The 72,089-nt window shown below is 41.3% G+C and overlaps 1 pseudogene across 1 annotated transcript; it reads right to left on the bottom strand.

The window, feature by feature from the left end:
• Positions 1–51,723: 51,723 nt before the first annotated feature.
• On the bottom strand, positions 51,724–66,992 carry LOC309642018 (cullin-4A pseudogene; annotated as a pseudogene). Its single transcript has one exon. The product of its transcript is annotated as a cullin-4A pseudogene (transcript).
• Positions 66,993–72,089: the final 5,097 nt, after the last annotated feature.

Below are 72,089 nucleotides of genomic sequence, written 5' to 3'. Positions count from 1 at the left end.
GTCCCCTGCATTGGCAGGCAGATTCTCAACCACTGCGCCACCAGGGAAGCCCAGGAAGCTTGTTTTAAAACAACTTCTCATCTGCTAACCAATCAGGTGACCTGTGGTAAGTCATGCAGCAGCTCTGGGCTGATCCCGCACCTAGATAGTGGAGGTGGGCCTGGGTGATCACCAAGGAAGCTAAGTTGCTGGGCAGGCATAGCGTTTGAACATTGATTGTCTTAGGATCAGAAATTCATAAACTTTGATGAGCTTCAAAATGATTGGAGTACTTTATTAAAGAATAGGTTTCTGGGCTTGCTCCAACAGGTCTTGTCCGGTAGCCTTTGGGGCAGAAGCAATCCAGCAGGCTGTACGCTTAATCAGTGCATTGAGTGAGTCTGATTCTCAGAGGCCTCAAACCATGCTTTGAGAAACACCACTTCAGGAGGTATCATTTCAGAGTCACAGAGATCTCCTTCCCATTTCCTCATTAACAGTTGAATGGTCCTCACTGGGGTACCAAGGGAAGACTTCTCATTGGGCTTGAAGCCCAAATGTCCTTGATAAAAATATAATCATACCGAAGTATAAGTGACAAGTGTGAGTCCTTTCTAGAAGGAGGGTTTGATGGGAGAGAGGGGGAAGCTTGAGGGTGTTGAATGACTTAGGGAGACACGAAGGTTGGGGAAAGGGTGGGAGTGACAGGATGTCTCAAAGATGAACTGCACCGACTTTAACATTGTGCTGGTAGCTGTCTTCAGAGATACAGACATAGAGTTGATGAGAGATGGGAGATGAGGAAAGGAGTTGAGTAGAGTGGTTGGACTCATGCATCCAGAAAATAAGAGCTTGGGGATATTTTCTGAAAGACACACAGGTGAAAAGTATGTGACTAAGAGATGACTTGTTCCAGCAAGTAATCTATGATGACTGGCTGTGCCCTGAAGATACAGGTGGAGTCATTTGATAATATGACATCTGTGGGGTGATGATGACCATTAGACAGAGCGTGTGTGCTGGGGCAGGTGTGTGTGTGTGTGTGTGTGTGTTTATGTGTGGTGGTGTAGGAGAGGTGAGGAGAGAGAGAGAAGTCCTGTGTAATAAGTCCTGCAGGACAGAGAATAGAGCTAAGCGACTCAATAACTCTGTTCTAGTTTCAGCTCTGTTGGTGCAAGGGCAAGGCACCAAAATTAGCCTTCAATCCAGTTTATTTGTTGCTATCTAAATTCCAATTTATTTTTTTGTCAAGTTGGTCCATTTGCATGCACGGCACCTAGCTCTAATCTACTCTGATAATGATTTGGGTAAACAGGTTGAAAATTTCTTACTTCTCCCTGAAGGCTCACAATGTGAAAAGGAAGGATAGTAAAGCAACCTTTTCATGATTAAACAAGACATAAAATTACATCTTGTTTTTATTCTTCTCATTTTTTTCCCCATCTCTAACAACTTTAGATGCTGAACTAGGCTTGGCAGGGACAAGGAGAAGGGTGACTTGTTTCTTGTAATTCAAACTTCTCTTTATCATGAAACCTTAGTAATACTGCCCAGCCAATTTCTACCGTAAACAAACACAAACCGAATGAGAGAGACATAATTTAATCTCTACATGGCCAACGTCCATTAATAACCTAGATTTGCCTAAACCTAAATCTTATAGACAGCTTATTCATCTTTTTTCTTTAAATGTTTGATTCTTCTCTAAGATTTATTCTCAGAGATAGTTAATTCTTACATGGCTGACATTGTACGTTCTCTGTGTAAAAATTCAACAACTCCCCTTTCAATTACAATCCATTTCATTTGGTTCTGTTCCATACTGTTCCATTCTCCTTCTTGTTTCATTCTAGAAATCACTGGAGTCATATCTCAAACTTAATTCCCTTTTTGAATGCCTGGATTAGTTACCAAGACTTCATTTCAATGGTGTGGGATAAATCCCTGCAAGAATTGAATTCCTTTAACCATCCTACTATTAATCCCCTCTCCCAACCCTGCCAGACACTGAACCTAGAGTCAATGGGACTATGTTCGCTTAAGAGGCCAGGATCTGGGTGAATTACCAGACAGTGTTGGGGCATCGCTGAAAATCAGTTAATAAAAGAGAGAGTCAGTCCAAAGGAAAATTTGAAAAAGGTGAAATTTATTTAATGTCCCTTTCTCTCAACATTTTCTTCCCTCATGTGGCCCCTTGTTAACTTTCCCTTTTTCTTTTCTAGCCCCAGAGCATGCATGTTATTTTCCTGTTAACCTGGACACCCCTCTATAGCACCATAATGAATGGATGACTCCTCCTTCCCATCCAAACAAAGTCATAGATCTCAGCTCTCTACTTTTCTAGGTGACCCCTGGTTAACTTATAAGCAAAGCTATACCGAAGAATAGAGGGTTATTATGTTATATTCTTTTGCGAATTTTTGAATTTTAAAAGGAGACTTCAGAAATGATTTACCCCAAATGGTGAGGATGTGGGGAAAAGGGAACACTTGGGCACTGTTAGTGAGCATGTAAATTGGTGCAGCCACTATAGAAAACAGTATGGAGATTCCTCAAACAACTAAAAATAGAACTATCTTATGATCCAGCAATCCCACTTCTGGGTATATTCAAAGAAATGAAAATGGGATCTTGAAGAATTATCTGCACCCTCATGTTCATTTCAGCATTATCCACAATAGCCAAGGTATAGAAAGGACTAGGTGTGCATCAACGGATGAATGGATAAAAATGTGGTGTGTGTGTATATATATATATATATATATATATAAATTCAGCAATAAAAAAGAAGGGAATCCTGCTTTTTGCAACATCATGGATGAAATTTGAAGGCATTATGCTAAGTGAAATAAGTCAGAGAAAGAAAAATAAAGTATGATCTTACTTTTATGTGGAATCTAAAAAAGATGAACTCATAGAAACAGAAAGTAGAATGGTGTTTTCCAGGGCTGGAGGGTGCCCTAAACGGGGAGATGTTGTTGAAGGGTGCAAACTTTCAGTTATGACAAATAGGTTCTGGGAACCTAATGCACAGCATGGTGACTGTAGTTAATAATACTGCCTTACGTACTTGAAAGTTCCTAAGAGAGAAAATCTTATATGTTTTCACCATAAAAAGACATGGTAATTATATGATGTGATGGAGGTGTTAGCTAATGCTATGGTGGTAATTATTTTGCAATATGTAAGTGTATCAAATCAACACATTGTACACCTTAGAGTTATACAATGTTATATGTCAATTATATCTCAATAAAGTTGGGAAAAAAATGTTACTTGTTTGCTTTAAAAAAAGACAGAAATGATTTCCCAAAGGAATGAATATTTTTGATGGAATTCTAGGCACCTTGGTAGAAAATTTTTGAGCTAATGTCTGTCCCTACTGTTCAAACACTACCAAGTATACCATTTTCTATTTTATGCCTAAATGAAATCATTTCTGCCAGCTGGGACTGAGGGGGAGCTTTTAGCTAGAAATGATACCTGAGTAATTGCTCACTTCATTCATTTTTGTGTCCACATAATTTATTCATTCATTTAACAGATATTTACTGAGCACCTATTGTATTTCAGGCTGTGTGAGGTGCCTTGGATACAAATGATGAATAAGGCTGTTTTCCAGGGAGTGAAATCTGAATAACCAGAGTTCACTTCCTGACTTCTTCTAGGCTAGGATATTTGCCAAACCCATCCCATCCATCAAGAAAAAAAAAAACCAAAAAACAAAAAGAAGGATGGAGATGATGTAACACACACTTGAACTTAATCCTTGCCACTCTCTTACTGTGGAAGAAAGGGTTTGGAAAAGCAAGATAAATACTTCAGTCGGAGCAAGCTGGCTGCCAAGCACATTTAAAAATCAAATTACCATTTTAGTGGTATGCATCATTTTCATACCAAATGATGACATTATTGGCAAAGACTAGAAAGTGACACAATTTTGAGTGCTTAACTGTACCAACAACGGATGAAGCTATCTTCGATGGACTACAAAGCCATTCTGCCATCTGGCACCCTCGCTCCCCATCCTGGTGGGAATGGGAAACAGAGGGCTTCCAAGTGGTGAAAGGAGATTGGCCGCTGCCTTGAGAGGGTGCATTGAGGAGGGCCTGTTCCCCCATCTGATGTCCTTCCCACTGTGGCTGCATAAAGGAATGAATTCCCAGGCAGCAGTCTTATAAACATGTTATTCTTTATTATTGCAAATATATGACATGTTTACTGAAGAAAACACAGCAGGACACAAAGCAAAAAATAAAAATGATTCATAAAACCTGGCGATAGCTAATATTGATATTTCAGTGTAGATCTTTTCAATCTTTTAAAAATTTCTGTATTCATATGAATGTGTGTGTTCAAAGCAAAATTGAGATCAAACTGTAATTACTTCCACTTAATGCAGGGCAGGCTTCGTGAGCACATGGCCTGTGCTTGTTTTAATGCTCTGCTGTTGCCATCATGAAATTCTTAATCATTTTATCTTTGAGCTTGTGTTTTGTAATTGAAGTCCTGTGGGACATGTGTGTGAGCAGAGGACCTCCAGGCAGCGTGGGTGCCTCCTGTTCTTGTGGCCCTGTTTGCATATAGTGTTCACTGTGCTCATGTAGTGTTTCTCCATGAGCACAGAATTGCAGTGTGTCCACAACATATGAGACTTTCATGAGACTGAAACATGAACCAGGTTAAGCATATTACATCTTTGAACAAGTAGGAATATTGACAGTTGTCAGACGTCATGCTTTCCATTTGAACCAGAACTTGCATCTAACAAAGACAATGGTGAACAAAGACAGTGGTGTCCTAAGAAATGAGAATGACCAAGAAACCCTATCATATCCTTTCTTACTCATGTTACTTCCCTCTACTAGCCAATCACTGATGCTGAAAATGATGACATTGAAGGAAAGGGGAAAATAGAGCAACTCATTGTTCTTTTTCCTTTCAGTCCTTCCTTACTCACCAGTGAGCTGAAAGTAGAAAATACTGGTAGATTGTGCACGCATCAAGAAGTGAAATAAAAACAGCTGAGTTCATTTTTGTGCAGCATTGCCACAGTTTTGGCAAGAAAGAAATACACGTGTGTATAAACTCTGGCAAATGAATTGTGTGATTTTGATAATTCTGCAAGTTAAATGGTTTTATTATTTACATTTTAAACTTGCATCGTGTAATAAAAAGATGAATGGTGAAATTCATGCTAATAATTTAAATTTTTAATTTTTCTTTTAGAACAACATTAAATAGCAAAAAAATGCCATGTCAAGTCAAGGAAGAGACCATGGCAGAAAGGAAAAGTACTTTTATCCTGCTTATTGGCCGCACATTTTCATTCTACTAGGCTGTGCAAATTATGTAGCCAGCCCTGACTGAACCATGTATTATGATCTTTTTTCAAGTCATTAAATATGATGTAAAAGATTATTACTAACAGCTGCATAGTAAACAGTTTCAATTGATGAATTTATTTAACTTATCTCCTATTATTTTTGGGATCTTTAGATGGTATACAATGTGTTTACAATTAGTTGGTTATGATGGTATGATGAAAATCTCTGTACATAAATATTTACATATATCCAGGGTTATTTCCTTAAGTAAATTACAAGAAATAGAGTTGCTAAGTCAAACAATATGTATGTTTTTAAGGGTTTTGAGATATAGTGACACATTGCTCTTCAGAAAGTTTGTAGCAATTTACAATTTTCACCTTAATATTGCAACCTCAGTCCGTCCTTCAATTACTGTTCATAGCTATGCGTTCTGTCTTTGGCGTTTGTTCTTCAGTTTATTCATTCATCAACAATGCCAACTACTTGCCAGGCACTGTATTAGGAAGGTACTGGGGCCAATGGTGAGCAAGATGGGACTTGTCTTCATTCTACTTAAAATCAAAGTGACGAATCAGACGTTAAAGAGTCACACACAAACATATATATATTTACAAACTATAATGAGTTATATGAAGGAAAAGAATGAAGTGTTTTTAGAGAATTTAGTTGGGGATTTGACTTAGCTGGAGAGTCAAGAAAGGTTCCCCTGAAGAAGTGATCTCTAGGTAAGATTTGAAAGAGTAGGAATAAAGTTGGTAAAGAAGGAAAGGGGAAGAGATTAGAAGTATTTGAGGCAGAGGATGGCCAACCTGAGCAGAGTCCTATAGGAGGAGGAGGCATGTTGATGTCTTAGAACCAGGTCAGCGCAGAGAGCAGAGGGGAGCGTGGAGAGAGATGAAGCTGGAGTGGTCATTTTGGACCAGACAAGGGGTCAGCAAACTATAGTCCACCAGCCAAATCCAGCCTGCTGTTTGTTTTTGTAAATAAAGTTTTATTAGAACATAGATGTGCTCATGGTTGATGTTTCTTTTTATTTAAAGAATGGATGCACTTATACATTTATTTATTTTATTTATTTATTTTTGGCTGTGTTGGGCCTTCGTTGCTGCGCGCGGGCTTTCTCTAGTTGCGGTGAGCGGGAGCTACACTTCAATGAGGTGTGCAGACTTCTCATTGCAGTGGCTTCTCTTGTTGCAGAGCACGGGCTCTAGGCACGCAGGCTTCAGTAGTTGCAGCATGTGGGCTCAGTAGTTGTGGCTCGTGGGCTCTAGAGCATGGGCTCAGTAGTTGTGGCACACGGGCTTAGTTGCTCCACGGCATGAGGGCACGAACCTGTGTCCCGTGCATTAGCAGGCGGATTCTTAACCACTGCGCCACCAGGGAAGTCCCTGTTTTTCCTTTTTTTTTTTTTCTGACTATGGCAGAATTGAGTAATTGTAACAGAGATCACATGGTAAAGCCTAAAATGTTTACTATGAATGCTTCGTAAACAACAACAAAAACAGTTTGCTGACTGTTGGATGAGACCACGAAAGACCTTGAAGTCTGTGGAGAGGTTTCAGTCTTTACCCCAGAACAAGGGGAAGTGATTGAAATGTGACATGAGGAGACTTGGGCTCTGGAATGCATTGGGTGGGCAGCGGGAGGGTGGTGAGGACAGGTGGAGATGCAGGAAAACCAGTGCAGCCTATTGCAATATTCCAGGTAAGAGCCTGGCCCCCTGTAACAGGGCAATGTTAGAGATGGAGACTGGGAAGTAAAGCCAAGGGGTGAAACATGATGCGTGAAGGGTCAAAAATTACCCTTAGGTTTCTGTCTAGTAGAATTACGTGTGCCACGAAACCCTTCATAGAAACAGGAAAGATTGGAAAAGAACCATTTTGGAGTGCTGTGGGAGATATTAATGAGTTCATTGTGAGGACCGACCTTTGAGATATCTAAAAGGATTTTGAGCAGGCAGTTGGATAAAGATTTCTGTAGTTAGGAAAAGTGGTAAATACTTCCCATTATAATCTGACCAAATACACACATACTTAGTGTCCCATTATATATTTCCCACTGGGTTTACATGTGCCACTTGACTTTTCAATGCCAGTAACGTTTATTTAGTAGCTATGAGGTGCTAAGTACTTGTGAGTTGCTGCAAGGATACAAATATGGATAAAATAGACTTTCTGCTCTCAAGACACCCACATACTACACCCATGTATCAGGAGGTCACTGATCAGAGTTGGACCAAAATATTCTGTGTGAGCAAACAGCAAATGCAAAAACAAGATAATATGGGAAGAGTAATTAATTGTTAGGAGTGAGGAATCCACTAAGGAGGTGTGATTGGAGTTTTGAAGGATCAATGGGGTTTCAGACAGTAAAGGGGATGAGACACATGGACATGATGGCAAGGAAAATAGCATGAGATGAGAAACGATTCAGCTATTTGTAGGCAGTTGTTTCTCTTTCTATTTTCTAGAGTCACCTCCACACCCCACCCCACCCCTGAGCTTAGAACAATGTTTGGCACCCTGATTCTGCTTTGGTTGACTCTAATCTCTGTTTCTTATGAGCATATAATGTTTCATCACCCATACTGTAGATAAGAGATCTTATCTGACTGATCCCTTCCTCCCATTGTAGAAGTAATTAATTGCTTTCTCCTCTTCACTCTTATATTGCTTTATCTTTTATGCTATAATTGCCCTTGTCAAGCGCCATTGGGGTTAAATGCATATAAGTCCCTTTGTCTACTTTTTCGCTTATGGCTTCTACTTCTTTGGACCTCCACTGCCCAGAACAGTGCATTACAAAAACGACAGTACATGGCAGCTGAATCAAACCGAACAGAAGCCAATAACTTCTGGCTTCGGTGTTGGCAGTTTGAGTGATCTGATGAAAAGTCCCAGACTACGTGCTGGCGAGGATTGGTAGCAGAAGAAGAAATTGAATTTGAATAATTGAATTTTAAGAATGAGGCATATGCTTCTGCTGTAACCTCCCCACACCAGACAGCGTAGCCCAGATGTGAGTCAAAATGAATTATGTATTTAATGTGTCTCATGGGGTTGGCATCCGAGATAATAGGAAGAGAAGGCAGGGATTATAATCAAAGTGGCAACATCTGAAGACGTTTAGCTGGTGGGAAAAGGTCAGGGCATATCTTCAGATATTTAGTCAACCCTGTGCCAGAGAAGAGTGGACCTGATTGAGGGCTCGTGTGTGTGTGTGTGTGTGTGTGTGTGTGTGTGTGTGTGTGTGTGTGTGTGTGCGCAGTTTAGAGAGAGAAGACACTAAGTAGCAGGATCAAGATCTCTAGGGCAGATGTTTCTTGGGGTTGCAGGAGCTGAATGCCAATTCTGAATGTTGATGTTGATGCGTGGGACTTGAACCTGGGAAAAATAAAAGGACTTTGCATGGGAGACTCTGCAATGTTTCAGTATCTCCTGAACTTAGGACAAGAGGAAATGGGGTTTTGTGGAACCAAGAGGGAATTAAGTCATCAGAAAGAGGGACTCTATCTTACAACTGCCATGTGCAAAAACAAACACGACCCTTTTTAATACATGTCCAACTTTTTATATGAGTTTATCAGTATCTACAATTTCAATAAGAGAAAAGGGAGGGTCAGGGAGGTTGAATAACTTTGTTCATATCACACAGCTCAGAAAAAACATTTTGGAAACCTTCTTTTGACCAATATTAAAACCTAGGATTTCATCAATATTCTCTCGGCTCTCTAGATTTTGAGACCGGAAAAAGATTGTGAGGGACTTCCCTGGTGGCGCAGTGGTTAAGAATCTGCCTGCCAATGCAGGGGACGTGGGTTCGATCCCTGGTCTGGGAAGATCCCACATACCACAGAGCAACTAAGACCGTGTGCCACAGCTACTGAGCCTGTGCTATAGAGCCCGTGAGCCACAACTACTGAGCCCACGTACCACAACTATTGAAGCCCACGCGCCTAGAGTCCGTGTTCCACAGCAAGAGAAGCCATCGCAGTGAGAAGCCCGTGCACCACAAAGAAGAGTAGCCCCTGCTCGCCGCAACTAGAGAAAGCCCGCTCGCAGCAACGAAGACCCAATGCAGCCAAAAATAAATAAATTAATTAATTAAAAAAGAAAAAGATTGTGAACCTTTGGTGAGATATCCTTCATCGTAGGTATCTGACTGATGGAAGGGAAGGAAATGTGGGTGTTGCCATGATCTGGACTCCTTATCAGAGAGGGAAAGGCAAATGGCCTAGATGAGCTCTGGACGATTCATCTGGATCCATGGCATTGTTACAAGTAAGCCTTACTACACTCCCTTGTAATGCCCACGGTTCTAGAAGAGCTGTGATTTGGATCTAGAGGACTTAGCCCTGCCCTCCAGGCTCCACATAGAGGGAGACGAGAAGACAGGGACTAAGGGGAGGTGGGAAATCCTGCGACACGAAAGGCTGATGAAATGTAGTTACGGTACATCAAAAACTGAAGAGGATCTTCACCACCATTTAAGGCAATGCTTTTATTTTACAGCTAAAGAAACTAAAGCCCAGGGACTGGCTCTAGGATATTTATTTTAAAAAGAGAAATTTATCCTTGTGTTTCTTCTAGAACTTTTTTCAGCACCTTCTGGACGTTTCTATTCTCTCAGGAGCATAAGACCCTTATCATTTTTATAGGGCTTTTCTCTCAAAAAGTTTTCAAATCCAAGACACTTGATAAGCTCTTCAGGTATTACCCCTGTTAGATATGCTGTATTTTTAAAAATCTAAGTATTTCACATTGGAAATGAATATATTCTCGTGATGAATATTTTATGACAAAAAAACATTTTTTTCTTTCATCCAGAGACAACCATTCATAATATTTTAGTGATAGTTTCCTTCCAGTCCTTTTTTTAATGTATCTTTTTTTTTTTTTCATGTTCTTTTATGAAGATATTTGAATAGGAGAGTTTGGAGCTGAATTTCAGGCATGTTGAATGAGTATTTGGCCCTGTGAATTTATATATTGTGTATGTGTGTTTGGGGTGTGTGTGTGTGTGTGTGTGTGTGTGTGTGTAGGTCTGGGAGAGGCAGAGGGAAGGTGAGGTTTGGGAGAAGGGGGTCTGCCCAGCCCAGCACCCTGGAAGCCCCGTGCAGGGATGGCTGCCGCAGCTCCCTAAGAGCCCAGAAGCTGAATGCTGTCCTTGCGGCAGGAAGGGGAGCGGTGGATTGCCCATGGTATCACGCACGTAGCTTAGCTCGTGTGCTCTGGCAGCCACTCAGATGTGAATGGCCCGATCGAATGATGGCTGGATAACCATGATGTCTACTTCTGTTGTCTCTGCTCATGAAAAACTACTCAAAAAGAGGAAGCATGAAACAGGGGGAAAAAAATCACCCTAAAGAAACTGGGGTTCTTTGGGAACTCATCAATGCCATCTTGTCACTGGTCAAAGATGGAGGGATTGAGAGATCAGGAGATGGGCGGTTGCATCGTCTGCTTTCTTGGTCCAGGAAGAAGCAAAGCGGCTCAGGCATCACACTGGAATCTCTTAGGTGGCTGGGCCGGCAAAAGGAGTGTGCTTGCCGGCATCACACAGACCCTCGCTGCTCCCGCTGTGTTTCTCCACTGACGATTCTGAAGACTTGCCACAGCAACCAGCTGTCGCTGTCAACCCCAGTGTTTTTCTCTCTCACGCTTTCACTCGCTTTCCATCACACAAAAGAGTTCTGTTAACTAGAAGCCTTTGCAGTAAGGCAGTGAGGTCCTGGGGGTTAGAGCCCCTGTCGGCCAAAGCTGCCAGTGGCTGTCTGGGCTCCAGACATTTTTAAGATCAAAATCAGGGGGAAAAATATCAAACCACTTTTTGAAGCTGCTGCTGCAGTTTTCTTTGGAGTACCGGGTCTCCTCTCCACCCACTGCCCCAGGCACTGTCTGACCCAGCCTTTTATGCACTTACACTCCAGAACATTTCCAAAAATATACATGCACGTGAACAAAAAGTCATCTTAGCCGGAGCTCTTTTGGTGGGAAGAGTCTGTCCAGGGGCTCCGAGCCCTCCTGCTCCGAGGAGAGGGCTGTGGAAGGGGACAGAGAAGCGGTAGGTTGCAAGGGCTCGCAGCAGCCTCTGCCTTTTAGTCCCTTCCCCCTCCCCCCTCTGAAAGGGCTTCTCCTGCCTGAAGAAGCTTCTGCCCAGAGAGTGCAGGGAGGAGGCCAGGATTTGCAGGCAACAGATGGATAACAGTCCTGGTGCCCCTTCACTGCTAACGTGACCTTGGAAAAATTACTTAACTTTTCTGAGCCTCAGTTTCCTCATCTATAAACTGAGACTAATGATACCTGTCTACTGGATGTTCAGGAATTAAGTTAGCAGCATATGCTTGAGGTCTGATACACGAGCACGTGGGGCCTCTGCAGACGCAATAGCTATTATTACCATCCTTTGTCTGTGTTACAGCTATGCTCTTCCATAGCAAGCTCTCCCCGCTACACTCTACATGTCTTGCCCAGCTTTGCGGGTGGTAGCCCATGGACTTACATATATGAGGAATAAGAACATCGAATGAGGTGTAGACCTGAGCTCTAGGAGTTGTCCTGTTCCAAGAGTCAGGGCACAGCCCTGCTACCGGGCAGGCAGGAAGGTAACCTGAGGGTTAGGACCCTTAGAAGGACTCACTGCCTCCAAAGATTCCTCCTCAGTCTGCCTGGCTGATGCCTGAAATCCCACCATTACAGATTCCTGTCCTCGATGTAGGAAACACGATCTCTGTTAATGAAAAACATCCCCCAGGGGGGCGACGTGAGATGAGGCATTTGCCCCTGCGTGTGACTGGGAAGGATGCCAAGAAAATAAAAACCGTGGTTGTTCAAAGGTCAAGGAGTAATACATTCATAGTCAGACCTGGGAGGGACTTTCTTGAAGCTCATCCTATGTTTTCTTTTGACAAGGAGGAGTCTGAAGCCCAGAGGCTGGAAAGGTTCCTGCAAAGGTGCTGTCAAGTGGGGAGAGAGATGAGTGAAGCAGAGAGCAGGGGGTCCTGAAGACCAACCTCTCCGAATATTATAAATGTGCTTCTGGGCTATCCTCCACACTCACATTCTCTCCCCTAGCTTCAGGATACAATTTTTATATTAACTTTAACTCTCTGGAATTGTGAAAAAAATCCAAATACCAACAGTAAAAATGGAGTTTAAGCTTTATGTCAGGAATGTTCTTAGGTCATTTTCCCCCGGAGAAATTTTGATGCCCCAGTGTGATAATGGGGGCCCAGGCAGAGTCCGTTTCTCTCCTATCCAGCCCCTCCTCCACGCCACAGGCTGGCCCAGTGTTTATCAGAGTGACAGCCGTTTCTGTTAAAGAGTCACTGCCTCCCATGCATGTTGGTATTACAATGGCAGAAAATGAGCATTGCAAGAAGCAAAGGACACTGCTCTTGGACTTTAGCCAGAAGATCAGAGTTCCCCAGAATGCTCTCCTTTCCTTTCCTCGTCCTTCCTCATGTCTTCCTGCTGGAAATTGAAAGGTAATTTGATTAGAGTAGATGGAGAAGATTCTTTCTAAAAATGTCATTGAACTTAGCCCTCTGCCTGTCTACATTCCCTAAATACCCTGAGTGTGGCACATGGAGGAGTTAGCAAGAACTTGGAAAATTCACTGGGAACTGGCCACAGGAGATAGCAAGAGAGAAGTCACCCGTGCATTGGTAATTATTTAGCGCTTGCTGTATGTCTGGAGCTTTTGTTGGGGATGGGTGCAAGCGTGGCTGTCTTATAATGTATGATGAGGGTGCAACAGGGACTGGGGTTTTAAAAGAGGATTTATAAAAAGACTAAACTAGTCCTTGGCTTCAGGGATCCTTCACAGTCATAGGGATAACATGATTGGGAGGCACGTGAAATGGCAAGAGCATACAAGCAAAACTGTGGAGTAGAGAGCATTGCAGGCAAATAGGAACCAGCCCGAGATGGGCACAGTCAGAGGACTTCTGCACTGAGTGCCTCTTCTGTTAAACAAAAGGGTGGGTAGAATTAAGATGAAGAAAGGGAATCTGGGGGCAAACGTGGAGGAGGCCAGGATGAGGGAGTCCCCTGCCTAAGTTCAGAATAATCCCAGCATCTGATGGACAGCAATGAGGTGTCCCCTAGCTATGACCCATATACTCAGCAAATGTGGTTTATGTCTTATTTACTCTTCCTTGCAAGCCCCTGTCCTCTGAGTGGTGACGAAGAAATTCCTGTTTAACCTACCATGGTTAAACTTGCTTCCTTTTGTTAATTGAAATATTTCCCGGAGGTAATGCTCAGAACCTGGGGGGAGTGGCTCAGTTTCCCTTATTCTCTGCTGCTTTTTTCTGAGATGATACCTGGGTGTGTGGAGGGTGAGAATGAGAGGCTCACTTGGCATTTGGGGGGCACAGTGCAGAAGCATTTACATTGTCCTGTGGTCCTCTGGTTGCTGGGTGCTCTGCTGGGCTCTGCTGATGAAGCCACTGCCTGGGTTCGATCAAAGCTAGTAGCCTTTCCTAGCTGACTCCTACACCCCTGCCCTCCTGCTCTGGTAGCATGGTAGAGCTTTGTCTCCCTGTCACCTCCTACATCTTCCCATCAGCTAGTCTCTGCTCTGGGCTCCCCTGCCCCCTTGTCCAGTGAGCCTCATGGCAGCCCATTGGATGTCAGCTCAGCTGCCTTCTCTGCCTCATCGGTGAGACTGAGGATGGGGTGTTATGGGAGCTTCTGGCTCCCACCTATGTCACTGGAACTCAAGGAGGCTCAGAAAAGCTAAACTCCAAGGAGTGTTTGTGACCCTCCCCCGCACTGTATTACTAACTCTGCATTGATATGGCTGTAACCCAGGGACAGCCTGTGACACATCTCCCAGGGCCAGAATCCTCCACAGGTAAGGGAACAAAACAGTGATGGCAAATGCACGTACCCCAAGCCAGCTTCCCTCTTGCATCTCTGTCCTTCTTTCTCTGTCTTCTTTTTCTTTTCACTTCCTGGATCCTCTATGAAATAAACTCCTTCTTCCGTAGAGCAGTGAGTCTCATGTCTTAGCTGTCTTGGATCAAGGGTTGCTTTCTCCAGAATTCTCTCTCTCTAGGGGAGAATTCCATGAGCTGGGACGTCTGGGCTGAATTCTTGCTAGACTAAAAAGTGACATCAAGAAATCTTTGAAAATCACTTATCAGGACAATTATTTTACTGGTCTGGATGCAAATTCTTGCTTCTGATGACAAGAGATGATTCTTCACTCTTTCTTTCCTTGCATTCTTTCTATAAAAAAATTCCTGGTCTTTGCCCCAGGCAGATTCCTTGGACTTTTGGAAAAGTAAGAAACATTGAGACATATCACAGGTGTTTCAGAAATTTCTGTCTTCAAAGGAGCCCTGCACCATTCTGCCAGAGATGGAACCCAAGTGTGGGAAAGTTAGGAGACTTGCTCCCAGAGCTGAGTTCACGGGAACAGAACTGGAATCCAGGGCCACGGCTTCACTTTATGTCTCCCGGGCTCACCACCCCCTCCCAGCACACCTGAAGTGGAGACCGTGATTGGGAACCCCGGGAAATAAGACTGGAGAGGAGGAGCAGAGCTGGAAACCAGGCAGAGAAATTGAGAAAGGATGAGGGATAAGAAAGAGTTGGTGGAAGGTCCCGGGGTGGGGGGAAAGGAGAAGCTGCAGAGAAGCAGTGTGTAAGGTGGTCCACCCGAGAGTGGGCTTCCCAGGTTTCTTTACATCACCACCCAGGGAGGACTCTTTCTTCCCAGTAGGAGAGTTTTGAGGGCAGTCTCCTCCAGGGCTCCAGCGGTGTGAGTCCCTTGCTAAGAGCAAAGCTGCAGGGGAGTTTGAGGTCTCGTGAAGTGGGGTGGGGCTGAGAGACCCTCCTGGCATCCTCAGGACCCCTCCTGCTCTGGCGTCGTCAGCATCCTCGCTGCTCCTCCGCTGCCCAGCGATAACCCACTTTACCGTGTTCCAGATGCTGCCCAGGAGACACGCGCTATCTAAATGCTAAACAGACGGCTGCCTGTCCCCAGGATAAATACACCGTCAGCTCCCGCTGTCAGTCCTGCTCCCTTCATGAACACAGACACATTTCCCCAAGAAGGGGAATATGTTGGCATCGCTTCTCCACTTAACGTCTGCGATTTACTCTCAATCTTGATACCAGACTGCTGTGCTCTGTTTTCTGTGGGTTTTTTTTTTTTTTTTCAATTTTATCTCTTTTCAGTATTATTGATTTTTTTTCCCCAGAAGGGTTTTATGGTTGGTTATTTTAATTTCCTGAATTCATATTCAGAAAATGGGATGCTTTTCTTCTGATTGCTCTTCCAAAAAACAATAATAATAACTTTCATTTGTATGGTGCTTTCACGTACATTATCTCATAAAAATTCATTAGACCTGGAATCAGAGGAAATGGATTCCTGTCTTGATTCCACCTCCTACTTCTTGTGTGACCTTGGGCACGTGGCTTGAACTCTCTGAGTCCTGATCGTTTCATTTGCACAACGGGCATGGTATCAGACCTGTTCTTTCTAGAGCAAAGGATTGTGTGAGAAGTAAATAGGATAATTTATATGAAAACTTGAGGTAGGTATTGATTTTTAAAAGAGAAATTTGAGGCACAGAGAACCTAGGTGGTTTGCTCCAAGTGCTGTAGCTTCTAAGCAGCAAAGGCCATATGTAAACACAGGTCTTCTGACAACAAGTGATCTGTCTGTGAACCATAGTTCTGAGTGATGTGTGAGGCTTAGACAGATGAACTTGAAAGCCAATATTAAAAAATATATTAATAGTTAGCATTTATGAACACTTACTATGGGCCAGATACTCTTCTAAGAATTTTACTGTATTAACTCATTCCAACCTTATAGTAACCCCTGTAAGACTATTATTATGTTCATTTTATAATGAATAAGTCATTTCTCTCAGGTCACGAAGCTGAATCTGAACACAGACCCTCTCCTGCCCCTCTAAGACCGCACATGCTGTAGGGCTACTGCAGGTCAGAGCAGACCTTTTCCCAAATCAGCTCCAGGGGAGAAGGGGACCCAACTGGCCTCTAGGAGACTTTAAAAGAGGGGCGAGGAGGAGGGAGGACTGGGGTGAGGGGCACCGGCCATGTGACTCTGTGGACACACTGAAAAAGTTATCTCAGGGTTAGATGTCCAGAGCTGTGGTTCTCAACCTTGAACACCTTCAGGACCACTTGGAGGGCTTGTGGTCACACAGAGGGCTGCCCCTCCCCCCCACAATTTCCTTTCTATAGGTCAGCGGTGGGACCTGAGAATTTGCATCTCTAACAAGTTTCCAGGTGACATTGATGCTGCTGATTCGGGAACCATATTTTGAGAAACATGGCCCTAGAAGGTAGGAAATAAACCACAAGACATCCGGGTCCCAGAGGCAGCCATCTAAGAACTCACCCTCATCTGAACAAGGAACCTCGAAAACCTGAGATGGTCTGGACCCATTCAATATGCCTCTATGACAATGTCTCTTGCGGAAGAGGGCTGGCGCTGCCCTCCCTGGGCCAGAACTCCTCCACCAGGGCTCGCTGGGGCTGCTGTGGGCTGTGGGCTGAGAGCAGCGTGTTCTGCATTATGAGTGAGTGAGCCCTAAAGACCCCACTGAAGATTAAGCAAACAGCAGCTGCAGCTGCAGGAACCCCTGCGACCAAGCCCCCTAGCCCTCCCAGACAGAACCTTTCCTTCAGCTGTTGTTGTTTTGTTCTGCGGCTGCCTTCTCATCGCCTTGTACTGACAAGAGTCGTAAATAACCGCAGTGCTGTAGAGAAATCATTTTAACAGCAGAGAGTCAAATAAATACATTAGACCTGACAGTTTAACAACGCGGAGTCCATTTGTACGTGGTGGCCAGCTGCTTCCCGAGACGTGCGGTGAGCGCAGCGGCCACGAGAGGGCGCGCCGAGCTCACGTTGAGCAAAGTCAAGGCGCTTCCCCCAAACCCAGCCCGGCCCCTGGTGCTGGGGCTTTGGCCTCCGCTAAAACCAAGCTTTCAGACTCCAAAGGGCATGGAAAAATAGTGCCCACTCCTGCCTCCAGTCCTCACCCCTCCAGAGATTAAAGATTTCGTTTTCAACTCATCTGAGAGTTTAGGGTTAGGGGTGGTAGTCACTAGGTCACAGTAGGGGTATCAAATCCTCATACGTGTGCGACCCACACGCACCCTGGTCCCATCCAGACGCTCAGGACTTTTCTTTCCTGGTCTTGGTTTTCAACAGTTGTGGCTGCTGCATAGCTCAGCTGGTTTGGCCTCTGATGGTGGTTCTAAGCCTGGTCCTTTAATAACCAGGAGTATTTACCTGCCTCTTTCTCTGGTTTTCAGGCTGCCCACCCTTTCAGGAAGTGCTGAGGGTCAGTTGAGGGCAATGCAGACTCAGGGTACCATCCTCCCCTGGGCGAAGGGACTTCCATGGAGTTTGATGGACCCTGCTTCATCTGCAGCTCTCTGCTCCCCCTTCCAAGACCCAGCAAGCTTGGACCCAAAGAGCACTTTCCTGGGGATACAACTGAGCCTCAGCAAGCAGAGAGGCTCCCTATTCAGGCTGACCATGTTTGGCTCAAACCCTCAACCAGCATATGAGCTGCTGGAGGTTGGGATTGGGGGTGTGTGTGTTCTTCCCACAGAGCCGGGTCTCCAGACGGGGACAGATAAACAAACCCAGATGCTCTCATGCTAATTGGTGGGGGGTTGATTTTTCCTCACTGTCTTCCTGGAGACCAGACTTCAGACTCCTCGTCAACATAGGCTGGATCTCATTCTCTGCTAAAACCCTATCGCCTAGCAGGATGCTTGCTATCGGCAGTCACTTGATTACAGGGGACAAGTTATTGGCTCACTTAGTAGCTGTCTTTGAGTCTGTGGTCATGAGGTGAATATTTCATGTTCTCTAAAGGGAGTTCAGACTGCAGCAGGTTAGATATAAAGAAGTACTTCCTAGTAATAAAGTTATTAGGTGCTATGATAAATTCCAAAGAGAGTCGTTGTCTATCTCGTGGGAGCAGATGGGGTCAGACCATGCCATGCCTCCCTGAAGCTGGCCATGTTTCCCTGTTGTTTGAGAGTGGAGTCCATGGTGGAGTGGGTGCCTATGGAACTGACTGCTTGGGACCACTTTTCCCCCAGGATGTACCCCTCTCTCCATCCATAGGCTCCGGGAGAGGCAACCGCATTAACACGCCACTCCCTTCGTGCTCCAGTTACATTACATTGGCTGACACACTGGTGTCCCACCCCATCCTCAGCAGATTGTTCCACAGTGGACACCTGGTGTAACCTGGGCCAATCCCAATTCTTCCCTGGGAATTCTGACACTGAAATTGAGAAAAAGAAGTCAATCTCTCGTTGGGTTCCCGGATAGTAAGAAGGAAAGCCAGGGTGTCCTTGACACCATATTTCTTATGAACAAGAAAAGCAGAGGAGAAGGCCTTTAAACAACATATATACGCACCACATATAGAATGAGAGAGGGAGAGGCAGATACACAGAGAGGAAGCATACACAGAGAGAGGAGCAGAAATGTGAGATGGGGAGATAATCCGATTACTGACCATATGCAAGCCTCTGCTTCCAGTTGCTTCTGAGACCTCGCCAAACCTTGTTCTTGAGTTCCCTGAGATACCTTAGTACTTCTATAATAATTTCCCTTAAAAACAAAGGAGACCCCTCCTCCACACCCACGCCCCAGCTCCAGTCAGATATTGTCACTTGCAATCAAAAGAACTTGGCTAATTGTGCTGTATTTAAAGTAAGACTCCAACCAACGTCACCCCTTCAACTTCCGGTTCTCTTCAGCAGAACTGATCATCGCTGGAAACAGACTGTACAGTTTTCCGCTATTTTATTGCAGGCATATCTCTCTGCCCAGAACCCTGCAGAATTCCAGTGTCTTCTTCAGCCTCTTACAAGATGTCCCATCTCCTCTGAAGCTGTGCCAGACAGCCAGGGGGGATGTGTTTGTTCCCAAAGCACTTTGCTCAGCCTTCCTAGCATGTCCTGGATTATAGAATTGTCTCCTGCATGGGACTATGTCCTCCTTAAGGACAAGGGCAGGGACATGCCCGTCAGCCCCGTTTCCATAATGTCTGACACGTAAACACAGAGGAGTGTTCACACACTGACTATGGGGCTTGCAGTCCTGTGCACAAACAGCGAGGTGGGTCCTGAAAAGGTCCTCGTAGCTGGTAATTCCCAAAGCATGGGATGGTGGAGAGGATGGACATATAACACCGATTGGGTGAACACAGAAGCACAGTGACTATCTCTGTCCCTTTTCCTTCTTTCTTGACCCCATTTAACTCTCACTCATTTCATCAATGCACACCCCCCCCCACACACACACCCCTTGTGACTTTCCCTTGCTGACCTGACCCCCACCCAGTATTTAGAATTGGCTCACATCTCAGTATCTTCCAAGCTATTCCATTCAGAGCCTTCTCCACGCTTGAACTGCCAAAGGGAACCCTCCAACTCAAAGGTGAAAGAGAAAAGGAAAAGAAAAAAGGAGAGAAGAAGGAGAGAGGAGGTGAGAGAGAAAGTAATATCCGATTTCAACATTTTGTTCTTTGCCATTGAAACTTCCGGAGGCAGCAACTGTACAATTTGTATGTTTTGTATCATGTCTGCTTCCTTGTGGGAGTTTCATAAATTGATGATGATAACACAGCACATTTCTTTTAAGTCCTTAGACATTCAGTCTTTATTGCTTTATGAAGTCTGCTCGGGGCAGAGATGAAATGAAACTGGTGAGATTTTGCTCTGTCCATTCTGCCAATTCCATCACAGAATTTGCACCTGCTATGCAACTTGCATTCAGAAGTAGCAAATCATGTTGCAAAAGGTGCTGGAGGCAAAAGCTGGGAGGCTCAGGACAGTGGGTGACCTGGGGAGATTGAGCAGGGTCATCTCAGTGGCTGCTTGGAGAGGAAGGAACTTGATTAAAGATCAATCTAGGGCAGCAGCCCTGGCTTTCTATAACCTCCACCTGCAACTAGGATTTTTTTTGAAAAGTATGCAAATTCATTTCCTTCCAGACCTATAATAAAATATATGCAATATGTAAATAGCAGAGTTTCTAATGTGAAAGCCATAATACTCACCTGCTCTATTTAATTATTGGAATGCAATGATTTTTTTTTTTTTTCTGCAGCTGAATAGCTACACTAATAGGAATATAACACTGATGGACCAACTCACTCCCCAAGCCAATACATTTTTGGCTTTTATGCTAATTTTATGAAACAAATGTGTGTCATTTGTAGTTCACAGCAGAAAACAATGAGTCCTGCAGTCTATCATTACCTGCCTGTGCAGAGTCAGTGTGACTCTGAACTTCAGACTGGGAGAAAAACCTTCAAGTATTAATAAAAGGAATCAGACCTTTGCAGTTATAAAATTGAGACGGATGAAAATAATTCCAGACAAGTGGATTTCAGCTGTCTTACCCACCCTCAATTCCCCCAAATAAAACCCTCCAACACACACACACACACACACACACACACACACACACACACACGCTGGAATTCTTTCCTTCTTGAATGAACTAATTTATTCCTGAAGTGCAGGAGTGACTTAACTCAGGCTGGTTGCATGCAAATGACAATCTGTATCTGGTTCCTTTTTGTGTGGAGAGAACAGACCATACCCCATAGTGTGGCATTACCCGGCCAAGCTGGGCAATGCTGACCCAGGGTGCCCAGCCTGGTAAACTTGCCCTTTCAGCTTCACACCCCTCCCCCCCAGGGTGGAGCATTTCAGGTCTCAGAAAGACTGAACCAAAATGATGCCTATCATTTGCTGAGCACCTTCAAATCCTGCCATTCATTCCCAGAGCTGGTGTTGCAACTGTTTTCATATAAAACGGATGCAAATAGATCCACGGGACGCTGCGTGGGCATTGTTGATCAATATAATGAAGTTGCATTATGGCCGGGCTCCATACGTATGTACATTCACTTGTCAAATACGATCCTGGATGCAAAAGAGCCTGCCAACCCTCCAGTGCTTTGTAAACTATGAAACGCTGTAGACACACAGGCTTGCTCTTATCAGCGTAGTGATTATGAGTCCCTGAAGGGCAGAGCATTACAGCAGGCAGACCCGGGGTGCTCTCAGACATGGAGCAAGTTGAGCTTGAAATCAGAAGTGAGCTTGAGATTTACTGATTTTATTATAAGGAATAAACGCTTAGAGACAGAGGGGGATCATTTTTTTTTTGGGGGGGGATCATTTTTGACTGCCGTTAATATCTTACTTGGAAAATGCACATCGTGTTGCCTGCCATCTAGTGGCAGGAGAATAAGTTTGCAATTCCCTCAAGTCCTCGGGGAAATGACTTACAGGGTGTCTCTGAAAAGGGCTGGCAGATGAACAAGGAGCTGTCGGAGGAAGCCAACAGTTCAGTGAATGAGAGAGAGAGACTGTCATCGCAGCCTCTGCCAGCCTGGGGTCCTGACCTCAGGCACTGCCACAGCTTTAACTGGCATCTCCACTGTGTAAACCTTGAGAGCCCTGTGGGCCGTTTAGACGTTAAGTAAGAATAAGAACAGAAATGATCTGGATGATGATGATAATATTCCGAAGCATAAACAATTACAATCATACTACCAGATTGCTTCCACTGTTCCTTTCTGGACTCTGATTAGCAAACATACAAAGGGCTGAAGGGGTCGGGGGGGCAGGACGGAGGCTGCCCAGGAGGCTGCAAACAGAATATAAAACCTTCCCTCCTTAACTCCTCACTCCAAGAGTTTACTGAATTACAATTCTGCCTCTGGAGCTCCTGGAACTTTTGAAGACAGGGGAAACACCTTCAGTAACCTCTCAATTTACTCAGGCAAATGTTTGACTTCGGGATGCCCTGGGCTGCCAGCTACCACGGGTCAGGCACAGCCTTCTTTCCTTTGTGGTGGGCACAGCAAGCAGCTTATCTGAGCTCCCAAGAAGAGTCTGGGTAACCATTAGAAGTCAATGACAGTAATAAATAGATATAATACTTGCTTAAATTTTAAAAAACTAAGAACCTAAGTGATTTTTCAATTAATTTGAAGTTACTAACATGTATTGAGTACTTACTATGCACGAGGCCCTCTCTGTACCCAATGCCAGGTAAATCTTACCATGATGGTATGAGATCAGTACAATCACTACCCCCATTTCACAGATGGAGAAGTCGAGGATTAGAGAGGTGAAGTAGTTTGGTGAAGGTCAGATGGTAAGTCATGGAACAAAGATCCAAACCCTATTTGCCCACTTCTCACTCTGCACCTTAATGGGCTTTGTTTATCATGCCCTGACCACCAAAGGTCAGAACCTGACTGTAGAAAAGCACTTTAAAGTTCACTTAATTCAATTGCTCACCCCAAGTTTCTTCTATAGCAGTGGTTTCCAGACTCTGGCCATTTTTGACTTGTTGTATTAAAATCATTAAGAAAAACAAAGCAAACAAACAAAACAAAACAAAAAAACAAGTTCCTGAAAACCACCTCTGCCTCTATCTCCAGCTCTCCACACTCCACACCCCTATTACCACCACCTCCTACCTCACATTCTGATTCCGTGGCTTTGCACTGAGGTCTGGAAATTCATATTAAAGGCTTCCCAAAGGTTTCTCCAGCCCAGCCAGGCTGGAAACTTGTGCCCCCTATGGAGCAGGGTAGGAGTAAGAAAGGGCTTGGGGCAGGAGAGGAGGGAGCTGGCTTGAATTATCTAGCGGCTGTACAAGAGACTGCATTTCAGAAACAGGTCATTTTTTTTTTTTTTTAATGTAGGACATTAGCATCCATTTGTTTTTTTTTTTGAAAAGCCCAACAGAGATGCTTGAGCAGCCAGCGTCTTGCTTCTCTCTTACATGCTGCCTAAGCAAAGAGGCTTGTTGTTCAGGCCAAAGTTAAGTAAAACCTTAACGGATTTGATTTTTGTGCTTCTATTTTTAATCGATGGCGGGAAGCAGCTGGGGCCATGGACCCCTTTACTCACTGGCTGATCTTTGGGCAAAGTGAATTGCTGCTGCCTTTCAGAGGCTCAGGGAGTGTTCGAAAAATACAGGCAGCTGTGGGAAATGTCCACGTTGGGGATGGCTCTGAGAGGTGCAGACCGGAGCTCACACGCTTGCTATCCCAGAAATGGGCTACCAGGGATGGGATGCCTTATGGCTAAGGGTCACTACCTCCCACGGGATGTGAGTGGTGGCTGAAGCCCAGTGATTATCAGATCACACCTCCCTGTGGTTGGGAAATGATGCTGGCTCCCTGCCTGGCCTTTGGCTTTGTGGAGGTGAACCTGTGATTATTTGAGGACTTGGGTGTCTGTGTGCAGTTAGAGTCTTTGCTTCCCATTAAAGTGAAAACATTTATCTGGCCAAATGAAGCCACCCTAGAGTATTCTAAAAGCAAATGTCCTTTAGCTATTTTGTGTCTGATGTTTGTCTTCCTGTGTATTCTCTCTTATCTGGGGACTTTGTGGATTTCCTAAAAATCAATATAAGAGGCTGAAAGGAAGTTAGCATGAGCTACTCAGAAGAGCTACATTAAAAGAGAAAAAGAGAGAGAGAGAAGTAAAGGCAAACAGCCCCACATTCCGTGAACATCTATGTGCCTCACCATGTGTTAGTACTATGAAAAGACAGAAAATAAAGGCAGGCATGGGTCTCACAGGTATCTGAGGAGGCAAACAGCGAGGCAGCTGAAAGGATGGATTATAATCAAAAGACCTGGGTTTAAACCTTGGCTCTGCCACTTACTCACCATCTGACTAGCTACGTATCCACCCTGAGCCTCATTTTTCTCATCTGTAAACTGGGGATAAGAAAGGTATCTTCTTCTTGAGAGTAAGATGAAATTACATGAACTCTATTAGTATATTCAACAGGATAAGTTCAGATAAGCAATATAAAAAAATGATCATGAAAGTGAACTCTTTATTTGACTTCATGAAAATGAAAATTTGTGTATGTAATAAACTTATAAAAAAATAAAAAAATAAATTAGTAAATTGTTTTCAATTCATACCACAAAACGCTTGTTTCCTAAGTATATCAAGAATTTCTACAATTTAATAATAAAGTCACAGTTTATTTTTAAATAGTTCAATACAAAACCATGCAGAAAATACAGACATATGGATGAATATGGATGACTTGGGAGATTGGGATTGACATATCTACACTAATATGTATAAAATGGATAACTAATAAGCACCTGTTGTATAAAAATATAAATAAAATAAAATTCAAAAATTCAATATAAAAAGAAAATATGGACAGAAAATTCACATACACAGATACACAAACACACTTGTGCATGCGTGCACACGGGAAAAGGAAAGAAGGAAAGAAAGAGAGAAAGAGAGAGAGAGAGAGAAATAAAGAAAGAAAGGAAAAAGAAGGAAAGAAAGGCAATGGTTCCCTTGAAAAATAGGAAAAGATGCCCAATTTTATTCATAATAAGATAAATTCAAGTTGAAACTAAATTGGTATTTGTTTCAAATAAGTTAGTACAAGTTCTAAAGTTTTTGGATACATTGTGTTGATAAGGGTGGGGGAAATGGCTCCATCATACAGTGTTGATAAGGAATTTGGCAAAAATATATCAAAATTACAAACATAAACATGTATACCCTTGACTCTGCAATTCTACTCTAGGAATGTTTTCTACAGTTGTAGTCACACAATGATAAATCTGTAAGGCAAGTCTGTCCACATCAAGAGATTGGAAGCAAACTGAATATCCTTTAGTGCATGACTCATTAAGTAAATTGTGGTGTACCTGTACATTGTAATACAATGTATCCATAAATAGACTGCCAAGGATCTTAGAATTGTCTTCAAGATTTGAAAAATCAAGATAAGTGAAAAAATCAAGGTGTATGTATGCACACACACACATTTATATGCAACAAACGTATATATAGCAGATATGTATAACAAAACATACATGTTTATGTATATATATAAACATATGATTTGCTGTATATGTTACCATTTGTGGAAAAATAGAAAAAAATTATATTTGCTCATTTCTGCCCGTACTATCTGAAATATACTTAAGAAACTGGTGGCATTGGTTGACCCCAAGAAGAGATGTGGGGTGGCGAGCAGAAAGTGTTGAGGAAAGAAGCCTTGAGTGTACACTTCTTGGGTTTTACAAGAGCACAGTTTTGGAAGTCAGATGACACAATGGTCAAATGTATATTGTATTTTCCTTTCAGAAAGATTTACACAGATATTGTGGCATATGTACTCATTAGTTTATTAAATATTTATGTAGTGTTACTCTAGGTCAGAACATATTCTGATGTGGAGGGGTGGGCTGCGATATCAAGGCATATACGATACTTTCAGTGCACCAGACCCAGTTCAAAGTGTTCTACTTTAACTCATTTAAACTTTGCAACAACCCTATGAGCATGTGCTACCATTATCATTCCCATTTCACAGATGAGGAAACTGAGGGTCACAGAGGTCGAACTAACTTGTCCTAAACCGAACAGGTAGTGAGTGGCAGAACTGGGCTTTAAAATGTCTCTAGAGTCTGTGATTTAATACCAGGAGGAGTTCCACAATTTGTGAGGCCAAGTGACAAATGAAAATCTGGCCAAGTGTTCAAATATGATGAAGAATTTCAATACAGCAACAACAGAGCATGAAAGCAAGCTGAGGCCTATCCGAACACAGGACCCCGTGGCACTCTACAGGCTAGAGACCCATGGAGCCGGCCCTGGTCACCATCCCACTCCCTTTCACAAAAAGGCCCCCTGCCCTCGTGGAGCTGACATTCAACTGGAGGGGCCAAGTGGGTGACACATAATAAATAAACAGGCCATCAGTATGTGCCAGGAAGGAAAGCACAGTGCCACAGGGTTGATGAAGAGTGCCAGGAGGACAGAAAGGCTCTGCCTAAAGACACCTGCTTAACCTTGTTTAACCCTGTGTTTCCCTAATGTGTTTGACTATAGAATTATTTCATTGAATTTAATTCAATATTTTTACTCTTTCACCTTATACTGTCACCTCTGGAACTGGAGTTCTGCCAAACTCTTTTGGGGCAGCTCTGATCTTTATGAATCCTCTTATTCTGTAAATGAGAAAACGGGGGCCCAGAGAGTCAGAGGGGCTTGGTCAGGGTTCCACATGGCTGGTTGCGTGCTCTCTAATGTGCCATGAGCAACTGAGGCCCTGCTAAGTTATTCCACGTCCACTGACGTGTTTCAGCAGTCAGAGACCTCGCAAAGAACCAGGCAGCGTCCGATTGTGCTTTATGTGTGGTATGGGTTTAATTTCTTACTGTCCAATCATTACAGAACATTCCCTTCATCACCTGGTAAAACCTTTTCCTTTTAAAGCCTTCTTCGCCTCCTTTTTTCTTGTTTTCAGTTCTGGACCATGTGTGTACCGATGTTTTCTGAAATGCAAGACAATGTCATACTTGATACCATCTTAAGAACTAAAGGATTTATTTGCCTCCAAAATAATGAGTTCTGTTAAACAATGAATGCATCAGTTAAGGCAAGAGTACAATTTTTGCATCTGAAACTAGTGGCTTTGTCTTGTTTTGTGTGTGTGTGTGTGTGTGTGTGTGTGTGTGTGTGTGTATTGGGGTGCAGAGCTGAAATACAGGCAAGTGTTTACAGAATGCTAAATTCATTCACTGTTAAAAGGACACCCGAGGAAATTGTGCCAGAGGCTCTTTAGGTTGTTGAGATAGTGACATTTTAAAAACATTTGTCTTATCTTAAATTTTGCCTTAGATAAGATGCCTCCAAGTAGATTCTCTTCACAGCTGTTTGCTTCTCTTAAAGAGGGAGACTTCAAGCTCTTCGTCTTGCATTTAGATCAACTATTTGACTGAAACAGTGATTTTTCTTGACTTTATTTCATGAATTTCCTTGTTTGCATTGACCAACTCAACCAGCTGTTTTGAATTCATGTGAACTCAGGGTCAAAGTGCCGATGCCGCTGAAGAATTGTAGAAATTAATTCTGAAAATGGCAGCAAAAGGAATAAGAACCTAAGCCCGAATCCGTGCTTGGGAGGCTAAAACTGATCAATTTCCCGGTCCCTAATTAAAACAAGACACCAAACACAACAGCAGCATAAAATCCAGTGCTTTTTCCTGGTGATGAATGCAACCAGCCTGCAAATTTCTCCTTGCTGGAAACAGAAATTCCATGTGCAACAGCAGTTAAACAGAAAGCTTACTGGCAATTTACGTTTGGTAGCATGTATGTTATCTGTTCACTGTCCGGACACTGTCCTTACCCTACTCCATTCCCAGCATAGGTGCCCTTTGAAATTAAACCAATAAAACGAAAGAGGAAGTTTCTTTCTTTCACCTATGTCTTTGAAGGGGTCCATTCCTCGATATTGAAGGGGTAAACAATTATGGCAGGGTATCTAATCTTTTATATAATTTGAGTTGTGAACATTTGCATGTGAACCATCTGCTTTTAAATTGAATCCTGGCTTTACATCAATTAGCACAGTAATTTCAGATGTAAAGTAGGTTAACTTCTGATTGATCTTCAATTAACACTAGTTCTTAACCATTTACTTTATTTCAAATTCATTTCCCCTCCTAGTTATACAGGGAAGTTGCAGAATGACCGTCCTGCTTTTGAAATGTTGATAGCTCCTTAGGATGAAAGAATTGACATTCCATCCACCAATCCCTCCTTTATCCCTGAATTAGTAAGAGCTCAGGTAATGAAAAGTCAGTATAATTTTATTTTCCAAAAGAGCATCAAGGAAACAGGAAGACCTTACTACATGCAAGGATGTTTGGGGTTTTTTGTTTGTTTTGCTTTGTTTCGTTTTTGCTTTACTTATTTAGATTTTAGAATTGGGAATTTTCACAAAATAACTGACAAAATCATTCCAGGAAGCCCCAAAGTAGCATTTGTAAAACTTAAGGAATCTGATGATCATACAAAATTATTCGGTTCCTTTCCTAGGACACAAACTCTCAGGGTTGAAAGAGGCTTCAAATGTCCTCCAGCCTATATCCACCCAGGGCAGGCATGCCCACCAGAGTACCCCCCCGCCAGATGGTCAGCCAGCTTTTCCTTATTGCCACCATTGGACAAAAGGGCAGAATCTCCCTGATGAGTTTGTTAACAGTGAAATTCTGCCAGCTGAATAATATTCACCAAGTGATATAATTCAGATACTTCTTTTATTAGAATGCTGCACAATGTTATTGATAATTTCTGTATGGCTTATGTTAAAAAACAAAAATTCAACTGAGTAAAATTAAAGAACTAATTGGCTTTATTCAATGAATCACGAATCAGGGAGCATCCCATCTAACAAACCCCAGGAGCTGTACAAACAAAAGTGGAAGGTTTCTATAGGCAGAAGGAGGGAGGGACAAGGAAGTTAAAGAGTGGATTATTTCAGGCAAGGTCACCTTCCTGAAGGGGAAGGCAGAGAGTCTTATTAAGCAGATTACCTCACTAGCGTGGATCAGGAAATTCCAGACTGGTGGGTTTAAAATTCCACTCATGGGAGGAGCTGAAACTGTAACCAGTTTAGATAGTATGTCTTGGTGGGGTTTGGCATAAGTGACTCCACTTTGGGCCTATTGTTTCTTTTGAACACTTATGGTAGTATATCATTGTGATATGTTATCCGACTTTCCTTTTATAAATTTGATTCATGAAATATTTATGTCCTAAAGTATATAATTTTATCACATAGGGGACTGCCTTTTCTTCAAAAAAACTTATAACTTGTTTTATAATAGTTATCATTGTAGAAATATGATTCTCTTAACAATCATTTCTGGTATGATCAACTTACCAGAAGCTTTTTATACCATTAAGCAAAGATAGTTTTTTTTCATGGAAAAGATATAGGACTTTTTCCTTCTTATTGTCTTCTTTTTTATTATATGCATAGTTGTTTTTCTTATTAGCATGCTATGTTGAAAATAGAACAACAAGGGTCCCTGTACAATTTAGGCCAAGTAATAATTTCTGCTGTAATAAACAAATCCAAAATCTCGGTGGCTTAAAACAATGAGTTTAATTCTCACTCATGTCACGGTCCAAGGTCCATGTTCTTCCCTGGATTATGTCTCATATTATAATTCCACTGTCCTCCAGGGATTGGAAATTTTCCCCATTCAGCCAGCATATGAAGGAAAAAAAAAAAAAAAAAAAAAAGAGGGGGACCAAGAGTAGGAGTTTTTGTGGGCCTAAAAGTGGCATTTATCATTTCTTCATACATTACATGAGCTAGAACTCAATCACTGACCAAATCCAACTGCAAGGCTGGCAGGGAAATACAGTCCAGCCATAGGCTTAGGAAGAAGAAACAGTGTTGGTGAGTCAGAGCCAGTTTCTGCCACTGTTGCTATCAGCATTTAGTTTACCTCTCTACCCTGGAGACTTATATATCCAGAATAGTATCTAGAATTTCTATTGCATGTGTGCTCTGGGACTTCACTGGAAAATAAACGAAGAGGAATATGAGGCTCTTGTTAAGTGCCCTGAATTCCTGGGTGTATACATGGAAATATAGGGCACCGAGGGCTCTGCCCTGCAGTGACCCTGAGGGCGCTCTCTCGGAATCAAGGAAGAGTCCAATAAGGAAAATGCCTGCTGGTTAGCTATTTCCCTTCCCCTCAGAGCATTGCACCTGGTCACACCTGCCACTCTAGGCACTGTGGTCACCTTACGGAGACTCACCCCTACAGGTACCAGGGACATGCAGCACGTAGTGGTGTTATGAGTGGTGACAAAAGCATGGGGTCCCTGGCAGTCTTGCTATTCTGGGCCACACTGGTCTCACTGAAAAAGGAATCGATAGCCTTCTTAAAAGAAGTCTTGAAGGCCCATAAGCCTGGGCTGGAGGCCCCGCTCAACCTCAACCATAGAGTGTAGAATGTAGCCCAAGGAGCTGGGCCTTGGAGAGAAGGGCTGTCTTTACTGGGTAGATTACTAATGCTACAGGCAGAATCTATTTTATTTCCTTGGCTACCTTTCTAAACTACAGAGAAATCTTTCCTAATTGTTAGTTTTCCATTTCCAACATATGTTTGGGGCTATACATAATCTGAATAGCAGCTGATACTCTTTGAAATTAGAAATGACTGATTGCCAGTTTCCTTTTCTTCAAGCTAACTTTCTCACCAGTGGATTTTTCCTACCATTTGGTGGGTAGGCATGTTGCTATGATGTCATACTTTCTGGACTGAGGATGGGTGATCCTTATTTTTATTTTATATTTAATTTTTTATTTGTAAAATATACAAAGCCTAATATATCATTTAAACCTTTTGTAAGTGTACAATTCACTGGCATTAAATACAGTCACAATGTTGTGTGACAATCACCGTTGTCTATATAGATGGATGATTCTTGCAGTATAATTCTTAAAACATGGAGCTAGAGAGTTAGTTACGATTATGTCATTTCCACGTCCACTATGGGATTGTGTCCGAGTTGGGTTGCGAGTTATGGCAAATGTCACCACTACCTGCCCTAGAGTCCCTCTCTCTGCCACCATCTATGGAAAGCATGCTCTCCCAAGACCAGAGAATCTCAGCATACGGTCTCTGCTACTCCATTACCTGCTGACCAATTAAAAACACTATTAATTTAAGTGAGAATAATACATTAACTTTATCATTCTATAATTTGTGGTTAATCTTGTATTTTAATTTCTTGGATAACTTCTACTTATTGTCAAGGATGCTTTGCTGGGCTGTGGGAATTTTACCTGGCTTTCCCTGCTACCCATGCAGCATGCTCTCACTGAGACTGTTAATTAGTGCACTTTTTAAGCCAAAGTAAAACAGATTCAGAAGGAGAATGTTCTGCTAAAGGAAGATATAATGCTGATTGCCTCACTTATCTGGATGTGTATTGATCAGTATACCCTAGAAAATTCTCTTTTTTTGTGCAGCCTGAGCCTTGCAATGACTCTTTCTCGAATTAGACACCAGCATTTACCTTTAATAAGTTAAAGCTCAGAGATTTTAAATTGTAGTAACAGCGACAGCAAGAACACTAGACAACATTTAGTGAGTCCTTACTACATGTCAAGCCCTGTTCTAAGTGTTTAGCTGCATATCTCATTTAATCAACCTCAACTTTAGAAAGTATAAGAAGCAGGCACTATTCTTTTTCTCTTTTTCTTTTTTCTTGCTTTGACCCAATTCTTTCACAGACTTTTTTTTTTTTTTTTTTTTTTGTAAAAGCCCAAATTCTAGCAAGGCAGTAACGGGTACAAATTACCTCCTTGAGTAATATATTGTACACTGTCTTTTACATTGCTTTTGAGCATTTTAGAATAGAGTCATATTATAATTTTAAAACTTTTTAAAAAGCTGCATTTTAATTAAAAATTTTTTTCTTCCAGTTTTATTTAGATATAATTGACACAAGCACTGTATAAGTTTAAGCTGTACAGAATAATAATTTGACTTACATACATCACAAAATGATTATCACATAAGTTTTGTGAGCGTACATCATCATAGATATAAAATTTTAAAAATAGAAAAAAAATTTTTTCTTGTGATGAGAACTCTTAGGATTTACTCTCTTAACAATTTTCATGTATAACCTACAGCAGTGTTCATTATATTTATCATGATGTACATCATATTACCACTACTTATTTATCTAACTGGAAGTTTGTACATTTTGACTACTTTCATCCAATTCCCCCTCCTCCCACTCCCACTTCTGGTAACTACAAATCTGATCTTTTTTTTTTTTTTTCTATGAGTTTGTTTGTTTGCTTTTGAAGTATCACTGACCTATAACACTATGTTATTTCCTGTTATGCAACATAGTGATTTGGTATTTCTATACATTTCAAAATGATCATCACAATAAGTCTAAGTTATAATATGTAACCATACAAAGATATTCAAAGTTATTGACTATATTTCCAACACTGTACATAGTTATCTATCTACCTATCTATCTATCTGATTATTTTTAGTTGCTGAGCTCTTAGGTTCAAATGCATTATAACAGCCTTGCATTTTTACTCCCCTCTCCCCACATTTACTGATTTTGACATATTTTACATCTTTTTGTCTTGTGCATCCCTTAACTACTTATTGCAGATATAGATAATTGTACTACTTTTGTCTTTTAACCTTCCTACTAGCTTTACGTATGGCTGATTTACTACCTATGCTATATATTTTCCTTTACCGATGAGAATTTTCCTTTTGTAATTTTCTTGTTTCTAGTTGTGGCCTTTTCTTTTTGGGTTACAAAAGTCCCTTTAACATTTCTTGTAAAGCTGGTTTGGTGGTGCTGAACTCATTTAGTTTTTGCTCATCTGTAAAATGTTTAATCTCTCCATCAAATCTGAATGAAATCTTGCTGTGTAGAGTATTCTTCATTGTAATTTTTTTCCCCTTTCATCACGTTAAATATATCCTGCCACTTCCTTCTGGCCTGCAGAGTTTCTGCTGAAAAGTCAGGTGACAGACTTATGGAAGTTCCCTTATATGTAACTTGTAGATTTTTCCTTGCTCCTTTTAATATTCTCTATTTATCTTTAATTTTTGCCATTTTAATTACAACGTGTCTTGGTGTGGTCCTCTTTGGGTTGATCCTGTCAGGGACTCTCTGTGCTTCCTGGGCCTGGATGTCTATTTCCTTTCCCAGATTAGGGAAGTTTTCAACTATTATGTCTTCAAATGTGTTCTCTGCCCTTTTCTCTATCTTTTCTCCTTCTGAGACCCCTATAATGCACATATTAGAATACTTGATGTTGTCCTAGAGGTCCCTTAAACTGTTCTCATTTCTTTTTATTCTTTTTCTGTTCAGCTTCAGTGATTTCCACTACTCCGTCTTCCAACTTGCTGATCCATTCCTCTGTATCATCTATTCTACTGTTGATTCCTTCTAGTGTATTTTTCATTACAGTTATTGTCTCTTCATCTCTTTTTGGTTCTTGTTTATATTTTCTAACTCTTTGTTAAAAACTTCTAACTTTTCACTCTGTTCATCCAACCTTTTCCTAAGTTCTTTGAACATCTTTACAATCATTACCTTGAACTCTCTATTGGGCCAATTGCCTATCTCCACTTTACTTAGTTCTTCTTCTAGTAGTTTATTTTTTTCTTTCATTTTGAACATATTTCTCTGTCACCACATTTTGCCTAATTTGCTGTTTTTATTTCTATATATCTGGTAAGTTGATTATGTTTCCCAACCTTGGAGAAGTGGTCTTTTGCAGAAGACATCCTATGTGTTTCAGCAGAGCATGGCCCTCTGGTCACCAGAGCTTTATGCTCTAGGGCTTCCCACTAACTGGGCTGCATGCATCCTTCTTTTGTGGCAGGCTGATTACTGTGGACAGTCTGGTGGGCATAGCTGGCCTCTGGTCTGCTTGGTTGCTAAGCCCTGCCTTGTGCGGAGGCTGTTGGCTACTGGTGGGCAGGGCTGGGACACAAGACTGCTGGCTGCGGGGCCTCAGGGTGTCCTGAGGCTAGTGCTGGCCCACTGGCAGGCAAAGCCAAGTTGTGGAGGGGGTTGCTGTGGGACCAGTGTTCCTGGATCTAGTGTTCATCTTGCTGGTGGATTGAGGCAGTTCCTGACACTGTGAGTTACCAGTGTCCCAAAGCTGGTGTTGCCCTTCTGGTGAGTGGGGCTGGATCCTAGGGCAGTTGGCTGAGAGGTCCAAGGTGTCTTGTAGCTTATATAGCCCTGTTGATGGGTGGGACCATGGCCCAGTGGGTCCTAGGGTTGTTGCCTGCACACTGGTGGGCAGAGCTGGGTCTGAGTGTCTCTGACTGCAGTGCTCTGGATGTCTCGGGGCTAGTGCCAGTGCACTGGTGTACAGGGGCAGGTCCCGGGCAATCCTGTGGACAGGGCCAGCTCATGGGCCAGCTCTGGGCTCAGGGGGTCTTAAGGTAGCAGGCTTGCTGGTGGGGGGACTGTGTCTCCACCTGGCTAGCTGCTTGGTCTGAGGCATCCAAGTACTTGTGCCAACAGGCTGGTGGGCAGGGCTGGGTCCCAATGCTAATAGGCTAGAGGGAGAATTTCAAAATGGCGCTTCCCAGCACCAGTGTTCACATGGTAGTTCAAGCCCCCAAAATGACTGCTGCCTGTGTCTCTGTCCCCAGAATGAGCTCCGGTTGCTTCCTGCCTCCCTGGGAGGCTTTCCAAGATCAGCAGGTGGGTCTGACCTAGACTCCTTTCAAATTACTGTTTCTGCCCTGGGTTCTGGAGTTGTGAGATTTTGTATGCGCCCTTTAAGGGTGGAGTCTCTATTTCTCACAGCCCTCTGGGTCTCCTGAGAGTAAGCCCCACTGGCTTTCAAAACCAAATGTTCTGGGAGCTTGTCTTCCAGGGGTAGGACCCCTGGGCTGCAGAGCCCAACGTGGCACTTGGATCACTTGTTCTTTGGGAAAAACCTCTGCAATTAAATTATCCTCCAATTCGTGGGTTGCCCACCCAGGGATATGGGTCCTGACTACACCATGTCTCAGCCCCTCCTGCCCATCTCATTGTGATTCCTTCTTTATAACTTTAGTGGTAGGAGTCTTTTCTGCTAGTTTTCTGATTTTTCTCATCAGTAGTTGCTCTGTAAATAGTTGTAATTTTGGTGTGCCCATGGGAGGAGGTGAGCTCAGAGTCTTCCCACCCCAACATCTTGGACACTCTCCTGGCACTATTCTTATCAACATTTGAAATCAAACTGAGTTACAAGGAGGTTCAACTTTATTATACTGATATTATTTGAATATAGGTGCAAATGCCATATTTGGTTTGGAAAGATGTGGCTGACTTTGAGGGGTATAAGTTGAAAGAATTAGTGTAAGTCTTAGCATGGATCCCCAGCACATGAATATCTAACTAGTAGCCACTTCCTTCTCGGGCATCCTATCATACCTGCCCATTCTAGAACCTGCAACAGAACTGATGACCCTCCCTGACCAAAAGAGAACTCAGCACTTTTTCAGAGTTCACAGGCTACCAAGCCAAGGTTCATCCATCAGCATTGTCTTCACCCTGTTTGGGCTGGTGAGAGCTATAGACCTGGACCAGAGATGCTAACTTTTCTCCCCTCGGGCTAGGAGCACAGGGGGTGGCATTAAGGCTTGTTCGTATTTTACTTATGTCTAGTGAATGTATGGGAACTTCAATGTGAATCTATGTGAACCTCCTGTGAAATGACCCATTTGGTTAAAGGAAAACCCTGCTCTTATTTATTCCCTTAGCATTGGACATTAATCTTTAATAGGACTAAAGCAGAGTGTCACTCAATGACCCCAGTTCTACTGAAATGTAGTGAAGAATAAGGAAACAAATAAAGAATACCCTCAGTTTGAAAGAGATGCCACTATCTGAATTCAATAGTTAGAAAGGAGTGTCAATGAAAAATTAATCAGTCAATCTAAGAAAGAAATAGAAAATTTTATTTGAGCCAAATTTGAAGATTATAACTTGAGAAGAGCATCTCAGAAAGCGCTGAGAGCTGTTGTGGCCATTAGAAGTCAAGGCACAGTTATATAAGTTTTTTGAGATGGGGGCTGAACATTAAATGAAATATTATTGACAGTTTATACAATCCAGATCTAAGTGCCATGTGACCCCTTATCAAGAAGGAATGCTATCTTTAAGGAGTTGTCTTGCTGGTACTAGGAGAATGTTGCCCTTTATGGCTGAGCAGGCATTTCTGTCTACGGGGAAGGATTGCTCAGTGCATAATGCAGATACACAATGCTCAGTTGGGGGAGAGGGGAGGCAGAGAAAACTTTTTTATGTTTAAATTTTTCTTGTCTTGCCATAAAATACAAATTTTATTTCACAGGAGAGATTATGCAGGCAAAGCACTAATTCCTACAGAGGAGGCCTTGGAGTCTCAAGAAGGTGTACAGCCCTTTCCTTTTCTTGGGCAGTTGAGAGTTGGCTCTACCCACTTCTTGAGGGTGACAAGGATGAAAGGTGGCAGGGAGAGGGCTGTGGCTCTGCTATCAAAACCATGTTGGTTTCCCATGTTCATTTACCAAAAGTAATGCATTTGACCCTCTGTTTAAAATTGTCTGCTTTAGAGGTCAATAGTAACCATGCTAAAAACTCGGCCCTTGTGCACTGGTGCTGAATCAAATCTTGGAGACAGAGTTTTGGGTGAAGTAGAAAAGGATACCTTTATTGCTTTGCCAGGCAAAGGGGGACACAGCGGGCTCGTGACCCGAAAAACTGTGTGTCCCAACCCCGGAAGATTTGGTGAGGGGTTCTGGTTCAGTGGAGCAATGGTTCAAGGGCAGGGCTGCTGTAAGGATCAGGATGTGTGAAGGGCCTGCATTCCTTTAATCTGGCTTCAGGTGGTCTCCTGATCTTCTCTGAAAAATACTTCATCAAGTAGTCAGCATCTTCTATTTGTTGGGGGCTTCAGTTCTGCAGAAGAGCTCAAAGATACTGTTACGTGATGCGTATGCCTTGAGGTGGAGCCAGGACCCTCCCCGAAGGCTACACTGTTGTTTCTTGGCTGCCTCTCCCTTGTCTCTGCATCCCCTCCCTTCCCTGATTAGCAACTGTTTGAAAAGCTTCTGTGCCCAGGAGCCCCACAGGGTCCTGCTCAGTTTCTAGCAAAATGTACAGGATTTTCTTTTTTTCTAACAAATGATTCAGTCATAACACGAAATCTCTCTTCTCCTCTCTCTTTTTTCTCTCTTGCCTACTGATGGAGACCTCTACCTTTCCTTTTTCTGGCCAATACATTTTTTTCTCCTTTTATTGGGGAGCATGTTCACTTCTCATTTTGACTTAAAATAGTTTATTTTCCCTTTTCCAAAAGGCAGCCGAAGACTGAGTGAGAAACTCATTCATAGGTGTTCAGTCTTGAAATCTGGGGGTGGGGTGGAGGGGTGGGTTTGGAAATCTAGATTTAAATATTCTTTGATGACTAGCTGTGATTAAAGAATTACTCTGATGAGTGTCTGTTACCTGGGGGGGGGGGGGAAACAAGCAAATCAGGTGTGTTAAAAGGCTCTTAGGCCATATGAAAAATTTGGCCTTTTACAATGAAAGTGCCTGTCCTTTCTCTCTGGTGTGTAGGAAGGTGAAATGGAGAAGGTTCAGAGGTAATTTGTCCCCCACTGTGCCTATCACAGTGCCTTACCCACGAGGGACACTGACTTCATGATTTTTGAGTGTTCTGATGGAGAGGCTAGCCTGCAGGTGTGAGAACAAAAGACACGGGAAATTACACGGGAGGGACAGAGGGCAGAAAGAACGGTTTTTCGATTTTAAGACACTGTGAAATGCTTGAGGGGGCAGAGGTCAGTGCATTTTGATCTCTGGGGAGATGAAACACCCTGAGTCAGACAAGAGAAGAGGAACCCCAGAAATACACAGTTAACCTCAAATTCTATAAAGGATGTGGTGGTGAGGGTAAGAAGCGCAAATCCCATTAGTGGAGAAAGAGAGTATTTTCACAGCCACATTTTAAAAAACTGAATGGTAAGAAACAGAATTTTTCTTTCCCTCTGCCCTCCCTTCCTGTTGCGACAGAATGAGGGGACCGGAGCCGGCACACTAGCAATAATGGCACTAGAGCAATAATGAGACCTTTCTCCAAGGACTGATTTGTCTGCAGAAAGGAGAAGTCATCAGGTATCCATTGTGAGGAGACTCGTCTTCTCTTAACAATGGCCCTGATGAAGCTGCTAGAAGGTTCTTATCAGGGAGAAAATACTCCTAGCAGCAGGAGAAGGGGAGAGGGAAAAAAAATGAAAGGCTATCAACCCCTAAATCATCCTCCAGGTTCAGTGCAGTGGGGAGAATGAGGGAGGCACGTTTCCTGAATGCAAGTGATGTTGGCTGGTCAGTCAAACCAATCCTTTAAAGAGAGATTAAAAAAGATGAGAGAGGCCAGCTTTCCCACAGGCAGGCTTTTAGCAGGGAGGGCAAGGGTGGCTGGGCTTAAGCTATGGAATTCTAAGTTCCTCAGGCTGAAGTAAATAGCAAGAGGTCATACAAGCTTCTCCCCTGGCCTACAGGGTGGCCCCTTCTTTAGCTGGATTCTGGGAAGGAAGAAGACATTCACAGACAGCAGAGCCTTGACAAGACTCTAGGCCCATTTCTGCAGCTCACAGACACTCAGATTCAGAAACAATGGATTTTCTGCATGCTGCAGATGGGAGAAGAGAATTAGAATTAATCTTATACTGATTAACTTTTGTTAGATGCTTTACTGTTTTGGGTCTCACTTACTCCTCCTCACCTCCCAAGAGGTAATGCTGAAAACTTGGCCTCTGTGCACCAGTGTCAAATTGAATCTCGAAGACAGAGTTCTGGGTGAAGTAGAAAAGAAGAGTTTTATTGCTTTGCCAGGCAAAGGGGGCTACAGAGGGCTCATGCCTCAAAAACTGTATGTTCCCAACTGGGAGGATTTGGTGAGGAGTTTTATAGCGATGGTTCAAGGGTGGGGTTGCCGATAGGGATCACGGTGTGCACAGGGCCTGCACGCCTTTAATCTGGTCTCAGGTGGTCTCCTGATGAGCTTCTTTGATTCCTTTAATCTGGCCACAGGTGGTCTCCTGATGAGCTTCTTGAGGTTATCAAGCTGTGATCTTTTCTGGAATGAATGCTATCATCTTCCATTTGTTGGGAGTTTTAGTTCTGTAAAGAGCTCAAATATATTGTATGTGTATTCCTTGAGGTGGAACCAGGACCCTGCCCCAAGGCTGCACTGTTGTTTCTTGGCTGCTCCTGCCTTGTCTCCCTTGCCTCCCTTGTCTCTGCATCCCCTCCCTTCCCCGATTAGCAACTGTTTGAAAGGCTTCCATGTCCAGGAGCCCCACAGTGTCCTGCTTGGTTTCAGAGGTGACTATTATTATTTACCATGTGATCAATGGATGCTGATCAAAACTTGCCCCCTGTCCCAAATCCTTCATTGGCTCTTTATATTTAAATTGAGTTAAACTTTGCCCTTCCTCTATCCTCAGACTTTAGTTTCCAGGATGTGGCTATCACCTACCTGTCCTACTCTTTCTCTACTTATATATGTATCTCTGATTTCAAGGCGAAGTTGACTCCTTGATTTTATCCAATTGAGATCTCACTGCTCCACTTTCTTGCCTTGGTTGATGCTATTCCCTCCACCTGGAATGTTCTTTTGATATTTCTGCCTACTTCATTCACTTGTTGAAATCCTACCCAAAAAATTTCTTTTTCTTTTTTCTTTTTTTGCAGGTTCTTAGCTCCCCAACCAGGAATTGAAACTGCGCCCTCAGCAGTGAATGGAGTCTTAGCCACTTGACCACCAGGGAATTCCCATACCCATCTTTCAAAGCTGGGTAAATTCTCCTCCCTCATGAGGACTTTATCGAAATGAAAGTAACTTCTCCCTCTCTGGAACTCTTAGAGCACTTTTCTTCTCTCTCTTATAGGCCTTCTCCTATTGCACCTTATTTATGATCATTTACGTTCCTATCTAACCCTCTTTAATGAACTGTGAGTTCATCAAGGGCAGGGACTGTGTCCCTCTTATCTCGATTTATCTCCCAGTGACTAGTGCATAGTAGGTGATCATTAAATAGTGATTGAATTAGAATTTTAATTAGCATCTGTATTTCTAATTTTTAAGTAGAATAAAATTTCTTTTTTTTTAAATTAATTAATTAATTTATTTATGGCTGTGTTGGGTCTTCATTTCTGTGCGAGGGCTTTCTCTAGTTGCGGCAAGCGGGGGCCACTCTTCATCGCGGTGCGCAGGCCTCTCACCATCGCAGCCTCTCTTGTTGTGGAGCACAGGCTCCAGACGCCCAGGCTCAGCAATTGTGGCTCACGGGCCCAGTCGCTCCGCGGCACGTGGGATCTTCCCAGACCAGAGCTCAAACCCGTGTCCCCTGCATTGGCAGGCAGATTCTCAACCACTGCGCCACCAAGGAAGCCCTTAAGTAGAATAAAATTTCTAAGTTGATTTGGAAAACAAATTTACAGGAAACAACTGGATCTGTAGAGGCAACAAGTCCTGGATAGAAGGTCACATGATTCTCAGCTGTCACTGACTGGCATTCTTACCAGGGACAGACTGTTTAAATGGATTTGGATTTTGGCTCTTTTTACTTCTTTTCCTTCTTCTCTAAAGAGGGTAGGATAGAGGACTACAAGGTGGAATTTGTTGTGTACTTACTCTGTGCTTAGTTCTTTGTTAACCATTTTACATCATTAACTGGCTTAATCTTTGTAATAATCCTTTGAAGGAGCATTATTCCATTCCATAGTTGAGTAAACAAAGGCATAATAAAGTTCAATAAGTTGCTATAAGTCAAATAGCTAACAAAGGCTCCAGCTCAGATACTGGCTCAAAACTCATGTATTTGCCCCCTACACTATGCTGCCTCCTGGACTTAATCCAGAAATTTCTCTAGGAAAGAAAGAGCCAGGGAAATCATGAAAGATGCAACACTGTGTTAAAAATGAAATTTTAAAAAGTCCCTCTAGGATAGACTAGATGGAAAGCAGATGTATCAGTGGGTCCTATGCCTATTAATCCTCATAACACCAGAGGCAATTTTGATTATCATCAGATCTGAAAGCCACAGGTCTGAAAGACAGAACGTGGGTGTTATCCTCAGAAAACTATAGTTCAAGGTCCATCTCTGCCACAAGTCAGTCAAGTGAAGTTTAAGGATGTTATGTAAACTTCGTGGGCTCAGTATTCTCATCTGTAGAATGGGGAGCATAATAATCTATAGAATGTTTGTTATAAGGATTTAAGGACAGGATTAAATGTAATTAAATGACCAAGGAAGAGGTGAAATTTCCACCATGATGCTTGAGACACAATCCCTTAGAAATTAAAAAAAAAATTTTTTAGATGCATTCTCTTATATTACCTATAAGTGTTCAACTCCACGTGATACAATGTTTCATTTTAACCCATTTCTATCTCTGTGCAGGAAGTCTTCCCAATCCAACAATAAGTTAAATGCTTTTTCAGGGTGTTCCTGGATCTTCCTATGCACACATCTCTCTTCACTCTTCCATGCTCACAGAAATTATCTGTAGAAGAGTCTTGTCAAAATGACACTCAGGCAGAGAGTAGGGCTGGAGAGGCAACAGTATTTCATTTTTAAGACCACCAAAAAATTTTAATAACTTCTGAGTCCATGTGATTAATTAGATGCAGAACTAGAGATCAGACCCCAGGGTTTCTTTCCCTACACCAGGAAACAGCAACTCAGGAGGACTTGTCCTGGCCTAGGGAATAGGTGACAGTCCAGAGACAGATGAGAATGGTTTTCAACTCATCTCTAATTTCCCCTGATTTCTATACTCTGGTTACATGTTAATGGTTTGGCAGAAACTTCAAAATTAAACTTGTGAGAGACATCACTGTTATTGGACCTTTAGGCAAATACAGTAGCTGTCAAAGGTTTTAGAGCCAACATCCAAACTGACCCTTTCTAAATGACTCAAAAGTGATATTTAAATGAGAAATGAAGCAGAAAAGTTTTTTTTTTCTTAAACAGGAGTTTTTATGGGGAAATTGGCACTGAATTTTACTGCCCTTCCAAAGGGTACTGGTGGGATGGGAGAGCAGAACCTAAGGCTGTGACTTTTGTTTGTTACTTCTGCTCCCTTAGTCTCTCCCACTGGAGACTCTCATGAGAAATCACACAGAGGGGTGCTGAAGAATTACTCCCCAGGAAGGCTTCATGCTCATGAGTGCATTTGGGATAGCTGAATTACTAGCTCCAGTCAATCCCCTTTTTCTTCTTCATCTCTGGGCCTGGTCAAGAGTAACCTACTGGGTGCCAAAACCGAGCTACTTTTTTTTTAAGACAAAATTCATACACCATAAAATTCACCCATTTAAGGTATAAATTCAGTAGGTTTTAGTATATTAACAAAGATGTGTAACCATCATCATTATCTAATTTTGTAATATTTTCATGACTCCAAAAAGAAACTCATACCCATTAGCAGTCATTCCCCATTCTTCCTTTCCTCAGCCCCTGGTAACCACTAATCTACTTTCTGTTTCTATGTATTTGCCTGTTCTAGACATTTCATAAAAATGGAATAATATATGTCATGTTTTGTGTCTGGCTTCATTCACTTAGCGTAATATTTTCAAAGTTGAGAAGTTAGAGGGAACAGTTTGCAAGATCAGTCTCACTTCTGATATCAATTGCAAGTTTGGGGGTCCCCAAGACCACCCAGTTTCAATAATTAACTAGAGGGACTCACAAAACTCACCAAAAGCTGGTATACTCATGGTTACAGTTTATTGTAGCTAAAGAATAACATTAAAATCAGCCAAGGGAAGAGATGCATAGGGAAGAGTCCACAAAAGTACCAAACATGGAACCAGAGCCTTGGTGTACAAAGTCTATATTGGGGCTTGATTATGTAAACCTGATTGACTGACTACCCATGTGGCTGACTTCAGTCTCCAGTCTTCAGAGGTTAACCAATAAAAAGTGTCTCAAAACCCCATCTTAAATTCCATTGTTAGAATCTGGCTGGCCCAAGGCTCCAAGGCAATAAAAACACTTTTAACAGTCAGGACATTCTAAGCCTAGATTCCCAGGAGTCAAGGGAAAAGGCCAGATCTCTCTGGGTAAAAGTGAATTCTTTACTACATAAAAGTTCATCCATGTTGTAGGCTGTATCAGTATTTCTTTCCCTTTTATGGCTCAATAATATTCCATTGTAGATATACTTCATTTTGTTTATTCATTCATCAAATGATAAGTTTTGGGTTATTTCCCTTTTTGGCTATTACGAATAATGCTACTACAAACATTTGTGTAGTTTTTCCATGGACATATTTTTCCAATTCCCTTGGATATATTCTGGGACCTCAAAATTGTGTCACAGTCATTCTTTTGGAATTGAATTCCATTGTCACATCAGTTGGGATAATGAGATAAACTGTTAATGTGAATTACTTTAGCATTAATTAAGAAAAATGGACATTGAATAGATGAAGGTCCAATTCTGGTGGGGGAGGACGCAAAAAAGTTCTAGAAGGCAGAAATAGTGAAAAGCTAGGGGTTGCTTGTGAGGGTCTGTGGGAACAGTGCCAGGAACTGGGGTTATTAGAGCAAGAAGGGGTGCTCTGTAGAGGGAACTGAAAAAGTACTCAAGGTACACTTCACACACATCACAGTCTTCTGTCTGTATAGGTGTGGTTACTGAAGCAAAGCTACTTGACTTTCTGACTCAGGCTTGATTTTCCCTTAGTGATTGCCTTAGGATTCTTATTATAGGACAGTGACAACAATGGGATAAGACATGTTTTCTTATCCAGTTCTTTTGGAGAGAGCAAGATTGATGGGAAACAGTGCAAATATCTTCCTGGAACAGATGGGCAGAGCATTTTGTTTGGGGCAGAGCAGTCCTAGCATATTGGAGACAGTTCCAAGAACCACATCAGAAGTGCTTCAGGGAATAAAGGAGTTGGCTGGGAAAGGAATAACAACAGGAGCTAAATATGGACTGACTGTCTCATCACCTCTGAAGGGAACCAAGCAGTATGGCGATGATCTTGTGGGCAAAATACTATGGGGAATTTGCCTGGGCTGTAGGCATAAGATGAAGCAAATGAAAGGTGAAGGAGTATCCAGGAAGAATACCTTGCACTGATGGATTTACAGGGGACTCTCTCTCCTTTTTCTTCCCCCGACATTATGCATTCCTCATCTTGGTTGTGTGTGTATTTCCAGTGTAAAGAAATCTGAAAAGACAACTTGAAAATTGCCTGAAGAAAGACCACAGCGTGTGTGGTGTGTGCTCACCTAAGCAGATGATGTGAATAGCAACACCTAAGCCTCCTCCCAAGTTTATGCACCTTGATAGGTGGACACCATTTGGAACAAGTCTTCTTCATAAAATGCTGGGGTCTGTATAGAAGGGGCATTCATTTTTCATCATTTCTCTTTTGTTTGCTGAAGGAGAGAAAAAAATATTTCCTTCTACCCTTCTAGGTTTTCAACTGGAGATCTGTAACAAAAGACAGACTAATAAGAGAGAAGCATACACATGTATTTAATACAAATTTTATATGATATGGGAGCCTTCATAAGGAAATGAAGACCCAATGAAATGGTTAAACCTGATAGTTTTTATACCAGGTTTGATGAAGAGCAGACAGTAGTGGGAAAATGTAATAGGAAAAAGGGGTATGAGCTAAGAGTAGTAAACTGGGGGAAACTTAGCAAGGCCCATTCATTCAGATTCCTCTTGGGGTTCCTCTGTCTTGCAGCAAGGATGCTCCTTTCCTCTGGGTGTAGGGAGAGCACCTCTTGCCTGAGGGTCTTAGGAACTGCTTCAGGGGAAATTCAGAAAGTCCTTCCTGCACTTACTGTTTCTTAAATTCCTTCAGCTTAAAATATTCAATATGCCAAGGTGTTGTATTTTGGGGTAACATGTTCTGAACCTTGTCATTGCAGAGAGAAGAACAGTGAAATAGTGAGGGTTTTAAACTTCATTTTTAAGCCCCTGAAATAGTGTGTTGGGTGAAAAAAGACTTCAATTGCTGTTGTACCTGGATCATTATCATGATAGTACTTTTAAGTTCATTGTTTTTCTTATTTTTTTAGATAGATTCAAGCTGACACTGGATAATGTCTTTGAAAGCAAACAAACAAGCAACTCTGTGATCCCGCCCATAGATTCATGAAACATTTTCGGAACAAGTCTTAGAATACTGCCACAACAAGTGGGCAAGGGTGATTACTGGGTCTGTTGTAGATATCAAAGAATTAACTTTTGCTTCAAAAAAAAATTTTTTTTCAGTTTCATGTAACTGGGTTTGATATGGTTCCCCTGTTCATTTGTCTTAGGACTTACTGGTTGGGAGATAATTGGCTTAGACCTTTAGATTTTTGTGTGAAAGAGAATGGAGATTGAGAGGCAAGATGAAGGAGAGAAAACCGGACAGCTAGGAGCTGAGCTGAGCCATATACCTTCCTGGCAGCAACCCTAATGCTTGAGGACTGCTAGGCTTTCAACAGAGATGTGGAAGCTTGAGCACCATTATTTATGGGGAGCATCCCTGGAGCCCGGTCTTGAAGAAACGGCTCGGCCTGTTTCTCATAAACATTTACGAATCCTGAGCATTTCCAGGATGTGGCAGGCAGGGTTTTCAAACGCAGGTTGTCCACTTGCCCAGCACATCTCAGGCCACTTGTAAACACTGTCTCCTTGGAAAATGTGCTGACTTCTATTTCATTCCCCCCTCAACCTCTCTTTGACTTTAGGAACAAGAGTTTCAACTAAATCACTTCTTCCTTCCAGGGCTGGCGGGACACCATGATGTGAGAGCGCGTTTTTCCACCTGCAGCCCCCTTTTATGACAATGACCTCCATCTTGTGTGTAGGAAGTATGAGTGGCTCTGTGAAAGGAAGCCGGCTAATCATGAGGCAACCACGGCCTCTGGAGTAGAAAATATGAAGCTGAAGGACAGGCATCCAGCCACAGATGTACTAATTTAATTTCATGCCCTGACATCAGCTGCTCCTCTCCACTTAAAAGGAACATTTGCATCCATCTGTCATCATCAACTCTCCCTTTCATTTGAAAATCTCTTTGCTCTTTTCTTTTCCCTTTGCTCCTCCCCCACCACCACAATTTGATGAAATAATGGGGCACATTTAAAATCCAAACTCAGGCAATTCAAATACTGAACGGATGTGATTTTGTTCCATTCTAAGTCAGCCTCGAAGAGTGTCTGGGGAGTAGAAATCAAGGGGCCAAACAAAAAAAGCAAGTGAGAGAGAGAAGATTTTGAATGCAAATCAACCTCCTCAACCCATCTGAAACAACCTGCTGTGAACTGGGCCAGAACGTATGGCCCATTAGCACCTTGTTAGGCTGTCAGAGCCTGAGCAGCTGAAAGGGGTAATAATGGGGAGGAACAGGCCGAGACTTTTGCAAGCCTAGCCCCAGCTTAGTGCTCTTCTACCCGACCCACTCTTGGGCCTCCAGGGGCAGGGCTGTTAAGAGTAGATCCAGAGAAAAGGAAGGTTAGAGAGAACAACTTCATTAAGCTTCTCGTTGACTTTTTAAAACGCACCTTTCTAGCAAAAAGGAATACAAAGGTTAATTTTAGTTTTCTGGCGTGGGGAACTATTTATTTATTTATTTTTGGTGGGGACATCTTTGTGCTTGCTTTCTCCCGCTTCATCAAATATTGAGGTTTTGTAAAAAAAAAAAATTATAGGATATTAGGGACTGCATGGCAAAATATCAGTGATTAAGTCTTAGTCCTCAGAAGGCAAATCCACAAATAGAAAATGTATCCTAGACACACATGCCAGTTACATTCATTTGCAAATGCTTTTAAGAATGGATACTTGCTTTAGAGAGGGAAACAGTTGCTAGAACTTCTCCATTTTCTTCTCTCCTAAATGCTTTGGTGTTCAGTGGGGTTAGTGACAGAGAGGCCACAAATCTTGTTAATGACAATATTTATTTCTAGATATTGAAGTTAGTAGATATTCTATTACTAGGGAATGGAAGTATTTTCTTACTTTCCATCCTAAATACACACAATTTATCTGTTTTAGTATGAAGTAAACTAGAAGAGCCTTACTGTCTTTAACGAACCAATAGAAATGACAGTGGGGAAAAAAAATCTACTTCATGGTTTTTGCTGAAAAGTTTAACTGAGATGGTGTTGCCTTTAAAGTCAATGACCTTAAAAATTTAAGACTAGTGCACAGAGAAAAAAACCCAATCACCATATGAATTAGTATGGAGAAGTTTGGGCAAAGACAGTTACTAGAGAATCTGTGGTTTCCCAAATGAACTCTGCCATTTTCAAACCTAACTTCTTTGAAGTGTTTTAAAATTATTCTGTTGTCTTTACCAGAATGATTTTTGTGTGGTTTTCCTTGGTGAAATAAAGGGATAGATTTCATAACCTCTTAAGGGTACCAGAATATTTCTCTCTTCTCAGGCTATGCACCAACAAGAGATGAATAACCCAAGGGTATTTGTTTTAGTTTTCATTTCAGACACGAGGTGGAGATTAGGATTTACAAAACTAGGATGCTTCTTTTGTCTCTCTGTCAGGATAAAAAATGAGAAATAAATAACCATATTACACTTAATTTTATAAAGTGCAAAGTAAGTGCAAAATTTTGCAAATTTTTAAATAGTGCAATGTAAGTGCTAAATGCTAATAGTCCTTTGCTTTTATTCCTAAGGGAGATTTCTCCCACTTTTTTCTACAGCCAGGATCTCTGAGGCTAACTCAGCATCCTGCTTTTCTTAAGGGATATGGAAATGTCCCCGGGACAGCTGTACTCTGCTGGCTGAGGAGCCCACAAGGTTAATGATCACCCACAAAGACTGAGGAGGAAAGGGAGCATTCTTCACGGGGATGATTAGCATGCTGGCATTCTTTCCTTTGTGGTAACGATGGTCAAGAAGATGCCTGGCGATAGAAGGGAGAATGGAGGGTTTCTGCTTCTTCTGCCTCCAAAGCTTATTAAAATTCATTTCCATTCAAAGAGCCATCCTCTGATTTTCATCATCAAATAAGCACACACTGTACATATTTAAACAGGCAGGAGACCTGTGCCGAGTTCATGTCTTTTTGAAGTGAAGGCCTGTTCTCTTAATGACTGTCCATGCTTATCTCTGTATGTAAATTTCTCCCCCTCCTCTTTCTTACCCCCTCCACTCTACTGCTACCCCAGTTCTGGGATCTCTGATGGGCAGCCCAGATGCCTATTATAACGATAATTCATTTCGAGCGGAATGGAATCTCCTTGTCTAGTCTAGCTCATTATAAAGGTGAAGCCCTCGGGAGGACAGGCTGAGAATGAACAGGTTTACAGAGTTATTTTTTCTTCTACAAGAGGCAGAGGCAGAATGTGGGTGTGGTTTCCATACTTCTCTCCACTTTGGGTTTATCTCCTTTTGGGTCTGGCCCCCATCCCCAGACAGGGCGATTGTCCTCTAGCACTCCTGGGGACCACCATCAGCTGGAAGGCATTTCGGCTCAGCCAGTTCTATATTGAACAGCTGCTAGGAACAGCTGGGCTTGCCCTACTGTTGTCAGTGAGAAACCAAGTGGCAAACGTGAGTATATTGGGCTTCCTTAAAGGGTTCACGTGATCTGATAATTCAGTAAGTACAACACGGAGATGTTGTCCTCTCTTGTAGTGTGCCACATAGATCCTGGTAAGGCTTGTTTTAATTTTATTTAAACATAAGGGACATAAGAAATCTCTTTGAGAGCTTTGGAAATCTCAGAAAACATGATCAAGAAGGGTATCAAGAAAGCAATCATATTAATGGTGAGAGCTCTCTTAAACTCATGGTAAGACTACATTTTCTAGCATAATTCAATTTATAAATGATCTTGTTATAATTATAGTCCAATCAGAGTAGAATAATAAGTAATATCCTTTTATTTTTTTTTTGTTTTTCTCTCACTTGCCTTAAAAACAACCCAACACCCAACAACAATTTTTTTAGGTCTAAAATTATCTAACTCAATCTCATGGGTTGAAAAATCATCTCTACATCTACAAAGAGTCCTGGTGAGGAGAGTGGGGGAAGAAATTAGTTTTACAAAGCATATGCTGAAACAAAATATAAGACAGGTGAGATACGGGGTAAAGCAAAGAAAAATATCCCTTGCTCAGGGTCTGGTTCTTGTGATTTCTTTCTTCTGTTGAAGCATATTGTGTCTCCTAATTTTAGAAACTTGATTATTCATAGGAAGTTCATTCTTTTTTTTTTAATTAAAGTATAGTTGATTTACAATGTTGTGTTAATTTCTGCTGTACAGCAAAGTGATTCAGTTATACATATATATATATTTTTTTTAAAAATATTTTTTCCATTATAGTTTATCACAGGATACTGAATATAGTTCCCTGTGCTATACAGTAGGAAGGAAGCTCATTCTGATGAGGCAGTTTTCCTGTTTTTCAACAAAGAAATTGGACACATTCAGAAAATTTGTCTAATCTCCTTATTTGACTGTCTGGAGTGAATTGCTGCTAGCAACATTTGGTAGCAACTGCTAGCAGCTCGTCTCTAACCTTCAGGAGTCCCAAAGAGTTGCCTGGCCCAGCCTAATTTAGGCACCAAATGACCTGACAATATCTGATTCTTTATTGCTTTGGCCATGGTTTTCTTTGCCTGGGGAATGCCGCTCATTGTTGGTTGAACAGTAAGAATTAAGTTGTATAGATGTAGAATTATTAGAGTAGCTGTTTCAGTCTCATCAATATCAAGATTGGCAAACATTCCCCTTTCTTACCTGTAACAAAAACCAACCAAGGCAATGTGAAGGATTCCAGAAGAGACAATATGGATGAAGCCATTTATTAGATTTATAAGAGCAGAAGGAAAGTGTTAAAGTTATCCCTCTTCTATACTTTATTGAGAATATGATCAATGACTCAGACTATCAGGACAATATCTCTGAGGCAGAATTGAAATCCTAAAGTAAGCTGAGAATAAGTGCATGCATTTTAGGAGAAAAGGGATCAAAGGCTGGAGTGAAAAATGCATGTAAGCCTCCAAATACACTGACTACAGATCTGTCTGAAACAGTTATGCAGCTTTGTTAACATAACTTTGTAAATAAAGATCTCATTTCATGAGACTTTAAAGATTTTTTACCCCTTAGTCCTTTCCTGCATTGAAAAATCATGCCTCCAAACATCAGGTGACAGTAGGCAAAATTATTATTTGGATTATGTGAAATGCATGTGTGTGTAGGTAAATAAGTAAAATTAAGAATAATGTAAAGAACAAATAATACCTTTTGATTGAGAAATACACAAGTTAGCTCTTCTCTTTTGTCATGATGAATTTCTCAGCATAAGTCAAATTGGTTAAAAATTTTTTTTTTCCTGTGTTTAAAAGTATCCTTAGACCAAAAGACAACCCTCAGAATGGGAGAAAATATTTGCAAATGAAGCAACTGACAAAGGATTAATCTTCAAGATTTACAAGCAGCTCATGCAGCTCAATAACAAAAACACAAACAACCCAATCCAAAAATGGGCAGAAGACCTAAATAGACATTTCTCCAAAGAAGATATACAGATTGCCAACAGACACGTGAAAGAATGCTCAACATCATTAATCATTAGAGAAATGCAAATCAAAACTACAATGAGATATCATCTCACACCGGTCAGAATGGCCATCATCAAAAAATCTAGAAACAATAAATTCTGGAGAGGGTGTGGAGAAAAGGGAACACTCTTGCACTGTTGGTGGGAATGTAAATTGATACAGCCACTATAGAGAACAGTATGGAGGTTCCTTAAAAAACTACAAATAGAACTACCATACGACCCAGCAATCCCACTACTGGGCATATACCCTGAGAAAACCATAATTCAAAAAGAGTCATGTACCAAAATGTTCATTGCAGCTCTATTTACAATAGCCAGGACATGGAAGCAACCTAAGTGTCCATCATCGGATGAATGGATAAAGAAGATGTGGCACATATATACAATGGAATATTACTCAGCCATAAAAAGAAATGAAATGGAGGTATTTGTAGTGAGGTGGATGGAGTTAGAGTCTGTCATACAGAGTGAAGTAAGTCAGAAAGAGAAAAACAAATACAGTATGCTAACACATATATATGGAATCTAAGGGAAAATAAAGGTCATGAAGAACCTAGCGGCAAGACGGGAATAAAGACACAGACCTACTAGAGAATGGACTTGAGGATATAGGGAGGGGGAGTGGTGAGATGTGACAGGGTGAGAGAGTGTCATGGACATATATACACTACCAAATGTAAAATAGATAGCTAGTGGGAAGCAGCCACATAGCACAGGGAGATCAGCTCGGTGCTTTGTGACCACCTAGAGGGGTGGGATAGGGAGGGTGGGAGGGAGGGAGATGCAAGAGGGAAGAGATATGGGAACATATGTGTGTGTATAACTGATTCACTTTGTTATAAAGCAGAAACTAACACACCACTGTAAAGCAATTATACTCCAATAAAGATGTTTAAAAAAAAAAAAAAGTATCCTTAGTACATATGAGTCTGGAAATTGAGTAAATCTAAAGACATTTACTTTAGAACCTTGACAACTTAAAATTCTAACATGTTCATCTAAGGGCATGAATTTCATTTTTTAAGTTACACATTGATTTCAAAATCTGTTTTTGTTTGTTTGTTTGTTTTTGCTTTTGTTGTTTTGGCTGGAATTCCATTAGATAGAGTCAGTTTCAGCCCTGTAGATGGTTGGTTTGCTGTTTACAAGCTATGTGACCTGGGGCAAGTCTTATTTGTCTCTTTTTAGGCTCAGTTTTGCCTGTATTAAAATGGGGATTATAATGTCCTTAGTGCAAAGATAAAGCTTGATAATGAAATTAAGGCAGTTAGTTCAGTGCTCAATAGCAAATATTGGCTATTATTATTATTCAGAAAAGTGGATGACAGAGACCTGGACTCTTCCAGAAGAGTATAAAGCAAGAAGGAAGCTGTGAACCAGGAATTCTCTGAGGGGTCTAGTCATTGCAGAGGATTGAGGCTAAAATATTAATTCCATGGAAAAATATTCACTGAACATCTATCAGTTTCAAGTTTCACAATCCCTGCTCTCTTAAAGACTGTATTTGAGTAAAGAGAATAAGAAAACTACACAACTTACTTTGTTCCAAGCCAAAATAATAGAAGTGCTACAAGAAAGGCATATACATGGAGCTACGGGCTTTTAGAGGAGAGACATGCCAACTTCAGCAGGGATGGAGGTGGTCAGAGAAAACTTAGTGAAAGAGAAGTGAAGATGCGTGCTTTAAGAATGAATATAAATTTGAAAGGCAGAAAAACTCATTTACCTAAAGATATGTATTGAGTACCTGCCAGATACTCTTTCATGTGCTAGAGATTCAGCCATGAGCAAAGCAGCTGAATTGCTTTGCTTGGTGGAACTAGGAAGGAACATTTGAATGCATGTTCTTTGGATTTGAAAAAAAAATCTAAATTTTATGATTATAAGCAACAGTGATTTCTGAATAAATATTTTAAAGTCACCATACCTCACCTCTATCCAACATGCATAAAATTGTGGTCCATTTCTCAAAATTAGAAGAAGACTAGAAGCAAAATTTTATAGATAGACATAAAGATATAAAATCTTAAAGCAGAAAGTATACTCTGTTTCCTTGACTCATCCCACATCCATTAAGTTTTTCTATTTGACATAAAGATAATAATTTTTTCTATATATCTATATTTATAGTTATATCTTTGCATCTCTCAGTATAAAGTGTTTTTTGAAAACAGTATATTCTACTTCTAGTTCATAACGTTGCACTCCGAAATGTCTTTCCATCATACTCAAAACAGGTTACTGAAAGAAACAAAACAAATCCAATTATAAAACAGTACTTTTGATGACGGCCTCACCTCTATCAATCTCCTCAAGGGAACAAAGTAGAAACCTAATGTTGATGGATCCTGGCACTCTGCTTCCAAAATACAAAATTATTGAATTAAAGTCAACATAATTATTAGGAAATCAGGTGACATGATGATTTCTAAACAATATTTTTTCTATTGGACTGGCACATTTGCCCTTGGTCTGCTTGAAGGCTTCAGCCTCCTGGGCAATATCGATCTTTACTGAGTTTTGAAATCCCAGCAGCTCCTACAGGCCAGATGCGCCCGCCTCCCCCTCCAAATTAAGATGAATGTGTATAATTGTCATTCAAACTGTCAATATTCAATGTTGCCATATGCAGTGAGAAGTTTGCTCTGTGTGTGTCCCTGTCCATGGTGCTAAAAAGCCCCACTGTGACCAGATGTGGGAGAGCTATTAATGAAGACAGTAGTAAATATTAGAAAAGTGTGTTTGAAAGTAAGATTCTGGCAGTGCTGTTTCTCAGAGATATATGCACTTCATTTATAACTATTTTTTTTTATAGTGTTGACTTACCAACAGTCTCTTTTTAATTATCATCCTCTCTTTTTCTCTGATTGATTGACCTTGGGTCACGGGAAGAAAATGTCAGGGTTTGCAGGGGGAAAGGAACATGTATTTATTAAAGGAAGATGGTTGAACTGAGCTAGTTTGCCACTTCCTATTATAAAATCCTATTTTCAAAGGTTTTACAACTCAACCATAAAACAATTATACTGTCAGATAAAATTTAGGAAAGAAATGACTCTTTGCAAGCTAACTAATTAGGGGAAAGTCCTATAACCTAGAAGTTATGCTCATGAAAAATAAAGCTATGTTGGACTATAAGGGCCTAACTATTTACCACTTATTATGTGGAATCATATAATTTGGAAATCGATAACTAGGTAGTGTATTTAAGAATTCCAACCCCAGAGTTGCACAATGCTAACCAATTAGAATTGGTATTTGGGGAGAAACATTGATAGTGGTGCCAAGAAATGGCTGAGATGTTGAAGTCCATGAGCCAGCTGTTATGCATCCATTGTACTTTTTTACCAGTATCATTATGAGGAAGAGAGTTAGTGAGTTGGCAAGAAAACCTAATGCCTGATGCTTTTGAAATAATTAAATAAGATGGCATTACTTCAGCTCATATTAGGGCCACCTGAGCCCTTTTAGACTAGGTACAGGGATGTCTTAAAATAGAATTTAAAAGTCAAAAACAGGGCAGGTTCAAATTCAAGATTTCTAGTCTTGTGCAATAAATTGGCTTATATACCTCTTGCTCAACAGGAAAATAAAGAGCAAAATAAACTCTTTTTTTCCTAGAGTGGCTGAAAAAGTAAAACCTATAATTCTAGTGTAAAAAATGCTTGAAACTTGTATTTCAGATCTCTACAACCATTAATATGTTTGTTCTTAAAAAAAAATACTGGTATTTAATTGTATGGTAAATTTGTCACAGCTGTGACTAGATAAAAGACAAGAACATAAAAAGGATAATTGTATGAGTGCTACATTAATTCTTGTGAATGAGTTAATTTATTAAATGACTTACATTGAGTCCTTAGAACAATGAATGGCACATAGCAAGTCCTTTTACTGCAAATATATTTTGTTTTTGCTGATGTTGTTTTCTTTATTGTTGTCATTGTAACAGACAGGGTAAAAAAGCTTATTCCCTTCACCAAAACCCCACATTATCAGTTAAGTACAATCACCAGAGGTGTTTGGACAACCTTCTTCCCTTTTCTCCCTCTCTTCATTTCCATCCTGTTACCTATATCTCAATATGCAGTTTCTTGTCCTGATAATCTTGGGTTAAATTACTATAGCTTAAATAAAAGTCAATTGTGAAAAGGCAGAAAGATCTCTCTGGATGATCTCATACTGACAGAATGATCCTTGGTTCAAATAATAAAAAATATATTCAAAGGATAGTCAGAGTTTTAGTCTGGAATCCAAAAATTAAAATAATAACCTCAGTTTCTTCATTTGGAAAATGGGAATAATAAGACCTATCTCATATTGTGTAATAAGGATTAAATTAAATATCTTCAAAGTAATTAGTACTGATGCTTGGTACTTGGTGTCTAAGTGTTTTTAAAGAATTTTTAAAAATAAAATTAAAAATTTTTGTTATTCTTTTCGTTCTTGTTTTTCTCATTGAGACCAAAGTAGACATAGAGACCTTGGAGTGTCTGAAATTGTTTGAGTGGAAACCAGAGAGTAAAGCACTCTTTCAGCAAACTATCTTGTCAGAGGTAATAAAATTAACTCAGTTGCCAGGGCCAAGGGAGTTCTCATGCCAGGCTCCCACTTTGTCTCTGTATAAACTTTCCCTTTTATATCTCTCCGAGGGAGGTCTTCTTCCTAAATAGAGAATGCACCTAAAATCTGCTCAGTCAACCACGAGGCATGTAAAGCCACTTTACTCATCTAAGGGGAGAAGGTCATACCTGGTAGTGATTAATAGACTCCAGAAGTCATTGAATCCAAAAAGACTCTGCTGAAGGTAATGCTCAGGATTTCAGGGTAGCCTCTATATTATATTTCCTAATTCTTCCTTGGTTTTCACCCCTACTCCAAGCTAGAGGCCACCTCCTTCTGTTTCTGTGTGGATGGAGGCAGCTGGCGTGCCTAGTTTCTGGCTGGTGTCTGTAAGACTTACAGGTAATCCAGTCTTCAACATTCTGAGCGTCCCTGTTCCCTTAGTTTTCCATCACTAACCATCTTCTTAAATTTCTTTTTTTTTCCAAGTCATAAATTCTGTGACTATCTCTTTGTTTCAAGTTTTTCCTGGGTGGCTGTCTCCCTGGGACTCTCCATTTTGTATAGCGGCCTGATTTCTAATTTTCCTCCATGTCCAACCCTCCACCACCAACCCTTGTTTGTTAAATTTCACTTCTAACTTTTGCTTTATTTAGGTATGCAAAAGGGACTGAGCCCATATAAAACATGTTTAATTCATATTATAATTACTTCTGCCAAAGTTAGGCGTTATGTCCAAAATTTGGGAGTGTTTGCATCATAACCCAGGAGAACTGATAGAAGTATTTATAATTTAGGTGATTTGAACTAATATTTTGATCTAGACACAGGTTATATATCTATTTTCTGTATTCAACCATATTTTCCCCCAGTAAACATCTTTCTTTAGCTGGTTTGGGTGCGCTGGTTCCATTTCTGTAGTTGCACATCAGAAAATGATATACAAATTCCTATCTCTTCACCGCTTGACGTGTGAATTGCAAACTTTGTGCTGGTAATTATTGATTTGTTTTAGGTAGGGCAATTTAAGCTGTCCATAGATTTAGGATGACAAAGTGGAAAGATAAAAGAAGGAAGAGAATCATTTTCCAGGCAATAGTCAAGAAAAAGGCCTAAGCCTTCCAGAGGTGGCAGAATGGTGAACAGTCTTCTGAGGCCTCAGATCTTCTGGGTCCAGTTCTCTGAGATAACTCAGCAGGGTGACCATGCACATACAGATAAACAATCGTCTTTTATTCTTCAGAACATTCTCCAGGGCTTGCTTGTGCGGAGGGAAGGATGCAAACCCTGTTTGTTTTAATATCTCAGAAATTCCCTTGTATTGCTAAGTTGCTTTGAATAGTCAACTGTTGAATCTTTGGCTACCCCTATGTGTAGAGTAAGGAGATAATTGCTCTGATCCCAGGGCGAACCATCTGCTAGTACAAATTGCTCTGCTATGTGCTTCATTGAAATGCTTGTGTTCGTTATATTATGTTGAAATGTTCATGAAACATGATTTATACTAAGCTGTGTTCCTGGAAAATTTGATTCTATAAATGGGCAGAACACTCTTAATTGCAAAGGCTCTTCTCTCTCTTTAGATTTCTAAACTGCTGTGCTGATTTGATCTGGGGCCCTGGAGAGCCAACAGTCTGTGATAATGTCTGATTATCGATGCCTAGGAGGATACAGCAGTGACAATCCAAATTTACAAGACTCATAACAGTTTCTGAAACCTCCTTCAAAGCAGACGTTTGTGAGTTCTGGAATCTGAAAAAAATATGTCTTGTTATTATGATATAATTCAAATGGTCTTTGTTGATGCTCCTATTGGAGAGTTCAGTTAGTGCCTCATCTATCAGCTTTATGTTTGTATTGTAATACCAGTCGGGGGAAAGTATAATTTGATAAATGCCCACTCCTAAATCTTTTATTGTGCTGTGTTAATGTAAGATTAATGACCATGATGTCTTGAGATAGGATTTTTTTTTTGATTTGTTGCTTTATGTCTTCCAATATCACACAGATCTACAAGATGTATCTATGGCACAAAGGGAGAAAATAATGATTTAAGTAGAAAATAGGAGTAGGGCCTTCAATTAACAAGACATTGTTAACATTTGTAGGTAGATTTTATAATTTTCCAAACATGTCTGCTAGAAATTTTAGAAGTAGAAGTGGTGAGAGGCAGAGAGACTTAAGATATTAGCAATTTCTTCCTGCCACAATATTTCTTACTCCACTGTGAATAAATCTAATGCTAATTTATTTATCCATCTATCCTTTGAACTGCAATTTAAAAAGCCATAAAACGAAGATTCAGGCAGGATGGCAGACTTGCTCAGATTAAATACTCCAGTGACTTTTACCATCTGAGGTCTATTGACATATAATGAATATCAGTGAACCTGGAATCACCAGGTTGGGTCTCCCTCACTGTTATCTTCATGATCCATGATGATTTGTACACACCAAATATTTCTTTGGGTGGAATGGTTTTACAAATAATGTTTGGAAATTTTATATATAAGGCTAAAAGTTAGTAGATCCAGCTTCAAAAAAAACAAATGTATGTGAGAGTCTTCTATCACTCTCTTGTAGACTAGACAGACAGGAATTTAGGCCCTTGTGTGGTGAAATTAGCTTTAAAATTCCTCCTTTGTCTTTCCCAGCAAGAGCCAAGACTGAGAGAAAAGCTATTTATTTGAAACATCTCTCTTCCATCTCTTCCTCATTTTTCATAAATTTGATTCCCTTTTTATTATCATTATTTATGTTTTGTATAACTAGAAGAAGAATTTGTCATGGATTACGTCTTATTTGCAAGAGGCTCTAGGAAGATAGCAACAAGGCATGCACAATATATCATAATTTAGCAGCTTCTCTTGTAAGTCTACTGAAGTAATGGTGGAAAAAATACATATAAACAACTTTGAGGACAGATTTTGAATGATCCAGTAATTTTGATTTATTCTTGGTATTTGATGGAGCTGTATTAGCAGTTAAAGTCAATGGCTAAATGATTCCCAGCACAAAATGAGCCAGAAGTACAAAAGAAGTTTTACAATGCACAATTGAGAGCTCCAAGCCTCCCAGCTGAAATTTCCAAAGTGCAGTGTAAATAACAGGCCTGGTTGTCACTTTCAACTAACAATTCCACCCAATATGGTCTAGCTAGGTAATTTGTCCACTACTCCTTTATGAAGCAGTAAACGCCAGCTTAATTCCTTTGGCCTTTCTAAAGCAATCAGCCTCATTTCTTATATCTACTGCAGAGGAGGGGTGAATCTCCTGCCTCTGGTGACAATAAGCCCTACTCAACAAAGGTGTGGAACCTGGGATTGCATAGAAATGCTTTCCATGCCCATTAATAACATTGGCTGCCAATCATGTTGAAGAGATCTCAACCTTCCCGAGTTCTCTAGGGAAAAGGACTCTCATATTATTTTTCCCTTCCTCATCCAATACTCCCGCTTACCCCTAAACAGCCATTTTTCTCTTCATTTTTTCCCTCTATGGCTTTCCCTGTCACAAAGAGGAAATAAATGAAAGTATTGGAAATCAAAATCTAGCACTCTAACTACCAATATTAACAGAAAGGGAAAAGTGTTCCAGATATCAATAAGAGCCTCAAATCCAACCAAGCAAAATATAAAATTAAGCAGGCAGATGCTGGCTCGGCAGCTATTGAGATAGACTGATTTCCACTGCTTCATTAATTTGACTTGGCTACTCTGAGCAATTTGGTTATACCCTCACAGCAGATTTCTTAGCCAGAAACAGATCCCCAAAGATTACAGATGTTATGAGGGAAAGACCATCCAAACATGAGATCTTTGATCTTTCCAGCCCAGGTGGGAAAGCTAATAAATTTGTATAAATGCTTCCCAGGGCATCTCTATTTAGCAGTGATATGGAAAGTTTAATTTAAGAGGTTGGATGTGGACTGGCGAATTCTCTTTCTTCTCTAACTTCACGATGGCATTCAAGTGCAGAGAAGTCAATCCTTACATCTACCTACTGGTCTTTATTCCTATATTTTGAATCAATGGGTATGAGCCCTGATACTGTTACCTAATTTGTTGACTGAACACGCACCGGGGTCCTAACCTGGGCCAAGACCCCCTGTCCCATTAGGGACGTTCTTTTTTCGATCAGATTTGTGTAGCCAATAACAAAATTGATGCTGAGACTGGAACAGCACAAACTTTATTCAATGGCCAAAGAATGGAGAAGAGGGGACTTAGTTCACAAATCGGCTTCTCAACCTAATTCAGGCGGAGACACCAAATATATAGGAGGGTCGAGATAAACGGGAGAGAACTGAAAAGAGTGGGAGGAATATTCATGAGTTATCAGAGAACAGGGGTATGGTGTGGACCTGAAATGATGCAACTCTCCTTTTCAGTACTTATGTGGGCTTTTCTGGTTGTTGGCCTGGCAATCTTCAACTGTCATGGCACTGGTGGGTGTGTCATTTAGCATGCTAATGCATCACAATGAGCGTATAATGAAGCTCAAGGTCTACTGGAAGTCAAATCCTCTGCCATCTTGGGCCTAGTTGGTTCTAACCAGTTCTTGGTTTTCCTCTTTGTAGCTTCCTCTTGAAACTTAGATAAGAGTAATTGGTTTCTATTCAAGGGAGGGGTAGGGGTATAATTCTGGAGCAACAGCCTTGGTGACAATACTATCATTCATTTGAAAAGAATCATTTGGGGACTTCCCTGGTGGTCCAGTGGTTAAGAGTTCGTGCTTCTACTGCAGGGGGCGCAGATTCAATCCCTGGTCAGGGAACTAAGATCTCACATGCCATGCAGCGCAGACACAAAAAAGAAAAAAAGAAGAAGAATCATTGGAATCATCCCATCATTTATTCATTCACCAAATATTTACTGTTCTTACTGTTGCTAAGCATTGTAATGGACATTAGGGATGAAAAATGAACACTGCTTGGTCACTGCACTTGCAGAACTCAAAGTCTCATGGGAAAGTCAGATATGTAAATAGACTATTATAACACAATAATCACATAATATGTGTATATTATTATGTGTGTATACATATTATGTGTATAACATGTGTATATTATTATTGACATAAAAACCCTGAAGAGAGAGGAGTAATTGGGAGAGTTATGAAAGGGTTATAAGAGCAAGTGGTATTTGAGTGTATTTCTAAAAGATGCCCAGGAATTTGCAACTCTTGTTAAAGAGCTGCTGTGGTGGGGAGGCTCTGGGGAGGTGTGGTCACTACTCAGGAAGATTTTATTGAGCCATTACTGTCTTTCCAGCATTGTGTCAGGTGAATTCATTATGCCCACACAACTCCATTATCACCACCTGATCTTCCTGGGAGACATCTCCAGGATGGAAAAGAAGGGGGTGGAGTTGTGGTGAGGAAACTTTGAGCTTCATTACCTAAAGGTCATTTGGAAGAACAAGATGATTGTGTTCAGCTCCTCTTTGGAAGTTTCTCCTGAGCTGCCAAAATGCCACCATTTAAGAAGACAGGAGCAGAGTTTTTCTCTTTAATTTCTCTGCTCATTAAGCCTTCACTTCTGAGGTGTGAAAATGACTCCAGGCTGGTAATAAACTGTTAGAGAAGTCATTATTTTAAAACCGATCTTGATCCCAAAGGGGATGGGTTGGTACAAAGCACAATTGCTCTAAGATCAGCTCCTCTGTAGGACAATGATTGTTCAAATGTTTCAGTTATCATAAGAATAAGAAAGGGCTGTCTAGTTACTGCAAGAAAAGATGAAGCACAAAGCTCCCAGAGCTAGGCAATAATCACACTAGTCTATTTTGGGGGGTGGGGAGAGGGTACATTTCAATGGGGGAAAATTATAGTATTGTTAGCCTGTGTATTATAATGCAAAGGAAGCTGAAAGGGTACTGAAAGGACCAAAGTAGACAGAAGTCACTTTCAGGGAGTTTAGTGACGTTAAAGAAGGGACTGGGAAGAAGTTGGACTAACAACAATGCTGTTAATGATAACAAGATCCTCCTGAAGCAGTAAATGTCACTCACCTCCACTCCCACGAGAACTTAGTCCTGGATAGACGCACCTGGTCAGTTTTGCTTTTTTCACATTAGTTCTCATTTTGCCCCCAAATTAGTAAGGGGCAGGAAAGTTTCTCTTGACTAGCACTTTCCCAAGGCAGTAAGTCCCAGACCTTTGGTACATTGACCTTCTGTATCCTTTCTCTTCCTCCCCTTCCCTTCCTCCCTCCCTGCCTCCCCCTCTGCCTCCCTCCTTCCTTCCTTCCTTCCTACCTTTTTTCCTTTCCTTCTTTCTTCCTGTTGTTTGTTCAATGCTTAAGGCTATATATTTCCTCTTAAAACCATCATGTACAATGCAATCTCTGAATTTCTCTCTAAATAAAAGTGAACTAAGACAATTTGATTTCAAGAAATTTTTGAGCATACAGTGGAACCCAGTGAGATAATCAAAGAGCTCCTGCGTTGTTGCCTAAGTGGGGATTGTGGGAGGTGTAGAGTGAAACATGATTGATTAAATGTGGGTAAAATGTTATTCTAAGGTTTTGGCTTTTCATCCCCTTTGAGCAATCAACCCCCTCTGCTTGGACAAATTAAGGGTCATGATTAGAGGGAAACTGAAGCTTCTGGCTGGTGATATAGCGATGCTGTTCCTCAGGAGCTAATCTCTTCTCTGGGGAAAGGAACCCATCCAGTCACCTCACCTCTGACCTAGAGCCAGTGAATCTGAAGGGGAGAAGGAATAGTAAAACCCCTGTGGTCTACACAAGGTTTTGGCTTTTCTCCTGAGGTTACTAATTATTTCCTTTCATGGCAATTTGGTCACATGTCCTCATTGTAAATCACCCAGGGACCTGCCCTTCACCTCTAAAGACCCATTCTCAGCTTTCCGTTGGCCACCAGGTGCATGGCCTTGTTCAAACACATAGCAGTTGTTACTCAAGGCATAAAATGATTAGTTGTTCTTTTGGTAACGGCTCTCGGATTCTATGGTCGCATCAGCAATCAAAAGTCATATCTTATAGCTCACCTCTTCTCAAACCCCTTATGTTATATGGTCAACTTCCACGTGATGGGTTATTCTCCAGCCCCTTGAAAATCAATTCAGCAACAGATGGCAACTAATGAGGAGACTGGATGTTAGGGATCTAATCAGAGCACAAAGGAAAGAAGAGAGAACACATGGTGATCTCAACTGGAGTGATGTGATCAAATTTCTCATGTTTTTTGGCTCATATTGATGACTAAGCCTTGTCTGTTGCCTAGGAAGTTTGGCAAATAGAACCTCTGTGGCCTGTGGGAACAGCTCCAAGAACTTTACCATCAAAACCCCGACCAGAACACGACCACTACCTCCAGCCCCACCTTCACCACCACTACCTCCACCTCCACCTCCAGCACCTCCTGCATTTCCACCTTCGCATCCAGTGCCACAGTGAGCACCAGCACCATCACCATCATCACCACAATCCCACCACCTTCACCACCACCAGCACTGCCACCCGATCCACTTCAGATCAGTACATGAGTAGGCAGCGGCATCTTCCCTATATTTGAATGAGGGCTTTGTGAGTCTGCCTTGCCCCAATTCCTCTTCTTTTGGGAGCTTCAGCTGATCATTTATTTCTTTTTAATTTAAAATTTTTATTTACTTAATTTTTTAAAAGTGTAACCTTCATTTTGTTTAAAACTCAGAAATTATGAAGAGTATAAGCACTGAAAAATTTCAAAATATAAATATATCCCTTTTACACAAATGGTAGCAGATTATATACAACATTTATTTTTAACTCTCTCAACAATGTGTCTTGGACATCATTCCAAAAGAGTCCATAAATAGCTTCATTCTTTTAAAAATATTTTTAAAAGTTAAATTTCTGCTCTTACCTATATTAATTCTTTTCCTCTCTGTTACTTGGGTTTATTTTGGTGTTTTTAATTCTAATTTCTTCTGAGAGACGCTTAGCTTATTGATGTTCAATCTTTCCATTTCTATTTCTATTTTTTTCTAGTATAAATAATTATCGCTATATATTTCTGTATATTCCATTAGCTTCATCCCAGGTAAAGTATATACATAATTTTGTTATATTTTTATTCAAAATATTAAAAAAAAATTATTATGCTTTGTTCTTTGACCTATTTAAAAGTATATTTCTTAACTTTACCAAACAGGGCTTTTTCAAGTTGTCTTTCTGTTGTTGATTTTTAGCTTAATTGAGTTGTTGTCAGAGAGCATATTCTATGAAGTTTATTTTTTTTAAAGTTGTTCATTTTGCTTTATGTCCCAGTATATAATTATTTAAAAAAATGTTCTATGTATGTATGCTTCAAAACATATATTCTATAGGTCCTGAATTGAGTCTTCAACAGATGTCTATGAGATTTATTTTGTTAATTTTGTTTTTCAAATATTCTATTTCTTTACTGACTTTTTTCTTGTTATATCAATTCCTTGTAGTTGTAAATTTTTGCTTTATATATTTTGAGGCCCATATTATTAAGTGCATGCAAATGTAAAATTGTTATACTTTACTTTTATATTTAGCCTTTATTATTATAAGTTATCTTTATCCTTATCTCTAGTGAAGCTTTTCATCTGAAAGTCAGTTTTGACTGATATTAAAATAGCTGCATGAGATTTCTTTTGTTTAAAGTTTTCAATTTTTAAAAGCCTTTTTTTTTTTCAAAAAAGGGAGAATCTTTTAATAATTTAGCACAAAAATCAAATTATATAAACTTGGTATATTCCAGAAAATATTGCTTTCAACACTTACACCATGATCAAAATTCCTTTGGTAGCTTTTCATCAAAATGAAGCATGCTATTATGTAAAATATAAAGCACTTTTAAATGTTCTCAGAAAAGTGTCTTTGTTTTAGTTACCAAACGAACATCATCGTCCACTGCTCAGCCTCAGCTGCGCGCACACAACATGAAAGCAGGTGCCACCGAGGTCACCCCTGCTCACAATGTCAAGTCTCCTCCGAAACGTTTACAGTGGTTAACAGCAGAGGACAGCCACCCTGCCCAGGGCCGTGAAAACAAAACCAAACTTTATTGTCGCAATCATACAAACACTGCAATTAGAAAAAAGCAAACAGCAGTTCCCCAATGCAGAGAACGGGGCTGCTAGGCTCAATCTTAGAACAGCAAACACACACACATTGCCCCCCTCTAAACCCTCAAACAGAAAATCCCCAAGGGACGCAGTGGAAGTAAAGTGAAGGCGCTGATGGGCTCGCGGCATCACACACGTCGGACGTGGTGTCCTCTTGGTGCATCAGAGGTCTCGCCAAGGAGCCCCATCCTGAAAACCAGTCCTCAGAGGTTAACACTTGTTGAAAGACCTGGAACAGATGCTACTATCCAGGCTGCATAATCGACCAGCCAGCTTTAACACTGACTGTTTCTCCCTAATGTTCACCAGTAAGGGTTCTTGTTTTGGGTCTAAGAGCTTGTGTCCCTGCAGCTACAGAAGGGCAGCACGGAGGGTCTCACACACACACACACCGAACATCAGCTTCTGCCACGAGAACACCGCTTACAGAGGAGCCTCTTTTAAGAAACCAGTATCTGCTTGTCCGACCTCAGTCAGTCTGTAGAGCCATGGAACCATCCAAACACCTAAAAGAACAGGAGGAAGAACTGGAGGGAAGGTACACAAGCCATTTAGAAATCCTTGAGCCTGTGAAGGAGGATCCAAGGATCCCCCCTTTCCTGCTAGTCCCAAAGCAGCCATGATGCTAAGTCCCAGAAAGTCCTGGAAACAGCACAGAAGTGTTTCTGCCCTAAAGATACATTCTAGTGTCTCATGGGAGGAGCCGCCACGAGCCTCAGGCCATGTAGCGGTACTGGTTGGGACTGTCCTGGTCTCTCTCCATGTAGTCTCTGTCTATGAGAGATTTGATTCTCTTTTTCAAATCTCCAGGCTTGATGAGAAACTTCAGCTGATTATACAATTCGGAAACGAGCAGGTTGTGGCCCAGCGTCTTTCTCATCTTCATTATCCTGACGATGGCGGTGTCGATCTGGTACTGCCGGTCCTGGAACACGCGCTCTGTGGTGCCGACCTGCTCTTCAACGGTTTCCTTCATCTGAATTTGACTGATCTTGATCCGAAACAACTTGTGCTTGAATTCTCCATTGAAGATGAATTTGTCTCCGTCTTCGACCTCCCTTCCTTTGGGACTTTCGATCAGGACACGCACTTTCCTGCAGGCCAGGGACTGCAATGTCCTCCGCAGCTTGTCCTCTATCCCAGTGGCCACCTTTATGTCCTCAAAGCTGAATCCGTCCCCTTCGTTGAACACGAGAAGCACCAGCGTCTGGAACAGCGACACCTGGAACTCCTTCTTTCCCTCTTTAAACTCTGCTTTCAACACGGCGTGACCCAGTGTAGTTTGCCACTGAAGCTTTCAACCGCTGTGCTTTCCAAAATAAAACGTCTTGAATACTTCCAGAAGTTTAATCATCTCTGGAGTTAGATGTACTTCCATGGGGGTGTACATCGGCCAGTATCCCATCGTAAGTAGGTTCACTGTCAGGTCTATAGAGCCCGGGTCACTTTGATTCTGCATATACTGCTTGAAATGAACTATGATGTCCTTAGAGAGCTCCATGTTCTTGAACATGCCTTCCAGCTTGCTGGCGAAAGCAGCCCCACACTCGTGCTTCAGCTTCGACAGCATAGACTTTTCAGCATCAACGGAGGCACTTTTTCCAACGAGGAGTCTTTTTGCCCAATCTTTCTTATAAAATGCTTCAAAGACATCTTTACCGTGAATGAACCGGAATAGGATCATGATCTTGTCCAGGATCCTCTCCAGCTCCTCGTCCGTTGCTTCCTTATTACCTGCTCTCAATTTTGAATCAACATGCTTTGCGATCAGCTCTGCAGGTTTGTTTGGCCTCTTGCTGATGAACGATTCGAAGGACTCCTTCATCAGGTTGATGAACTTCTCGCTCCTCTGGAAGCACACTTCTATCACGTGGTCCACTCGGTCCTTGAAATCCAGCAGGTCCTGCACCATATCTTTATCTTTTTCAGGATTGATAACGATCGTTGTCCCAAAAGTCTTGATGTACTCGCTCCAGTGCTGCAGCAGCGCCTGCTGGCCGCCCCGCACGCGGCTGAACAGCTGGTACATCTGAGTGAGGTCGGGCACTCTGTTCTCACCCAACAGGTGGTCCAGCCCTTTCTGCAGAATCGCTGTTAAATGTTCTCCTAACAGCTACTTCTCCACACAGGCAATCAGTGGTTTCTGTGTGCTGTGGTCTAGATACGTGATCACGCGGTCACCCTCCTCCCCCAGGCGCTTACTCACATGTCAGGTACTCCGGAACCTCTCTTTCTTGCATTAACCTTTGGCCTTCTGCAGCATATAAACAATTAGTTTCTTCCAAAAATTTCAGTTCAAATGAATCTTTATACACCTGGAGGTCGGACAGCATGCCCAGCAGGCTCCGGTCCACGGCCTCCCCGCTCCGCTCCCTCTTGGTCAGCAGCAGGATGCCATCGATGGTTTTCGTCTGAACCATTTTATCACTAATAATATGGTTTCTAAATAGTTCTAATCCCATATCCCAGATGGAAGGAAGCACGGAATTCTGAAGCACATAAGTACGATCCAGAAACAGGAAGATACTTCTGATCATGATCATTTGTCTGCAGTGATCCTGCCAGCATGTGTTAATCTTCTTTAAAAATAAAACACTATCTAGCGAGTTCTCTAAACTGAAGGATTTGTGCTTGCACGTGGCCTTCACAGACCTGGCGCAGCTGCTGGTAGAGCACTTGGGGAAACTTTGTGAGAACAAAGATTTTCAACAGCCTGGTAGAGCTCTTCCAGGTTCTATCTGATGGAGGTACTACTTTGTATGGCTTTCACTGCTTCATGAAGTTTCTGCCAGGTGTCCTGAGTGTAGTTATCAGGCAATTTAGGTCTGTCTCGGAAATTCTTGAGCATGAGCTTCTTGGAGCCGCCGGCGGCCCCGGGCTTGGAGGTGACGGCGGCCGCGGCGAGGGACGCGGGCTTGGTGAGGCCGTTGGTGTGTCCGACAAGCGCCGAGAAGTTGCCCTTCCGAGGGGTCTCGTCGGCCTCGGCCTCGGTCTCCGCCGCCCGGACTCGCCCTCCCTCCGCTGCGCTCCCTCAGCCCCGCCCGGCCCGGCCCAACCGCCGCCCGACCCGGCCCGACCAGACCCGGTGCCGCAGGCCTCGGGAGCGCGCCAGACCCCGACCCGACCCAGCCCCGAGCTCGCGGGCGCCGCGGTCCGTGTGGAACCCGCAACAGCCGAGGGCCCGGCAGGCCGGGCACCGGGGCGCCGACAAGGCGGCTTCGTGTGGGGGGCAGGGAGTCGCAGCGCAGCCCCCGACCTTCCTCAGCCCGGGCGCGCCGCCGTGCCGGCCCCTTAAAAGCCTTTTGTATCCTTAACTTTTACATATGTTTCTTTTAAATAACATATAACTATGCTTTTTGAAAGTCAGTCTTTTACCTAGACTATTTTGTCCATTTATAATAATATAATTTCTGGAGCTTTTGCGTTTAAATCCAACATCTTATTTTGTGCTTTATGTCTGCCATACCTTCTCTATATTCATTTTTTACTTGTCTTGCAAAAATTTGGATTAATAATTTTTTATCATAGTATTTTTTCCCTCTACTAGTTTATGTTAAAGACATAGTTTCTATTTTTTTTTCCTAGGGACCTTAGAATTTACAGCATGCACATTAGGTAAGTCTAAAATTAATTAATATGCCTACCTACCTCCTAGATAATTTAAGAATTATCATAACATTTTAACGCCTCATGGATTAAATGGATTTTTTGTTGTTTTTGCTGCCATGTACTTAAATATTATTTAAAAAAAAATAACCCCACTAGGTATTGTTATTATTCATCTATAAACTATAATCACTAAATACATGTTGCTATTATTATTATTATTTTTTTTTTTTTTTAACATCTTTATTGAAGTATAATTGCCTTACAATGGTGTGTTAGCTTCTGCTTTATAACAAAGTGAATCAGTTATACATATACAATATGTTCCCATTTCTCTTCCCTCTTGCATCTCCCTCCCTCCCACCCTCCCCATCCCACTCCTCTAGGTGGTCACAAAGCACCAAGCTAATCTCCCTGTGCTATGCGGCTGCTTCCCACTAGTTATCTATTTTTCATTTGGTAGTGTATATATGTCCATGACACTCTCTTACCCTGTCACATCTCACCCCACCCCCTCCCCATATCCTCAAGTCCATTCTCTAGTAGGTCTGTGTCTTTATTCCCATCTTGCCACTAGGTTCTTCATGGCCTTTTTTTTTTTTTTTTCCCTTAGATTCCATATATATGTGTTAGCATACTGTATTTGTTTTTCTCTTTCTGACTTACTTCACTCTGTATGACAGACTCTAACTCCATCCACCTCATTACAAATACCTCCATTTCATTTCTTTTTATGGCTGAGTAATATTCCATTGTATATATGTGCCACATCTTCTTTATCCATTCATCTGTCGATGGACATTTAGGTTGCTTCCATGTCCTGGCTATTGTAAATAGAGCTGCAATGAACATTTTGGTACATGACTGTTTTTGACCTATGGTTTTCTCAGGGTATATGCCCAGTAGTGGGATTGCTGGGTCGTATGGTAGTTCTATTTGTAGTTTTTTAAGGAACCTCCATACTGTTCTCCATAGTGGCTGTATCAATTTACATTACCACCAACAGTGCAAGAGTGTTCCCTTTCCTCCACACCCTCTCCAGCATTTATTGTTTCTAGATTTTTTGATGATGGCCATTCTGACCGGTGTGAGATGATATCTCATTGTAGTTTTGATTTGCATTTCTCTAATGATTAATGATGTTGAGCATTCTTTCATGTGTCTATAGGCCATCTGTATATCTTCTTTGGAGAAATGTCTATTTAGGTCTTCGGCCCATTTTTGGATTGGGTTGTTCGTTTTTTTGTTATTGAGCTGCATGAGCTGCTTGTAAATCTTAGAGATTAATCCTTTGTCAGTTGCTTCATTTGCAAATATTTTCTCCCATTCTGATGGTTGTCTTTTGGTCTTGTTTATGGTTTCCTTTGCTGTGCAAAAGCTTTTAAGTTTCATTAGGTCCCATTTGTTTATTTGTGTTCTTATTTCCATTTCTCTGGGAGCTGGGTCAAAAAGAATCTTGCTGTGATGTATGTCATAGAGTGTTCTGCCTATGTTTTCCTCTAAGAGTTTGATAGTGTCTGCCCTTACACTTAGGTCTTTAATCCATTTTGAGTTTATTTTTGTGCATGGTGTCAGGGAGTGTTCTAATTTCATACTTTTACATGTACCTGTCCAATTTTCCCAGCACCACTTATTGAAGAGGCTGTCTTTTCTCCACTGTATATGCTTGCCTCCTTTATCAAAGATAAGGTGACCATATGTGTGTGGGTTTATCCCTGGGCTTTCTATCCTGTTCCATTGATCTATATTTCTGTTTTTGTGCCAGTACCAAACTGTCTTGATTACTGAAGCTTTGTAATATAGTCTGAAGTCAGGGAGCCTGATTCCCCCAGCTCCATTTTTCGTTCTCAAGATTGCTTTGGCTATTCGCGGTCTTTTGTGTTTCCATACAAATTGTGAAATTTTTTGTTCTAGTTCTGTGAAAAATGCCAGTGGTAGTTTGATAGGGATTTCAATGAATCTGTAGATTGCTTTGGGTAGTAGAGTCATTTTCACAATGTTGATTCTTCCAATCCAGGAACATGGTATATCTCTCCATCTATCTGTATCATCTTTAATTTCTTTCATCAGTGTCTTATAATTTTCTGCATACAGGTCTTTTGTCTCCTTAGGTAGGTTTATTCCTAGATATTTTATTCTTTTTGTTGCAATGGTAAATGGGAGTGTTTTCTTAATTTCACTTTCAGATTTTTCATCTTTAGTGTATAGAAATGCAAGAGATTTCTGTGCATTAATTTTGTATCCTGCTACTTTACCAAATTCATTGATTAGCTCTAGGAGTTTTCTGGTAGCATCTTTAGGATTCTCTATGTATAGTATCATGTCATCTGCAAATAGTGACAGCTTTACTTCTTCTTTTCCGATTTGGATTCCTTTTATTTCTTTTTCTTCTCTGATTGCTGTGGCTAACACTTCCAAAACTATGTTGAATAATAGTGGTGAGAGTGGGCAACCTTGTCTTGTTCCTGATCTTAGTGGAAATGGTTTCAGTTTTTCACCATTGAGGACAATGTTGGCTGTGGGTTTGTCATATATGGCCTTTATTATGTTGAGGTAGGTTCCCTCTATGCCCACTTTCTGGAGAGTTTTTATCATAAATGGGTGTTGAATTTTGTCGAAAGCTTTCTCTGCATCTATTGAGATGATCATATGGTTTTTCTCCTTCAATTTGTTAATATGGTGTATCACATTGATTGATTTGCGTATATTGAAGAATCCTTGCATTCCTGGGATAAACCCCACTTGATCATGGTGTATGATCTTTTTAATGTGCTGTTGGATTCTGTTTGCTAGTATTTTGTTGAGGATTTTTGCATCTATGTTCATCAGTGATATTGGCCTGTAGTTTTCTTTCTTTGTGACATCTTTGTCTGGTTTTGGTATCAGGGTGATGGTGGCCTCGTAGAATGAGTGTGGGAGTGTTCCTCCCTCTGCAATATTTTGGAAGAGTTTGAGAAGGATAGGTGTTAGCTCTTCTCTAAATGTTTGATAGAATTCACCTGTGAAGCCATCTGGTCCTGGGCTTTTGTTTGTTGGAAGGTTTTTAATCACAGTTTCAATTTCAGTGCTTGTGATTGGTCTGTTCATATTTTCTATTTCTTCCTGGTTCAGTCTCAGCAGGTTGTGCATTTCTAAGAATCTGTCCATTTCTTCCAGGTTGTCCATTTTATTGGCATAGAGTTGCTTGTAGTAATCTCTTATGATCTTTTGTATTTCTGCAGTGTCAGTGGTTACTTCTCCTTTTTCATTTCTAATTCTATTGATCTGAGTCTTCTCCCTTTTTCTCTTGATGAGTCTGGCTAATGGTTTATCAATTTTGTTTATCTTCTCAAAGAACCAGCTTTTAGTTTCATTGATTTTTGCTATTGTTTCCTTCATTTCTTTTTCATTTATTTCTGATCTGATCTTTATAATTTCTTTCCTTCTGCTGGCTTTGGGGTTTTTTTTGTTCTTCTTTCTCTAATTGCTTTAGGTGCAAGGTTAGGTTGTTTATTCGAGATGTTTCCTGTTTCTTGAGGTAGGCTTGTATTGCTATAAACTTCCCTCTTAGCACTACTTTTGCTGCGTCCCATAGGTTTTGGGTCGTCGTATCTCCATTGTCATTTGTTTCTAGGTATTTTTTGATTTCCCCTTTGATTTCTTCAGTAATCACTTCGTTATTAAGTAATGTATTGTGTAGCTCCATGTGTTTGTATTTTTTACAGATCTTTTCCTGTAATTGATATCTAGTCTCATAGCGTTGTGGTCGGAAAAGATACTTGATACGATTTCAATTTTCTTAAATTTACCAAGGCTTGATTTGTGACCCAAGATATGATCTATCCTGGAGAATGTTCCATGAGCACTTGAGAAAAATGTGTATTCTGTTGATTTTGGGTGGAATGTCCTATAAATATCAATTAAGTCCATATTGTTTAATGTATCATTTAAAGCTTGTGTTTCCTTATTTATTTTCATTTTGGATGATCTGTCCATTGGTGAAAGTGGGGTGTTAAAGTCCCCTACTATGATTGTGTTGCTGTCGATTTCCCCTTTTATGGCTGTTAGTATTTGCCTTATGTATTGAGGTGCTCCTATGTTGGGTGCATAAATATTTACAATTGTTATACCTTCCTCTTGGATCGATCCCTTGATCATTATATAGTGTCCTTCTTTGTCTCTTGGAATAGTCTTTATTTTAAAGTCTATTTTGTCTGATATGAGAATTGCTACTCCAGCTTTCTTTTGATTTCCATTTGCATGGAATATCTTTTTCCATCCCCTCACTTTCAGTCTGTATGTGTCTCTAGGTCTCAAGTGGGTCTCTTGTAGACAGCATATATATGGGTCTTGTTTTTGTATCCATTCAGCCAGCCTGTGTCTTTTGGTGGGAGCATTTAATCCGTTTACATTCAAGTTAATTATCGATATGTATGTTCCTATTCCCATTTTCTTAAATGTTTTGGGTTTGTTATTGTAGGTGTTTTCCTTCTCTT

Source organism: Balaenoptera physalus (assembly GCF_965194825.1).
Source record: "Balaenoptera physalus genome assembly, chromosome: 1".
Taxonomy (NCBI): Eukaryota; Metazoa; Chordata; class Mammalia; order Artiodactyla; family Balaenopteridae; genus Balaenoptera; species Balaenoptera physalus.
This window is presented reverse-complemented; position numbering and strand designations above follow the sequence as displayed.